Source organism: Xenopus tropicalis, chromosome 4 (genome assembly GCF_000004195.4).
Source record: "Xenopus tropicalis strain Nigerian chromosome 4, UCB_Xtro_10.0, whole genome shotgun sequence".
Lineage (NCBI taxonomy): Eukaryota > Metazoa > Chordata > Amphibia > Anura > Pipidae > Xenopus > Xenopus tropicalis.
In genome coordinates, this window is record NC_030680.2 from 83,302,783 (window position 1) to 83,374,871 (window position 72,089).

General features: G+C 40.1%; 2 protein-coding genes across 4 annotated transcripts; both read left to right on the top strand.

Annotated features, from left to right (window-relative positions):
• Window positions 1–249: 249 nt before the first annotated feature.
• Window positions 250–31,553, top strand: wls (wntless Wnt ligand secretion mediator). The gene is made up of 12 exons (NM_001016910.2): window positions 250–395; window positions 10,868–11,140; window positions 14,865–14,989; window positions 15,186–15,347; window positions 16,274–16,410; window positions 17,088–17,256; window positions 17,352–17,449; window positions 18,431–18,494; window positions 20,636–20,779; window positions 25,890–25,973; window positions 26,219–26,372; window positions 30,524–31,553. Exons 1-12 carry the CDS (start codon window positions 290–292, stop codon window positions 30,631–30,633), a joined length of 1,626 nt encoding a protein of 541 aa, NP_001016910.1. The 5' UTR covers window positions 250–289; the 3' UTR covers window positions 30,634–31,553.
• Window positions 31,554–41,941: 10,388 nt separating this feature from the next.
• Window positions 41,942–47,837, top strand: diras3 (DIRAS family GTP binding RAS like 3). Of its 3 annotated transcripts, none has more exons than XM_031899814.1 (2): window positions 41,942–42,070; window positions 46,547–47,837. In XM_031899814.1, exon 2 carries the CDS (start codon window positions 46,643–46,645, stop codon window positions 47,237–47,239), a length of 597 nt encoding a protein of 198 aa, XP_031755674.1. In that variant the 5' UTR covers window positions 41,942–42,070; window positions 46,547–46,642; the 3' UTR covers window positions 47,240–47,837. The 3 variants fall into 3 exon arrangements, with proteins under 3 accessions (XP_031755674.1, XP_012816022.1, NP_001107372.1); XM_012960568.3 differs by lacking the exon at window positions 41,942–42,070 and adding an exon at window positions 42,116–42,196; NM_001113900.1 differs by lacking the exon at window positions 41,942–42,070 and adding an exon at window positions 46,328–46,342 and having other exon boundaries at window positions 46,547–47,308.
• Window positions 47,838–72,089: the final 24,252 nt, after the last annotated feature.

The window sequence follows — 72,089 nt, forward strand, 5'->3', positions numbered from 1 at the left end:
ACACTTCCATGATTGTAACGCTACCCCTGTGAAAACTGCATTCAGCAGCAGCAGCAGCCTACATGCTACACAGGCCAAGATTTCGCCACAGAGTGGGACTGCCGCTGCTGCAGCCAGGGGAGGCGCAGGGAGAGCCGGGGGTATCACGTGACAGCAAGGCTGCGGCAGCTTCTCCTATAAACCTGTAGGGAGCCGATCGGTGAGTGCGAGTTGACTACGGATACAAGACTCTCCGGGCGCAGCTCGGCAACCTTTCTGCCTCCTGCATTTGGAATTGTACACATACATCATGGCTGGGGCCATTATTGAGAACATGAGCACCAAGAAGCTGTGCATGGTAGGAGTCGCGCTGCTACTCTTACAAGTGCTGGCATTCCTCGTCGGGGGGCTGATTGGTAAGTACTGGCAAGGAAAACTTTTCTTCCTCTCGCACTTGCTTTCTTTGGCTTCTCCTGCTGCGCTACTGCTTCTACTTCATTCCTTCCCGACTGGCTGCTCTGAGTACTTCTTGCAACCTCCCTGGTGTGATCTAATAGCTCAGCTATTGTAGTCCAGGGATTGGAGCCCAGGAGAGTTTGTTGCTTGGAAGGTGGGAGAGGAAGTTCGGATTCCCTTTGTGTCCCTGGCCTGCTTCATAGTGTCCTGAACATTCTAGCTTGGGTGCACTGTGTAGTGTCCCGCTGCTGGGCGCCGGGGGATAACAAAGAAAGTCAGTAAAATAATGCGGAACTTTTTTAAGAAGATCCTAGGATAGTGTCGGCCCGTGATTGAGTCGGGCAACCCCTCCTCCCTGCTCTGGCCCTATGGAATGTTGACGTGGGGGGTGGGGGGTGGGGGGCAAGGATTCGGTTCTGCAGGGGTCCAGCCAGAGGCCCTCAAGTAGTTGGAAATTGCAACTGGCAGCACCATTTTCAGTATTGTAGATGTTAAAATTGTAGTTCTGCAACAACCCGAGGGCCACTGTTTGCAAATCCCTTTTTCATAGAGGCTATTGCTATTGTTAAGTGTGAAATGTATACCCATTTTATAACCAGAGTTTGCTTTCTGTTACATTATCTTAAATATACAATTACCTGTGAGTGAATAGCTTTACTGTGTGCTCATAACATTCTTTTACTCCATATTTACATTTACACACAATATGAATGCAATCATTGGAGAAGTAGAAAGCAGATAGTACTAATTTGATTGCAGTGTTGAGCTGATGTCTGTGCAGAATTCCTCTGCTGAGGTTGGTAGTATGGCAGCTCCCATTCATGTATAAATGCAAACATTCAGATTATTGCACAGTTATCACTTAAACACTATGTTGAGTTACTAATTAGTGTATTTTTTAATTAATATACTGAAATCTGACCTTCCAACTGCTTTTAACACTAACAGCTTTCCAATAAAAGTGGATTTTTTTTTAAGGGATGCTGCGGAGGTGCACACATGTGTTTTATTTATATTCTTCACTAATTATAACTACACAGATTGTGTAGACACAGCAACCTCCTGCACCTTATATCTTTATTTATATAGCCCTACCTATCTAAGCAGTGCTGTACAGAAGAACAATAAATTAATAGAACAAACAGGGGGCATTACAATAATAAATGCTAAGTACAGTTACAATAAAAGTTGAAAGCTCGGTGTCAAAGAGAAAGTAGATCCCTGCCTCATGGAGCTTGCAGTCTGTACATTAGGCATATAGAGGTCTGTCTAACGTCCCAAGGAATTGAGTCAAACCCAGACCAACCTTAGTCAGTATGGTGACTCAATCCCTAAAATGCTACTCCCAGCTGCCTTTTGATTGGTTGAAAAAAAAAACAAATGCTCTGTAAATGTACACTCATATTGTTCTAATCTTTTTTGCCTTTTATGCATTAGGAATGATGTTTTATTTTTTCTTTATTTCTGCTGTGCTTGCTTAATATGTTTCAGTTGTTGACATATACTGAATTTTCTCATTAAAATGATTTGTCAGTCAGTGTGCCATTTGTATTTATGGGCTTGGATTGCAGTTTGGAACCCTTTAGATTGTGATCTCTTTTGGACAGGGCCCTCTTTATTTATTGGTTCTATTTTTGTATGTAATTCTGCTTGTTTAGTGTATACACCTATTTATTGTATGCTGTAGAATATATTGGTGCTTTGGCTCCTTGTCAGAACTTGAACAACACATATTATTTGCTGCACTCTGTGGTTCTGGTCCTAGTGTTTCTGTGCCGTTAGACATGGGCCAGTCCAACTGTTTGCTGGATTTCTTGCTCCAGTTCATTAGGGGGAACATTCATCAAAGTACAATTGAGTCTGAATACAAAAAATGTAGTATTTTTTCTAAGTTTTAGAATTTGCGATTTTTTTTTTTTTATTAATTTGGACAACTTTCTCGTACTTTGCGATAATTTGTGCGATAAAATCGTATTTGTCGCAACGAGTACGAAAGTTTCAGATTCATTCAAGCTTCGGCACTGTGACTTTCCTTTGGCCGGGTTGGAGCTGCAGAGTGCCATTGAGTCCTATGGGAGGCTTCCAAAATCATGCACTGAAGGTTCAAAGTCAGGTTTTTACGATCGTTCGGATACGAAAATTTTGTAACTTTGGGAACGTACCACAATATTTTCACATCAGAAAATACAGTATTTCATTTCTTTTGTATCATGCTTTTTAAGGTCCGAAAAACGTACTTTGATGAATGTGCCCCTAAAGCTGGCCATACACGTGGCGATCTGACGATGTTTCGTGCGACCATCGGTTGCACGAAACATCGTCAGATCCGCCACACACCATTCAGGGCTGAATCGGCAGGTAAGGAGGTAGAAACAATAGGATTTCTACCTCCTTCTGCCGATTCAGCGCTGAAGGGAGATTTTGGTCAGGCGCCTTCTATGGCGCCCGATCAAAATTTTCAAACTGGTCCGATTGGCGAGTCGGCCGATATCAGCAGCTTCCTGTGATATCGGTCGACTCGCCGACATACCATACACGCACCGAATATCGTACGAAACGAGGTTTCGTACGATATTATCGGTGCGTGTATGGCCACCTTAAGTGTCTGCTGCTCTTATATAATTAGTTTGGGAGATAAACTTTTTATTTAGATGTATCACTATTTGACTTGGATTTTACTGTCTGTGATAAAAGCCACCCCAGTATGCAGTGTTTCCAAGTTATGTGATAGGCTTTAACAACATAAGCTTTCCCCCCTGGTAATGGTGAACAGCAGTTTTCCACATTTCCCAGGCAGCTGAAAGTTGCCAGTGCAGTTCTGTGATTTCTGGGGAGTGCGACAGGTTGACTATCGCTATTCTAGCTATTTTTTTTTGTGCATTTCAAAGGGATGACTTTGCCAGCACTTAACACAGGAAACACTTCTGCTTTGGGAGGCCAGATTTTTTATTATGCTAAATAAGGAAATGGTTTACACAAAGCCTGGAGCAATCTGATCCTTAGCTAAAGTAAGCAAATAAATATGGCTTTCCCAAGAATGTGTTTAGCAATAGTCTGACAGCTTGTTTCTTTTGTAGTAAAAGTTTATCTTCTTCTTTTTATTTACAACACAAAAACTGAAAACATTTTTTTCCCCTCTTTCTTTTCATTTCCTGTAAAGAAAGACGTGCCAATGTGAAGTGGTGGAGAATAAAAACTGATAACTGTACACATGTATACATAAAATCATTTAAATCTGTCTTTCACTTTCTATATACATAGTAGGTGAAGCTGCACTCAAGGGCCTTATTAAAAAAAAAAAAAAAAAAAAAAAAAAATACAAATGTATTAGGTTGACTTGTATTTATTTAAACAAAATGTATTTAAAGTACACCACAGGTCAGTTTTTGGAACAGTACCTTTTAAGCTTATAGCAGAGAGTTTTTATTGCTATGGTTCCTTCAGGAAGAGAACAGCAGCAGTCACACACCAAACATTTTTAGGCAGTCCTTTATCATTCACATAAATAGCCAAGTCACTTGCTAGGGCTGGCACTTGCTGTGTCTGGAAGGAAGGTATATCTGACTGATGCCCTCTAGAGCAAATGTGAGCCACAGGCAGTTTCTTTTTTTAACTTAGTGTCTTTTATTGAGTATAGGGGTTAGACTTTTGTGGGACTTAGTTGACCAGTACAGAATGCATTTGGGTACATTGTGATTTTTGTTTTCTGGTTTCTTTCATTTAGGTTAGGCTGAATGAAAGTTCCTCGTGTAGCTGTGGCCTATAGAATAGACTTAAAATTAGAAAATGAAACATTCTGAGGGTATGTGAGTGTTGTTTTTTTTTGCTCTGACATTTGCTACATACCACAAGCAGATAGCCATGAGAACAGCTAGGAGAAGAACTAGTCACAGTGGATTTGTTCATTACAGCTGTTTTGTTATAGGTAAACTGCATTACTGTATTGTTTAGGGTTATGCTTCTTCATTAACCATCATGAGTCATCTATTGTCTACGTCAAGTGACGCTTTCTGCATCACTGGCTGCAAAATGTAACTCACCTTATAATCTTATTTTAGCATAGTGCATTTGTTATCCCATGTAGTGGTGACATACTAACACAATTCGCTGTTCCTAGTAGATGTTGTAGAGTATTGACCATTCTTCAGAAGTGTATTGTTTTTATATTGTAATTCTGCAAAGAAACAAGGTAGCACATGGAATTTGTCAGGCATAATGAGTAGTGATGAGCAAATCTGTCCCATTTCGCTTCCCCATAAAATTTGCAAAGTGACAAGAAAATTCCCGAAACAGCGAAAAATCCCGAATCTCATTTGTCACACAATTTTTTTGTTACCCATGTCTTTTTTTTTTTTTTTTTTTTTTTTTGACACAACCGCAACTTTTTTTGATGCGCACCAAATTTTTCCACGGTTAACTTTCACAGAAGTTTAGCGAAACGATTCACCAATGGCAAAATGCAGAAATTTGCTGCGAATCCATGCCTTGTGAAAAAATTCGCCTATCACTGATAATGAGTTCCTAACCACAACTTTTGATGTTTCTTATCTTTTAAGGAAATTGAAGGGACCCTAACTTCCCTGTGACCATAATCCAGCCCACCCTGTAACAGATCTACACATCGTATCTTGGAATAAAGGAACACCCTAGCATAGTTTTTCCATAAGTAATGGGAGGGTTGGTCTTTAAATAGAAAATTGCAATAACTTCAGAAGACAGATTTAGGTGTAATCCTATTGTATTAGAGTTATTATTTAAGAATAAAGATATATCTGGTCTATCTGACCATTACAGTCCCCTGCTGCTTATTTATAATCTATCCTCACTTTTGACAGAATAATTTTTGCACTGCTTTATAAGTCAGTAATAATTAACAAATACAAACACAGTAGATGGTGATCTATAGACCTGTCTATTTCTTATGTTTTCAGTGCATGATGCATAACCTGTGATATAGCCAATAATAGTGTGTGCATAATAGTGTGTGCACAGATATATTTTTTTTCCTTTTACCTTTGATACACCCACCTATTAAAGTCTACTGGCTGCTTGGCCACTAGTTTTAGTACTTTCATCTGGTCAGCATTTTAGACCTGAATAGAATCTGTGGTTATTGCGTACCCATCCTTGGAATGCTTCTAAAGTAGAGAGATGTCCGGAATCCCTTTGCTCGGCTTTGTCACACTTTCTGCAAGTTTAGACATGTATCCCACACTTATCTTTGGGAGTGTACCACCCAGGCAAAATATGCATTTAATAAACCTTAAAGTTCTCCAGTGTGTTTACAATGCATGACCGTCCTGTATTGTGTTTAATGTAGGACCACTGCAATAGCATTGTGTAAAACATTTACAGAAGGGGGACATTGCTAACAAGGTGACTTGTTTTTTTTTTTTCTTCCTCCTTATAAAAACTTACTGCTAGGTTAGTTGACCCTAGAGCATATATGTTGTCTGAATATGCCAGGGAAGTTAAGGTGCCCATACATGTGACCAAGCGAGCGGATCTTCACTCGATATCCCACCTACAGGTGGGCAATATCGGGAACATGTAAGGCTTATAATGGCTGCAATGGGACAGTCGGTTCGGGGACCGAATCTTTTAACCTGCCCGATCGATATCTGGCCAATTTCAAGCCAGATATCGATTGGGTATGGCCGTCGTTTCTGCCCCTACACGGGCCGATATCAGCATCTACAATCGGCTTGTGTATGGGGACCTTTAGATTGTAACTGTAACTGACTGGGGCAAGGAGCAGTATTTATCATGTCTGTAAAGAACCGCTTAACATTATGGCATTATTTATAAAAAGAATAATGATACAGGTATGGGACCTGTTATCCAGAATGCTTGGGACCTGGGGTTTTCTGGATAAGGGATATTTCCATAATTTGGATCTCTATACTTTAAAGTCTATGAAAATAAATCATTTACATATTAAACCCAATAGTATTGTTTAGCCTCTAGTAAGTATTCATTCTATGTTAGGATCAAGTTCAAGGTATTGTTCTATTACTACATTACATTACTACATATTACATTTATAAAATGTAAAATGTGTGCCCCCCCCCCACCTGTCTGACTGATTTGATGGCTTACCTTTGTGTAAGATTTAAATGGTATTAAATGTGATTAACTGGCCCCCTGCATTGCTCTCACCTCAGATTCAGGCTGTAATCCCCCTGTATTGTTTAAAAATTTAATTCTCTGCAGGCTCAGACTGTGATCACCCACATTGTTCACCTGTTCACACCTCAGACAAACTGTAGGAACAGTAGAAACCCATAAATAAACCCTGCATACTACAATAAGAACATATACTGAGGTAGTACTGCAATTAAAAAGTTTTTTAATATATAGTTATTGTACAGACTGTAGGAGCAGTGCCAGCATTGTGTCACTGTATGCTGCCTGTGTGTGTATACTCTGCCTTCCCTATGCTGCCTGTGTGTGCATACTCTGCCTGCCCTATGCTGCCTGTGTGTGCCATACACACAGGCAGGGTAGGGCAGGCAGAGTATGGCACAGATATCTGACTCGGTGTGCTGGAAATCAAGATGATGCCAGCACTTTCCTATGCAGCAGTGAGGCTTCCTCTTGGCCTCGGAAGACCTGATTTGCCAGTTCTGAGGTATTTTGCTGAGGAATGTTCACTTCCTGCTGTTCTTGGTGCTTCTTCTGGGAACTTTAAATATGTTTCTTAAAACAAGTACCATTTTTATTACCATCAGCCTAGAGATGCTTTTATGTATTTACACGTTACAGTCTTACTAACTAAGCAGGTTTCTTCATGTAACAATGAGCGCCGGATTTGTGATCTGGCCGCCCCAAGGCCGCCCCCCCCCCCCCGTGCGCATGCGTGAATCGCCACCAACCCCCCCCCCCCGCGCGGCAGCGAGCACAAGTGCGCATACATTTCATCTCCCATACGGAGCAGTGGGAAGAGGTCCCCATTGCTCTGTATAGGAGCAAAATTGAAAAATTTTGTTGCGGCGGGGCGGCATGCCGCCCCTAAACATCTGCCGCCCTAGGCCCGGGCCTTTGTGGCCTCTCCACAAATCCGGGCCTGGTAACAATGCCGGAGATACAACGGTTTATATTGTAAAATGTTTGGATGCACCGAATCCAGGGTTCAGTTCTGGATTCAGCCAAGATTCAGCCTTTTTCAGTAGGATTCTGATTTGGATGAATCCATGTGCTCGGATGATCCAAATCCGAATCCTTAAAATCACGTGACTTTTTCCTCACATAAACACAGAAGTTGAAAACTTTTCAGTGCATGCGGTTCTCTTTCCCTCTTCAGTGGTCTTATTTGCATATGCAAATTAGGATTTGGTTCGGTATTCACCAAATTATTCACAAATGATTCAGAGTTTGGCCGAAATGGTATTTCTGTGCTTACTTTAATGTTACCTTCATAAATATGCTGCATAACATTCACTTCCAAGTCTGCAGTTTGTAAGATTTTGTATTATTCCTGGAAAGCATGAGTGGACTTAAAGAGAAAATTACTGAGAATATTAACAATCTATTATTAATTTTCTATTTTATGCTTTTCAGTTTTTTTTCTTGAGGAATGCTAAGCCAGCAGCATGGGGGATAACTAATGATAATAACTATGTGATGTTATGTTCTCTTTAAGTTCACGAAAAAGTACTTTTCCTGATCTCTTATCACAGCATTAAACTAATTTTTTATGTGGATCCACAATAAGGCTTTGCAATGGCTAGTGCTGTGTATATAAACCGTTCGAGATATGGTATACCCCCTACCTGGTAAATTGGCTTGTTTATTTCTGCCCTGCTGCTGGCTAGAGTAATGAAGCGTATCCCTATTGTATGTGTGCACTGGCTAGTGCTGGATGCTCGCATGAGGAGGTCATCTGAGCACAAAGGCAGAATGCTCTCTCTGTCTGGGTTGCAGCATGAAGATAGTGAGAGGCAAGCTTTAATCAGTGTAGACAGAGTAACTGAGATTTCAAAAACCCTTTATTTTGCTACAAGACCCGGGGTCGCTGACCAATTAAAAGTGTCTATGTTTGTATGGTTATGTGAAGGTAAAATTTATCTCCTGTTATTTATATAGCGCTGCCAAATTTACACAGTGCTTTCATCAGTCCCCATCACACATACTATGGTCAGTTTAGTCAGTAGACGGTTAACCTGCTTGTATGTTTTTGGAGTGTGGAAGGAAACCCGCACAGACATGGGGAGAACAAACTCCTTGCAGATAGCGCCCTGGCTGGAGTTGAACACAGGACCCCAATGCTGCAAGGCAGAGCTGCTATCCACTGAGCCATGCATGCATGTTTCTATTCTCCACTGATGTTCAGAGCCGAATCATCAGATATGGAGTTAAAAACAAAAGGGGTTCTACCTCCACCTGACGATTCAGCCGTAAACACAGATTTTGCCTGGGCGCCATCAAAATCTTTTAACCCGCCTGATCGTAAACAAGCCGTTTATGTAGTGCTATATCAAAAGCTTTTGGCAAAATCCAATATAGAACATATAGAATATCAACTTCAGCCTCACTGTCCAAGTTCCTACTAACTTCATCATAACAAGCAATTACATTTGTTTGACATGATTTGTCCTTTCTAAAGCCATGCTTATTACTACCTATAAAGCCATTTTGGCTTTTTTCCTATTCATAGGTACCATACCAAATGAAAGAAAATCTGGAAAATCATCATGGCTAAAGATGGCTATGCACATTCAGATTTTAATCTTCCAACGAATGTTCGGATATCGGTTATGCAAAGACCTAAAACTAACACTCAGACTGAAATTGTAGGATAAAGTCTTTCAAATACAAACCAAAGGATGGTCTGAACATGAAATAGTTGGCAGACACCAATTGTACAAAAGTGACTGACATTGTAGGCCCCTAAGGATATCGCACATTACACAATACATGCGCAGATTTTTTCCATTAGCCGACTAAAATGTTCTAACCTGGCCAATTGACTTAATGACAGATTGCCATGGTACGGAAATTATTGGGATGATAATTCGGAGCCCACACAGCATCTGTAATTCCCCAAACTGTTGCCGCAAACTAAAAAGCACAGAATGTCATTGTATGCTGTAGCATTAAGGCTTGCTATTACTAGAACTAAGGACCGTTTCTCGTTTCTGGAATTGTGCCTCTACTTGTGCCCTATACTGGGCAACTCCTAAGGTGCCTCTGTTACTTTGAGACTGTGTATTTTAGAATGCTAAGGACCTTGGCTGCTGACATTGGATAATTTTGTTTAATTTCTATAATTGCTTATATATGCTAAACCATGTGTCTCATAATCCTGCTTAATTTAGCATCTATTGAACTTGATTTTTATAAATTAGACCTGATTTTGTTTGTGGGATCATAGACTATTCTTGTGCTGATTAGTACAAATACTCTTACATCAAACTGGCTGCAATATCAGTTTTGCTGTCTTTTTATTTTCTGCTGCATTCCTCAAGTAAAATGTTTTAAAGGACAATATAATATATAATATAGGTTAATATAAATTAAAAGTAAGTCTAAAGGCAAGTACCTACTGCATATCTAAATTCCCAGATCCATGCTTGCTTCTCTGAGATATGGTGCTGGCAGCCTACAGCAGTGTGAAGACTACAGTGACATCACTGAAATCTCTCTTCCCTTCATGTAGGTGCCAGCGGCAGCCTTCCTATTCTCTGAGCGTGTGTGTAACTTGATCCTGTCTCCTGTTCTGAGCTACACATGCCCACCAGCCAATCAGAAGCGGATCTGGCAGAGGGGAGGGGGGGAGGGAATGAAACACATGTGCAGTATGAAGCAAGTAGGGAAAGGAAGGGAGAATACCTTTTCAGAGATGGCTGCCTGTTCTAGAAAATGTGAAGTAATTGTGACTGAGTAAATATTTGATTAGGTGAGCCAAAAGTGTGGCGTTTTTACTAAACAATAGGAGGACTATTGGGCAGTATGCTTTTTAAATTTTGACTTGCTTTCCCCTTTAATCTTTTAGGTCGGATTTGTTGATTAATAAGGGTCATTTACAAATGTATTGCAGTGTGCAAAGTGCAAATCCCCATATTTTGTACCCACAGTGCAGTCTTTTTTTACCTTAATTCCAGCATCATTCCAACTGCACACTGATTTGCACCTGTTGTGTTATAGAAGCAACCATGGGTGCATATTTTTGCCAACTGGATGCCAATCATTAGATTTTTAATTTTCTTTTGTCTGCAGAGGTGGAAGTTAGTTATTTTGTGGTCCAGATTTTTGTGTGTGTTTTTAGGTTCACAATCTTCATGCTGTATATTTAAGAATTTAGCCTGTGCATGGTTGTATTACAGTGAACTGCCATCCTGAAGACCTTCTACATGCTGCTTTCATGTACTGGTACTTTATAAATAAACACTCCTCAAATGTATTTGCTGATTTATTTTTCTTTCTGTTGCAGCTCCAAAACCAACCTCATATGTAAATCCTGTTGCAATGAAATGTGTTGATATACGGAAAAACCATCACAGTTCCAAATGGTTCTTGCCCTGGGGAAAAGGACAGTGCAAAAGTATTCAAACTTTTGATGAGGCTACAAATGGTCATATTGAAGCCAATGATATTGTTTTTGCTGCCCATATACCCAACAGTCAGTTTGAAATGAGCCCCTGGTTCCAATTTATGCTAGTGGTTCTACAGTTGGATATTGCCTTCAAGCTAAACAATTACATAGGTAAGTCTCCCCTTTTAAATATTACTCTGTACATGTATGACATCTATTCCTTAGAATGTTAACTTTTCTTGTATGTATGGTTTTTACTTAGCTCCCACAGGAGACAAAGTTAAAAACCGTAGCTGGCCAGCCAACTCATTGTACATTAGTAGTAAATACACATTTAAAGATTTAAAATAATATAAATAGCCCATAAAAAAATTCCAGAATATTTTTTAGCAACATTTTTATGTGTTATCTTTTAAGTTATATTTATTGCTAATATACAGTAAGTTGGCTGGCCAACCAGAATTTTCAACTTAAGTAATTTAGTAAACATTGATGGATTTGAAGGTATATAGTTTGTTTAAAGTATTACCAATATTATATTAATGGCACAGGGAAAAGCATTGCTGCCTTGTGGCCTTTTGTGTTTTTTTATTTCAGGGCTGGGTTTCTAAGTTCAGTTCTTATCTTAGCACTGTCTACTGTAGGGTCTTTCTACTTGGGTTTTGTGTAGTGGTGAGCAAATCTGTCTCATTCACTTCACCAAAAATTTGTGAAACACATTGAAGTCAGTGGGCGCTTTTGTTTTTCTGTGCCACTGTGCGTTGTGTGATTAGGGCTCCGGCACACGGGGAGATTAGTCGCCCGCGACAAATCTCCCTGTTCGCGGGCGACTAATCTCCCCGAGTTGCCTTCACCTGCCATCCCACCGGCCACAATGTAAGTCGCCGGTGGGATGGTACATGTGGCGGCGCGATTTTGCGCAAATCGCCGAAAAAGCCTTGCAAGTCTTTTTCGGCGATTTCCCAAAATCGCGCCGCCACATGTGCCATCCCACCGGCGACTTACATTGTGGCCGGTGGGATGGCAGGTGAAGGCAACTCGGGGAGATTAGTCGCCCGCGAACAGGGAGATTTGTCGCGGGCGACTAATCTCCCCGTGTGCCAGAGCCCTTAGGGAACTTGGTAATGATCACTGGGGCAATACTAAAATGAATGGGAAATCATTGAAAAGCACAGTGTAGCTATCTGTATTTTAGAAATAAAGGATAATTAGAAGAATAATAAAAACCTCTGAAAACATCAGTTCACAATATCTGTGCTATTGTAGATTTACTTTTCTTGTTTTTTATGGCTTGTATTTGGCTAAGATTAAAGTAGCAGCATCTTTAAATAGAAAATTGTGTCATCAGCACATAAGCTCTGTTCATTAGTAGAACTTGATAAGCGCTTACTGTGTTGAATGATATTGAATTACCTCCAATAAAAATACAGCTGCTCAACTCAGTATTTGAGACTGTGTGGCAGCTCCTAAAGATCTGATAGAGAAAAATATATGGACAACGACACATGCACAGAAGATAAAGCTGCATTGAAACAAAGCTTCACAGCTGCTTATAAACACTTACAATAATACATAATGGAAAATCCACAGTATACGTCCCTCACCCTCTCGTTTTTGCCGGCTTTCTACCACTAGACATTGTTCATTCCTATGCCTTAAATCTTAAATACAAAGAGTCTCAAGTTTAAAGAAGGAGGAAAGGCTTAATCAGTTGGGGTGCCAATTTATTAGGCCCCTTGTGGATGATAATAATCACTAACCTTAGACCTGGGCTACAGGGGTACAGTTGTAGGGAATGCAGTGCTTCCATCTTGCTTCCAGTCTCTGTAATCTTTACTTCTGCTCTATGTTATGCGCATGCAAAAACATTGGCTTTAGGTTCTCCAGTTTTGCTCTGTTGTACATGCACACTACCCAGGGCAGTGGCAAAGATCATCAGTGGGAATTTCTTCTCTTTTTGTTAACCACCGCAGCACACTTCCCAGCAATGGTGAAGCACTGCAGCTTTATTCCACACCCACAGTTATCTTCCTAAAACATGAGCTTGGTGGGATGGCTTTCTTTTTAAAGTAAATGATCCCTGCTATGTGTGCCAAAGAGAGAGAACAAGAGCAAAAAATGTTCAAAAGGTGGAAACTCAGCTGGTGCTAGAAGGGGTTAAAAGTTTTTTTTTCTCATATAGTTAAGGGCCAGTACATTTAAAAAATGAAATGTATTAATGATATGACTTTTTAATTTCTGTATTGTTTATGTAAAAAGTTCTTTTTTGGAGAAGCAACCTTGTTTCTTTATTAAACATGTTTATCAGCTCTGCTGGGTTCAGCCAACTTTTATCTGGTGTCTGTATAAAGCCCCACACAGTCTGCTGGATTCAGTGAAGCCTTCAACCCACACACTCTGTTAGATTTATTGAAGCATTTAGCCGGCCATACACACACCGATAATATTGTACAATCTTACAATATACCAAATTACACACAGGGAGGACAAGTGTTATAATAAATACAATAAATAAGTATAAATACACAGGGAGTAAGTGCCCTGTAGAGCGTACCTTCCAATTTGTGCCTGTATGTTACCCAACCACTTAGATTGTAAGAGTGCACTAGGTATGGGCATTTGCCCTTAAGTGCAGGACTAGTCAAAATAATGTTTTAGTGCTCCAGAAGGTAGCATCTGAGTTTTATCTTAAAGAGAGTGGGTGAGTGTTCCCTACGGAGGGATTCAGGGATAGAGTTCCAGAGTTAAGGAGCAGTGAGATAGAAAGGTTTAAAGGAGAAGGAAAGGCAAAGTCACTTGGGGGTGCCAAAATGTTAGGCACCCCCAAGTGACTTTAATCGCTTACCTTGTACCCCAGGCTGGTGCCCCTGTTTGGAGAAAACCGCACCAGCCCGGAGTACCTGTAGCGAGCGCTTCCTCCTTCCTATTCGCGCTGCTGCTGATTGTCCGGAACAGGCGCATGCACAGTAGAGTGAAAAGCCGACTTCTCTGTTAAAGTTCAGCTTATCACTCTACTGCGCATGTGCGCGCAGCGCTACAGGAAGAAGGAAGCGATCGCTGCTACCCCGGGCTGGTGCTTTTCTCTCTGAACAGGGGCACCAGCCCGGGGTAAAAGGTAGGCTATTGAAGTCACTTGGGGGTGCCTAACATTTTGGCACCCCCAAGTGACTTTGACTTTCCTTCTCCTTTAAGACGAGAAAGCACAGTGGGTGTGGATGGTATGAAAAGACAGAGGCTTTGAGAAGAGCGGAGGAGACGGCCAGGAATGTGCAGAGAGACCAGTGAAGAAATGTAGTGAGGAGCAGAGGAGTGAAGGGCTTTGAATATTAGCAGAATGATTTTGTAAGCTATCCTTTGCTTAACAGGCAGCCATGCTAGAGAGCTTAAGTGAGGCTGAGCAGTAGGAGATTGCAGTAATCTAAACGGGAAAGGGTAAGGGCATGTATTAGTGTTTTAGCTGTTACTTGTGAAAGAAAGGGGCGTATCTTGGCAATATTGCGGAGGGGAAAGCGGCAGGTTTTGGCAGTGTTATTAATATGGTTAGAGAAGGAGAGGGACTGGTCAAGGCGACCCTAAGGCAGCGTGCTCTCACATTTTAAGAGCTGTAGATAATATGTATTTACTCCTCTTCAGGTTGATGGCACACGGGGCACTTGTGGCTGACTGAAGAGGAGATTCCCAGCGAGTGCCAAATTGCTGGATGACTCTTAATTTTCCACTGATAAAACATAGCATTCATGCAAAGTTTTCTTTCAAGGCACATTGACACGATTACATTATTGATGTTTTTTTACCAGCTGATATTTACATTTATCTCAGTGAAAAGGTATTTTCAGGAAAGGAGCGCCCTATGTGTCATCACCCTTACAGTATGTGTGACATCTTATTATTTTAGAGGATAATTCTATGGTAAATCTGAATGTTTCTGTGGCATACCGTGATGACCTAAAGGAAGAGTGGAAAGAATTGGCCAGTTCGATGGAGCAAAGAAAATTAAACTGCATACTTCCTGTCGAAAAGGTGAGTATTGCAGCAGATATGCCCTTATGCATGGAATGTATCCTTTCTTTTTAGTGTCTGAATGTGTCTTTGCTTATTGTGTTTCAGTGGTAGACTTGGTCAATGTTCTTAATTGTGAGTTGATTATCTTTTGTGTGTCTTAATTAAGTTTTGAGAAAATGTGTAGTCCCATATTGCCCTGTCCTTTTTATTGCAGACGGTGGCAAATGAAGGCCGCCAGTATGACTGTGATGTAATTCCCCTCATGGAACTTGGAAGCGTGTCACACAAATACTACCTATTTAATATTCGACTCCCTGTAAGTGAAAAGAAGAAATCGAATATAGCAATTGGAGAAATTAGAGATTTGCATGTTGTGGTAAGTGATTTTTTATTTGCAAGGGAAACTAGAAGATGCTGTAGCATATAGTAATGTTATCATTGAGTTATTTTGTTTAAGAGTGCTTCTTTTTGGTGGCTCTGCCCAAAACAGGATGAAGGTCTGTCTGTAGGACAGTTTTAGATAAGGCCGTCATGGAGACTCAAATGTTGGGATTGCTGTCTTGTAGTCTTGGTGTCCTGACTTTAATTCTGGCCTGGGCACTGTCTGCAAAGAGTTTGTCTTTTGTCTAAGTCTAAACTTTTATATTGTAAGCTGCACGGAGGAAGGGATGAATGTGAATGCTAAACAATGTAAAGTGATGGCCTTTAAGGTGATACTCATGGTGGATGCTCATGGTTTGGAATTATGACTGTTGGAAAGCCAGTGTGATTACAAACCAAATGCTGAAACTTTAAAAGACTGGTTTAATACATTTAGTAAAACAAGAAATATTATTTGGCACATCGCTTCCTAGTATGAAGTATTTACCAAGTCTTTACCAAGTCCACAATGAACAGCGCCAGTCAAGACAATTTCTTTAATAATAAAAGGCCTTTATTGCATTTCGGCCAAATTCAGGATAGTACGGGCAACGTTTCAGTGCCAACAGGCCTTTTTTCAAGCCTGGGGTGAGCATGAAGAAAGGCCTGTTGGGCCTGAAACATTGCCCGTACTGTTCTGAATTTGCCCAAAATGCAATAAAGGCTTTTTATTATTAAAGAAATTCTCTTGACTGGTGCTGTTCATTTTGGACTTGGTAAATATTGTAATACGTGATTACTGCTGAAATTTGCACTGGATGATTGAAGATATCTGTGTGAAAGAGGGGTGCTGTTTCGTTATTTAAACACTAGTATAACAAAATCTTACCTTTGTAAATATTTTACACATGGCATAAAATGTTCCCTTTACATTTTTTTCAGTGTATCTTCCAGAATGGAGGCTTCACAATGGTGTGGTTTGCTATGAAAACATTCCTCACGCCAAGTATAATAATTATTATGATTTGGTATTGGAGAAGAATAACTATGATGACTCGATCACCTGTTCTCCTGGAGAAGTAAGTGATGTTAAGTTGCTAACATTTCCTTCTCGACAAACGTAGCAATCATCTTTCTCCTGCCTCTCACACAGGCAAGTCATGGGATTGTTCACCTTTCAGTTAACTGTTAGCATGATGTAGAGGGTAATATTCTGAGACAACTTGTAATTGGTCTTCGTGTTTTGTTTGTAGTTTTTTTAATATATTTCAATTTTTGTTCAGTAGCCAGTTTGAAGTTTCAGCAGCTATCTGGTTGCTAGGGTCCAAGTTGACTTAGCAACCAGGGAGTGGTTTGAATGAGAGACTAGAATATTAATAGTAAAGAGCCTGAATAGAAAAATACGTTTTAAAATTAAATAATAACAATAAAATTGTAGCCTCACAAAGCAATATTTTTTTTGGCTGCTGAGGTTAGTGGCCCCCATTTAAAAGACCACTTGAATAGTTGTTTAGAAGCGGCCATTCTATGACATACTAAAAGTTAACCACCCCTTTAAGTACTAATACAAGGTGAAACATGCTTGTTTATGGTGTGTACGTGTAAGATTCTAAAAGGGTATAAAATACAAGTGCCACATCAGCACCCCTTGTATTCAGTTGAAAAAAGTGGTAAAGCAATGTGTTTTTGTAGCCTACTTACTCTAAAAGCAGTCCTAACAACATAGTGACCATTAACTTACTTGTTTTGTCCCTAGAGTTATTTTTGCTTTAGGCTTTTCAATGACTTTCATTAACATTCCTGTCGAGTGGTTCTCCATTGGATATGACTGGACCTGGATGCTGCTATTTGGGGACATCCGTCAAGGGATTTTCTATGCAATGCTGCTGTCCTTCTGGATTATCTTCTGTGGCGAGCACATGATGGTTGGTTTCACATACCAGATAAAATAACAATAGTAACAAGTGTTAATTAATGTAGTCGCAAGTATATAACTTGTTTTTTTTTCTGCTTCTGTTAGGATCAGACTGAAAGAAACCGAATCTCTGTGTACTGGAAACAAGTTGGACCAATTGCTTTTGGATCATGCTGTCTCTTCATATTTGATATGTGTGAAAGGTAACAACAGATTTCTGCCACATTCCTTCCTTTTAGTCACATAAAACATAAATGTCTGTATCTTTAACTTCCCCACCCTCATTTCCCTCCAATACCTGCTAATAGTTTACCTTGCTTTTTGATATGCCATAAATAATAAATTTTTTTAATTTGCATTGTCTTCTGTTTTTTTCTAAAATGTAGGTTTTAGAAACATTTTTTACATGCTTATATGAGCTCAGTACACTTTCTAAACTGATAATATTTGATAGTATCATTTCATAGCAGTATCAGAGAAATACAAACAACTAAACAAAGATTTTTAGCACAGAAGGAAAACAACTGTTTTATACCACCTGAAGAAGTTGAGTGTTAGTGAAGATATTAACTTAAATATGAATTGGTGTAAACTGACAGTTCACCTCTGACAAGGTTACCAGATCACTTGACAATTGCAGTGACCATTTTGAAATTTATATAAATTTTTTATTTTAAGTGTTTTTTGAGTTATTAGCAGTTTTAGATTACTAATAGCAGGCTTGGCTCAACAGCTCTCAAAGGCACAAGTGTCAGCACTCCTACCTTTCTATGTACTGTCATTCCTGTATTCAGTTAACCCTGAGTTGCTGACTCTCAGTTGAGCCAAAAGCTTGTTATTAGCAGTCAAAAACTGTAATATACCAGAAAGAAACAGGTATATAGGTGGATTATTGTGGTTAACAAGTAGGGGACCCAAGCCAAATTCTGCCATTAGTTAGCCACTTTCATAGGTGGCATAAGACACAGCCTGGAAAGCATAAGACACTTGTCCGGTGGTGAGCTAAGAAAAATATAAATATATACTATATTATATAGTCCCATGAACAAGTACTATGTTGTAGGTCTGTGCTAAAGACTCTTTAGACAACTGAACAATTATTTTATAGTACAAATAAAAATTTGGTTTGGTTTTATGTTTGTGTAATTGTTTTTATACTTCTTTGTTTCCTTTCCCTTACCCAGAGGTGTACAGTTGAAGAACCCATTCTACAGCATTTGGACAACAGATGTAGGAGCAGAAATCGCTGTATCCTTTATAAAATGTTTTCTAATTTGTCATGTCTGGGCTGTGGCTTTTAATCTGGTTACAAGGGGACATCATAGTGAAGTGTGGGGCATTGGGGGGGGGGGGGTGATGATTTTGCCAATACTTCCCCCAAAAGATGTGTACCATAATTCAGCAGACACAATAATTGCTTTTAACAAGCTTTCATCTGTGGAAAAGTGTAGAAAGAGAGCCTCTGCATGTGGATCTGGATACAATATGGGTCATTTACATAGGCAAAGAACCCAATGCGAGAAACTGTTTATTAGCAGAAGCAGATCCAGATGGGCCTTGATGCTTTAGGTCAGAGGGACAAGCAGTCACCCAGTGGAGTTACAACCTTAGCTGTACACTTGTAAAACAGTTTGTGGCATGCTGCTTTGTGGGGCAGGCAAGTAGGCTAAAGTGCCTGCTATGATGAGTCTAGATTCTGCAGATATACAGCATATGATGTTACTCTGGTTTGTCGGATTTCATCCCACTGTTATGAGTGTTTATATAGAGTAACATTTATAATCGTTATCATTTTCTTGTCTCCAGGGCAATAACGTACTCAAGTCACATATTATACTGGTGCATATACAGTATAGTACCACTACTTTTCTTTAACTGACCAGGATGCTGGGCATTTTTTCTGCCTCCCCCCAGACTCAGTTTTTCACACCAGCAAATCAAAATGGACAACTCTTGTCTTGAATCATGCAAGTGTGTATAATGTATTTAATATTTCATTCCTTTTACATGGCATCTCCAGTAACACTTCTTTAATGTTAGGTGCTTTGCAACAGCTACATATTGCTGCCAAGGGGAAGCAGAGACTCTCTCCACTTTCTTTTATAATAGCATATTTAACCTTTGCTCTGCCTATTCCAGTTACATGAATTCCTTTTTGATGGATGCCATCAACTATTTAAGAGGCAGTAATGAAAGTATCAGGGCATCTAAGCAATTTTTTTATTTTTTTTTTTTTATACTGGCTTGAATTAAGTTGGGTGGCCTCTAGAGATGTAGTTTAAAGGAATGTTCCTCATTTTTAACAAAATTTCTCTATGCTGACAATGCCATCAACCAGGGCTGGAACTAGGGGTAGGCAGAAGAGGCAGCTGCCTAGGGCGCAACGATTGGGGGGCGCCAGGCAGGAGCCTCTCCTGCCTACCCCTAGTCTGCAATAAGCTTTGCGTCGCTGTGCATCGCACCTCACTGCGGAAACCCGCCCCCCCCCGCTCGTACTGCGCATGCGCGTCAAACAGGGGGCGGGGGTAGCCTAGGGCGCCCGGTCGGCTCGGCCCGCCCCTGCCATCAACAATACTTGGCATTGCCTCTGCTAAAACACACGTAGAGGCAATTATCAGTAAATGATCAGCATTGTCTATTTTTGTAGCAGTGAAGAGTAGCTGTTAGTAGTAGCTCATTGTGTCTTCACCTTTAAGGGCTCTTGCACGCGGGGAGACTTAGTCGTCCGCAACAAATCTCCTGTGTCGCGGGCGACTAGTCTCCCCAAAATGCCATCCCACTTGAGGATAGCCTTGGGATAGCATTTTGGGGAGATTAGTCGCCCGACGACACAGGAGATTTGTCGCGGACGACTAAGTCTCCCCGTGTGCCAGAGCCCTAAGGTGGCGTTACACGTAGCAATTAAGATTGTTCCCACCCTCTACTGACATTTAGCGCTGAATCCTCCGATATGGAGGTAGAAACAATAGATATTCTACCGCTACCTGCCAGTTCAGCCCTGAATGTAGTTTTTGCTCAGGCGCCTTCAATGGTGCCTGATCAAAATCTTTTAACCTGGCCGAGCGACGAGTCGACCATTATCCGCAGCCTTTCGCGATATTGGTCACCTCTATGAGCTGCCATACATGCACCAAATATCGTACAAAACGAGGTTTCGTACAATATTATCAGTGCGTGTATGGCCGGCATACTTTTAAAAGCAAAAGCACAATTTTTGTTAGATGGTTGCAGCATTGTGGAATTTTAAAAGAAAATTGTAGACCACCTATTTAAGTTACACGTGTTGGTGATCTGAATACCTGTTACGGTGCTCGGTAAACCTCTGCTGTTTTCTATTCTGATTTAGTCTGCTCAAGTTGTGTATTCATTCTTTAACTCATATAATCCAGATGGCATTTATTATTGTAGCAGGAATTTGTGCGTGCCTTTATTTCTTGTTTTTGTGCTTCATGGTATATCAAGTCTTCAGAAACATTAGTGGAAAACAGTCAAATTTACCAGAAATGTCCAAAGCCCGAAGACTGCACTATGAGGTCAGTAAAAATATGCTTATGTCCCTTTGGTATTTATTCATACATGTCTATGGAAACTGTAATGCTTGTAATGGCTCATTTTGTTTTGTTATGTTTGCCACTTAAAGTTATGTGAAGAATGACTACACAAAGACAGACTGCATGACACCTCCTTCTTAAATGGCCAATTTAGTCCATCCCAGGGTACTAAATGGGCTTAGTTCTGTGATTGGCTAACCCATACTTAAATTTTCCAGAATTTTTGAGGTCTGGCATGGTGCTGAGAGATTGTGCAATTGGGGTGCCATTTTCAAAAGGGGTCCAGTCCTTTTGAATGGAGTAATAAGGGATAGTATACTTGAATATTTTGCAAATCACAATACTATAAGTTTGTGCCAGCATGGTTTTATGCATAACCGATCTTGCCAAACAAATTTAATGGCCTTTTATGATAAGGTAAGCAGGAACCTCGGCTCTGACATGGCAGTGGATGTCATCTACTTAGACTTTGCTAAAGCAGTTGATAGAGTACCACACTCCTTTATTGAGAAGGACTTTGGGGGGGAGGTTTGTGGACTACAATCTGTGTAACTCTAGGCAGAGTAACTCACTTGCTACTAAAGCATAAGGGACATTTTCTACAGAAAGGGTAATTGGAAAGGTTAGTTTGTGTTTATAAAAAAACTGGGAAAACACTCTGTAAAGTTCTATATAGCCTGTAATTAATTCTGCCTGCTGACACTTTCACTTCATAGACAATCTTGTCTGTCTGATGTTTCCTTATGTGTTCAACCAATGTGAAGATCTCATGATTTAAAAAAGTAGCAGTCCAGTGGAGTAACTAGTGGGGAACAGATACCACAGCCACTGGGGGCCCAAAGACACTGGTACCATATAGACCAGTGATTGCTGATGCTCTTGGTCCCTGTTCCTCAACAGCAAGCTGGAGTCCATCAAGTTCAACCCTTCCAAGTAAACCCAGCACACATAACCTCTACTTACCAATCTATATCAGCACATACATCAACTATATATTACAAACATTTATACTAACTGTAGATATTAGTATCACAATAGTCTTGAATATTATTCTTGTTCAAGAACTTATCCAGGCCCCTCTTAAAGGCATTAACAGAGTCTGCCATTACCACATCACAAGGAAGGGCATTGCACAACCTCACTGCCCTTACCATGAAAAACCACCTACACTGCTTCAAATGGTGCGTTGATTGTTTTTATGGGAAAAAATAACACCCCTTATCTGCCTATAATCCCCTCTAATGTATTTGTAATCATGTCCCCTCGCAAGTGCCTCTTTTTCAGAGAAAACAACCCCAACCTCAACAGTCTAACCTCATAGCTTAAATCTTACATCCCCTAACCAGTTTAGTTACATAGGGTTGAAAAAAGACCAGTGTCCATCAAGTTCAACCCATCCAAGTAAACCCAGCACACACAACCTATACTTACCAATCTATACACTCACATACATAAACTATATATACAGCCACTAATACTAACTGTAAATATTAGTATCACAATAGCCTTGGATATTCTGATTGTTCAAGAACTCATCCAGGCCCCTCTTAAAGGCATTAACAGAATCTGCCATTACCACATCTCTAGGAAGGGCATTCCCCAACCTCACTGCCCTCACCGTGAAAAACCACCTACGCTGCTTCAAATGGAAGCTCCGTTCCTCTAATCTAAAGGGGTGGCCTCTGGTACGTTGATTGTTTTTATGGGAAAAAAGAACATCCCCTATCTGCCTATAATCCCCTCTAATGTAATCCCCTCGCAAGCGCCTCTTTTCCAGAGAAAACAACCCCAACCTCGACAGTCTAACCTCATAGTTTAAATCTTCCATCCCCTTAACCAGTTTAGTTGCACGTCTCTGCACTCTCTCCAGCTCATTAATATCCTTCTTAAGAACTGGAGCCCAAAACTGCACAGCATACTCAAGGTGAGGCCTTACCAGGGACCTATAAAGGGGCAAAATTATGTTCTCATCCCTTGAGTCAATGCCCTTTTTTATACAAGACAGCACTTTATTTGCTTTAGTAGCCACAGAATGACACTGCCTGGAATTAGACAACTTGTTATCTACAAAAACCCCTAGATCCTTCTCCATTAAGGATAACACCAACAAACTACCATTCAGTAGATAGTTCGCGTTTATATTATTTCTACTAAAATGCATAACTTTGCACTTATCAACATTGAACCTCATTTTCCAGTTTGCTGCCCAGTTTTCCAATTTAGTCAAATCGCTCTGCAAAGCGGCAGCATCCTGCATGGAACTTATAGTTTTGCACAATTTTGTGTCATCAGCAAAAATAGAAACGGTACTCTCTATGCCCACCTCCAGGTCATTAATAAACAAGTTAAAAAGCAAAGGACCAAGGACTGACCCCTGCGGTACTCCACTAACCACACTGGTCCAATTAGAAAATGTTCCATTTACCACCACTCTTTGTAATCTATCCTTCAGCCAGTTCTCTATCCAATTACAAATATTATGTTCTAGGCCAATATTCCTTAATTTGATTATTAACCTTCTGTGAGGTACTGTATCAAACGCTTTAGCAAAGTCCAAGTAGATGACATCAACTTCCATTCCAGCATCGAGGTTCCTGCTCACCTCCTCATAAAAGGCGACTAAATTAGTCTGGCAAGATCTGTTACGCATAAAACCATGCTGGCACAAACTTATAGTATTGTGAACTGCAATGTATTCAAGTACCCTATCCCTTATTACCCCTTCCAAAAGTTTTCCTACTACTGATGTCAGACTAACAGGCCTATAGTTTTCAGGCTGAGAATGTGATCCCTTTTTAAATAACGGCACTACATTAGCAATCCGCCAGTCTCTTGGCACCATGCCAGACCTCAAGGAATCCTGAAAAATTAAGTGAAGAGGTTTGGCAATCACAGCGCTCAGCTCATTTAATACCCTGGGATGAATCCCATCCGGTCCTGGACCTTTGTTTACCTTTACATGTTCAAGTCTCTTTTGAATTTCCTCCCGAGTGACCCATGCGTCAGTAGCTAAATTACTAGAACTGGGTATATTAGAAGGGAAGCCTTCATTATCTGGCTCCTCAGATGTATAGACAGATGAAAATCAAAATTTCTGCTTTTTCCCCGTTCTCATCAACCATCTTACCCCCCCGGGATAATAAAGTTCCCACCCCTTCTTGCTTCATTTTTCTACTATTCACATAATTCAAAAATAATTTTGGATTCTTTTTACTCCTAGCTGCAATATCCCTTTCAATTTCTATTTTAGCTTGCCTGATAGCTTTTTTGCATGTTTTATTTGCTTCCTTGTACCTGATGGAAGTTTCTGCTGTCCCAGCTAACTTGAATGCATTAAAAGCACGTTTTTTCTTACCAACCTCGACACTAACACTTTTATTCAGCCATAAAGGTTTTGCTTTGCGATGCCTCTCCTTGCTTACAAGGGGAATATACTGTTGTGTATACCTGCAAAGCAATGTTTTAAAGATGTTCCATTTTCCTTCTGTGTCTAACCCCATGAAAAGCCTTTCCCAGTTGACACATTGCAGAGATGCCCTTATACTGGCCTGAAATAAAAAGTTGTCATTTAGCATATTTACAAACCTACTAGCTTTTTCTGACTTAGCCACCCCATTACTCCAGTCAATGTCCGGATAATTAAAGTCCCCCATAATAACAACTTGACCCAGTTTTGAAACCTCCATTTGCAACAGAAGCTGGGTCTCATCCCCCTCATCTATACGGGGTGGTTTATAGCATACACCAATGATCATTTTCTTTGTGACCTTCAGCCCTACTGAAATTTCTACCCAAAGAGATTCAACGTTTTCATTGGTAATGTCTTTATTACATGGCTTTAAATCTGACTTTACATAAAGACAAACCCCTCCACCCTTTTTAATCTCTCTCTCCCTCCTAAAAAGTGTATAACCATTTAAATTCACAGCCCAGTCACATTTATCATCCCACCAGGTCTCAGTGATACCAATTAAGTCATAATTTTCAATACATACAATAGCTTGCAGCTCCCCTAATTTACCCGACAAGCTACGCGCATTAGCCAGCATGCAGCGGAGATTACTACTTCTCCCTCTGATGTTTACATTAGCTAACAGAGAGTTAGAGCTAAGGCAAATAAAAGTTTCATGTCTCTGCATGCTCTCCAGCTCATTAATATCCTTCTTAAGGACTGGAGCCCAAAACTGCACTGCATACTCAAGGTGAGGCCTTACCAGAATGTATAGATAAAGTTATGTTTTCATTGCTTGAGTCAATGCCCTTTTTTATACAAGACAGCACTTTATTTGCTTTAGTGGCTGCCAAATGACATTGCCAGGAATTGGACAACTTATTATCTACAAAATCCCCCAGATCCTTCTCCATTAAAGGAAAAGTAACACTAAAAATTTTTAACTAAAAAAATCTATTCTACCCTCCCCCAATAATTTCCCTATCCTGAAAACCATTTGTTATTTTGAATGCTTTAGTAGAAAATACCTGTAAAAAACTTGGCTTCCTGTCATTTGAACAAAGGCGATATGGCGATGCTGGAAAAGTATCAGGAGATGCATCAACTATCGGCGATCGATTGATTGAGCCTAGCCTGACTTTAGGAAGGAGTCAGGCTAGGCTCGATCAATCGATCCCCGCATAGTTGATGCATCTCCTGATACTTTCCCGGCATGCTGTATCGCCTTTGTTCAAATGACAGGAAGCCGAGTTTAACAGGTATTTTCTTCTAAAGCATTCAAAATAACAAATGGTTTTCAGGATAGGGAAATTATTGGGGGAGGGTAGAATAGATTTTTTTAGTTACAAATTTTTTAGTGAATTTTAATGAATCCCTGTAATAAATGAACCACACTCACGAAGGCATCATTCTGCCTTCGGGGTCTGAGATTTTGTATATTTTCAGTATTGCGTAAATTTAACATTGTGGGGAAAATCCCACTCTGTAAGACACAGGTGTCATTGGCTTTTGTTTTGAAAATGGTATAGCCACTTCTGCCATTTGAGTACGTTCCCAGAGTTTTTTGTAATGCCATGCTCTACCGAATGATTTGCTAACTTTATTTTTGTAGTTAATTTTTTTTTTCTTATTTTAATTCAGGGTTTGATATTCCGCTTTAAATTCCTGATGATTATCACCTTGGCATGTGCTGCATTAACTGTAGTCTTTTTCATTACTACTCAGGTAAGTGCATGTTTTTATAAGGGACCTCCTCTCCCCACTTCCCCTTAAATAAATAAAATAAATTCCATGTATGTGTCAAACTAAAAGATGCTCAAAAATGCACACTGTGTTTAACTCTTTAGTTAAAATTGAAATACTTTATGCATGAGTGAAACTTATAATGCATAATAAAGTTGTTGTATTTTGTTTTTCAGGACAAGTCTGTTCTGTTTATATTATTCATAACATTGCTTGCATTATTACAGATTACTGAAGGCAACTGGAAATTGGGCGACTTGAGCATTGAGCTTAATAGTGCCTTCTTTACTGGGATTTACGGCATGTGGAATCTTTATGTCTTTGCTCTCATGTTCCTTTATGCTCCTTCACACAAGCACTATGAAGATGGCCATTCTAATGGTAAGGTGTTTTATAGCCTGTTCTGCAATGTATTTAGTACTTTGCTGCAGTGGTACCTCACTAGGTAGTTAGGGCTGCTTCTGTGACCAGGCTGTACAGACTGCAGCTGTGTACAGTCTGTTCCTATAGATAAACTAGAAACTTTAACTAGTAGAATGGAGCAGGGTAAAGAATTCAATGGGTGTGCTTTAGGGCTGATACCCAATACCAGAGCTTCTGTCATGGGCTGAGGGTGACTTTTTGTTTGGGGAGGCTAAAGATCGGCCATACTAAAATAGACTGAACAAAATCTAATGTGAGATTCGCTGCTGGCTTAAAAATGAACCCCCCCAACTACCTCTTGTGGTCCCCCAGTTTTATCGAGAGAAAGGCAGTGGGTACTGACATCCCAGGCACATTATATACAGTCAAATGCTGTCTGTATTTATGAGACGAGCACATTATATGCCGTGAGATGCAGTGGGTACTGATGGCAGATATTAAGGCTTTGGCACTATAACACTGGCACTGATACATAACATTGTTTTGTTTCCCAGCTATGCTGTCTGATGAGGGCTCCACTCAAATTAACTAGAAATGAACAGTGACAATAGTAAAAAAAAAAAAAAAAAAGTAAGTGTAAAAACAACAAATATAGAAAAGCACAATTACTGTATATACTAGAGTATAAGCCTAGTTTTTCGGCACCCAAAATGTGCTGAAAAAGTCACCCTCGGCTTATACTCGAGTCGGGTGCCATGGGTCCCTCCAGACTAGCACCCTCTCTGTCCTTTGTGTGCAAATAAGCCACACGCAACCAGACCCGCTCCCAGTCGAATTATTTATTTTCCTTTGCGTGTCTTCTGGGACCAGGTCTGCTGCCAGTTTGCATGAGCGTGATCCATCACTCACGTGACGCTGGTGTCCTTCACGCTGGACACAGAGTTGTTGGCAGGAGGGAGTGGCTGCCTGCCTTCCTTCCTTCTAGTACTCTCTTCTACATCACCGCTTGCTGCAGACAGGGCCTTCTGATCTTAAGTCTGCTGGTGGATCTTCTAGACCAGTGCTGTCCAACTGGCGGCCCGCGGCCCCCTCTGTGTGCCCCCCCCCACCTGTCTTGCTGATTTGATGGCTTACCTTTGTGTAAGATTTAAATGGTTATCAGTATTGAGATTAACTGGCCCCCTGCAACTGTTCACACCTTTTAATCTCTGCATTGTTTACCCCAATGCACCTCAGACTGTAAGCACCCCCATTGTTCACCTCTTCACACCTCAGACTTTAGGAACAGTGCCAGCATTGTGTCACTGTATATGACACACACACAGGCAGCATAGGGCAGACAGCATGGCACACACAGGCAGAGTATGGCACACCCAGGCAGCATAGGGCAGGCAGAGTTTGGCACACAGCAGGGTAGGGCAGGTATATTATGGCACAGGGGCAGAGTATGGCGCACACGGGCAGCATAGGGCAGGCAAAGTATGGCACACAAAGGCAGCATAGGGCAGGCAGAGTACTGCCTGTGTATGCCATACTCTGCCTGCCCTATATTGCCTGTGTGTCATACTCTGCCTGCCCTATGCTGCCTGTGGGAGGTGAACCTGGCAGGGGTTTGTTCTGGGAGTTTGTTGGAAATAGCCATTAAATGGTCCCTAAGGTGTGTAATTATGTGTTGGGGGTTGCTGTGCTATCCACAGGGGAGGAGGCATATGAATTTAAGGGTGTGTCTTAATATGACATAATATAATTCTTTCACATATGAATGATGGTTGATATCCCCGTAGTGAGCACCAAGCATTTGGGTTTTTGCTGCGATACCACCATTAATGTGGGCATGGTCTTGTGATAACATAGGTGTGGTTTCAAGTGGGTGCAGTTTAAAAAAAGGGAGTGGTCAAAACTGGCTTCCATTGGTGGGCCCTCTACTATGTATGCTAGAGAAATTCCGTCCCTCGGCACCACAGAAGTTGGACAGCACTGTTCTAGACCAGTCTGCGAGAAGTGGATCTTCTTGCTGCTGCTTTGGTGAGCTAACCTAACGTGCTGCAGCAAACTTTGGGGGTGGGTTCAGTATTCCATAATGCCCATGGCCCACGGCCACCTTCTTTAGCAGGCAGCTTATTCAATTTAATTCTATTTTTAAACCCCAAAAGTCTGTTTGCCCGTTTAGTTTGCTGTCCCGCATTTTTGTAATCTTTATGCCTGAACTGTCCCCTTCTCTCTATGCTCTACCCACAGGCATCCTTCTATAGACTCTGGCTGCAACTTTTTCACCTCCAGTTGCTTTAGCTACCATCCTCACCTGTCCCATTTTGCACTAGACATTGCACTTTATATTCTATATAAACTATATATAGTTTTGAATGATTTAAACTCTTTGTGTTTTAGCTTGGTTACTGATTGAGCTTCGGGGGTAGTACTCTTAAGGTATCAGTGTTGTCTCCACTTACAGAGCTAGTTTACTGTTTTTCTTTGAAATAAATATTTTAAAACATATACCCCACTGATGCCTCAATTAATGTAATTTTATTGGTATTTATTTTAATTATTGAAACTTAGCAGTAGCTGCTGCATTTCCCACCCTAGGCTTATACTCGAGTCAATAAAATAAAGTTCAGAGTTGGTGAAGTTCTTAGGTCAAGGTTACAGCCTGCAGATTTTTCTTATCTGTCTTCATTTCTGCACTGCCTTTAGTTTGTAATATCTCCCCATCCCTGGTCAATTTTCCTGTCTGTCAAGAGAGCTGTGCTCTCATTGGAGAATCCTCAAAAAGAAAGATCCAATCAAAGTACAGCTGATATCATACATTATGATATCATTATAGCAGAAACAGAGCTTGTAGGAAGGAGGAATGCAACAAGACTTCCCAATGTTCCAGACCAGTGCAGAAACGGAGTGAGGTTTTTTTTTTTAAGGTGCCAAGCAGATTTGGGGAGGCTTAGCCTCCCCTACCCTTATTGAAAATCCACCTATGGCTTCTATAAAACAGATCCTGAAAAGGGCTTCTATGAAGCCTCTTGTTTTGTGAGTAGAGCCAAAACCTTTGGTTCACTATTATTGAATTCATCCTTAGTGATAGTCTGGGGCGTTTTGCAGTAATATTCTAATCCATTTTACCTTAGCAGACAGGCATTAGTTTAAATGACAGATTTGAAGATGAATAGGAGAGGGCATGAATAGAAATATACAGTTGAGCTCCAAACATCTCCGGACACGATATGCTGCTAAAACCAGGTCTTTATTGTTCCATCTAAAAACTAGACGCCTGACGCGTTTCGTGCGCGCACGCACTTACTCATAGGCATACACATACAGCAGTAGGAGGGTTTAAATAGTGTCATAAGCAATTAAACATGCAAATTGGGACATCAATACATACACCCCCATCAGTAAAAAGCACACATAATGGAATCTGGAACCTGTATAAATCAAAAGTAATGGCAATATTTACAAGGCCAATCATTTTACAGAGGAATTTTTTCAAAACATACATATGTAGAATACATCCAATTAATCCAGATGTTTTGAAAAAATTCCTCTGTAAAATGATTGGCCTTGTAAATATTGCCAAAATTTTTAGATGGAACAATAAAGACCTGGTTTTAGCAGCATATCGTGTCCGGAGATGTTTGGAGCTCAACTGTATATGATATAAATTCTCCCTTCAGCTACGGGTTCGGGGCCCTGAGCACCCGGACCATTTGTGGACTCTGGTGAGCTTTTTCTGATTCTGTATCAATCACAAATATTCATTGGGGCCCCCTAGAGATTCCTTACAACTGCGCTAGGTCTGGGGTGTTTACACCTGGACCTATTCATTTATTTGGTATGGGTTTTGATTTGTTTGGGGCTTCAACTGGTTATTCGTTTATATTTACTTTGTTATAACTACTATTTAGATTAGAGGCTTTATTATTTGTTTCCTTACTAAGTAGCTGACTTAATCTTTCATGAATAGAAAGACAATTCCGAACTGGAAAGCTACTAAACTAAAAGCTAAATAGCTGGAAAACCATTAAAAGAAGACCAGTTGCAAATTGTCTCTGAATATCTATGTTTATATCACACTAAAAGTTACATAAAAGGTGAACAACCCCTTAAAGTAAGATTTTTTTTTGGAGCTCTGAATGTTTCTGCCCCTTTTGGTGAGCATCTTGTATGTATTGCAGATGGTGCTGGAATGAGCAGTGGGGAGGAAATTCAGCTAACAACCACAATCACCCATATCGATGGACCCACAGAGGTGTACCGGCTGGCTGGCAAGGAAGCCCAGGAGTAATACCCAGTCTTAGGGTGGGACTAATATGTAGACATTCTAGTTTATATATCCCACTATTACATGTTACAAAATAGCCTTCTATACAAATACCATATTTATAGCTGAATTTCTCTTTTGTTAGAGGAGTGGCATGGCATCTATTTGTACTGTAGCTTTGTTTTTTATACATATATAAATATATAAATTTGGTGGAAGAGTGCTTTTTCACGCTTAGAATATATAAATATATAAAGTTGGTGGAAGAGTGCTTTTTCACGCTTAGAATCTACAACTTTTTCACCACAGCTCAGACGAAACTGTGGGTCACATTTTATCAAAACAAACTCGCCAATATTAAGGAGCGGATTTATCACAATGTAAGATTAGAGCTCACCACAAAAAATTTTACCCACTTTCTAGAAGCGTATTTATCAATAAGGCGAGACTTAAATGTTTACTATTTGATAAATGTGCTTCTAAAAATCCCATAGGAATGAATAGAAAGTGGGTGAGTTTTTGTTTGGTGAACTGTAATATCACACTTAAATAAATCTTCCCTAAGAGTTAATTTTATTAGGGGTACAAGACAAATCTTAACCACCACAAATAAGCAAATGCTTTGTAACTATATTTTTTCTTTTTATTTTCCTTTTTGAGGTAAACCAGTAAAAAAAAATGCAAGTTCTGATCATCAATTTTCATTGAAAAACAAATGAATCACTTTTTTTTTTTTTTATATATATATGTTTGAAGTTATATTGGCCCCATATTGGTCAGTTGTTTTGTTAATTAATGAAGTTCATTGTGTGTCTGTCCCCCCCTGTTGTAAGTATTTCTATATGTAGAACTTATTTCATTGGGAACATTATATACTAACATGCAAACATGCTGCCTTTTTCAGATGCAATATGTAATAAGCAATAAAATTGTCTTGTTTTTTGTATATGATGTACAGTTTTATTGGTTTAAACAAAAAAACGTAATGGTCTCAAGAGTCTGTTGCTTTATGTTTATAATCATAAAGTTTTGTGATGTTCAACATAAGTTTCAACTGACTGCTGCATAACAAGAAGTTGCCACCTTCATCACTAAGGGCATCTCGTAGGTGAGAGAGATGCTATTTTCTAACACTAAGCAGACTTGCACAAGCCCTACAGCATCCACATTTCATAAGTGACTTTTCTATTTTTAATTTCAAACACACATGAGCATTCTATGGGAACAACTTCAGTCCAGGCTTAGAAAATCAAAACGTTGTTGAGCACAGCACAAAATGCATATGGCAACAAGTCTGCCTGTGTTTCACTAAAAGCTTCTAATTTTAGAAGCCTGGATTGGAGTTATACCTAATAGAATGCCTGTCAAGATCTATATCCACTCCCAATGCTTGTAGGCTCAGGCCAATGCACCTGGACCCTCCAGTATATTGGTGAGGTTAATTTAGATCTATCTGCCGTACACTTGGAGAAATTGATGGTTTTGTACACATATAAGCATGTCAAGCCAAAATTCTAGCATTTTTTTCCTGTAACTAAGTATGTAGAACATGCAGTGAGAACAGTACATACAATACACAATAGCTTTGTGTGCAGACAACTTTAAAACTGATTTAGATCTGATTCCTGTTATACCCAAACTAAACATATCCTACAGTGCAGTGTGCTGCCAGCCCCTGCACAGCCTGGCAAAGGAGGCAGCAGGAACCCACAGATGGGTGGGACTAGCAGGGTTTTAAAAGAAATCTTCCATAAATCAGCCCAAAACATTACTTTTTAAGCACATTCCTTCTATATTTAGAACAGTATAATGCTGGTTTTTATTAAACAAGTGCATTTTTGTATACTCTAAAGCAAATGTAAGTAATTAAGATCATTTTAATTTACATTCATTAATTCATACGCATTTACTGTGTCTGTCCTTTACATTGCTGGTCCTGACTACTTTTTTCTGTTGATACAATGTAGCAGTAATTCACTCTACACCTGATGTAGTTCCTAGCTGCACTAAGGTTTTCTGTACTTCTTATTAGTTTGAGATATTTTGACTCTTCCCCCTTTAACTAGCTATTTCAGCCCATTTAAATTAAATAATGGTTTTGCATAGACTGGTCACTTCAGGTCTTGACATACTAGTGAGCTGGAATAAAGTCAGGACTTCAATTAATGAATCAAATAAATTAATCAAATTTCTGCTTATGTACTTAGATCAATTGGCATTCAAACAATCTGTTCATCTTTGATTCAAAAACAATATCTTGGCATTCTTACTATTGGTTGTTGTAAATTAGAATTATTTTTTATTCCAGTGATACCTGTTCATGTCCCAAGACTCCAAGCCATAACCTACCAGCATGCTTCATGATAGGATAGGACTGGTCTTTTGAGGGGTCCCCAGTGGCACAAACAGTCTTTTGACATAAAACTGCTGTTTGGCTACCTCACCCCCAGTGCTTAGGAATATAGAGAGTGGGTGGGAATAAGGATTTTTGGTAACTAAGGGGGAGGGGGGCTCAAACTCATATTTGACTCTCCTTTTAATGGCTCAGACTGTTTACTCAGAAAAATTCTACATAAAAAGTGTGCAAGTAAATCAACGTATCTAGTAAAGAATGGAAAATATACATTTTAATGTTATTTCTTTTTAGACATTCACAACATCAATACATGCTTGCTTCCAACATTTAAATTAAGCGGTTTTCTCTCCTATCTAAATGTAGGCCTCCTTTAGGCAAGAATGGAATTTATAATCAACTATAAAATATATCTTCCATAATTCCATATAGTTTATATATACTTTTAAACACTAACTTTTTTTTCTTTTGTCAGTTTTCTTGTTTTTTGGCGCCATCTCCTGGTAAAGTAGTGTCATGTCATATCGTAAATCACATACTGCATTATCTTTTTGGGGAAGCTTTATCATCAGTTTGAGAATTGAGGATTTTTTTTTATTCCATATGTCATTTAGTTAAGGTGTGGCCAGCAGTAAGGGCCCCTCCCTAAGTAAGAAAGAAAAGACTTAACCCTGTCTGGACAGCAGTGGTCCTAAATGATCATTCCTGCCAATTTCAGATGTTTTTGTTTTGTTTGAGATCTGTTGATGAATAAGATAATAACAATAACCTGCATTAGAGGTGCTGATTTATTTGATATTAAGCTTTTTATTTGTTTTTTTATTTTTTTACACCTTATTCTATATTATTAATTATGTGGGTACCGTCAAGGGCTGTCCTCGTAATGGGCCAGACCCCATGGGCGATTTGCATTACTGTGTCTGTTCCATCGGGCTCTACATCTGACCAAGGAGACTTGGATCGGATGTTAGCCACCGGGACCCAAGCAGACAGGACTACGAGTTGAATTTGGCACTGGACGCAAGTCCCTCACACCCTTAACACGGCTACAACTGACGCCCAGCATGGTAAGCTAAGCATCCATTGGAGGACTGCTGACATGGTTGAGCTAAATGTGCCCGCTCACCTCTACAGGGCTATGATACCTATACCCAGGTACTGGTTGGTTTGGATAATAAGGGTTAACAGGTCTAGTTTGGTTTTAAGTAAGGGCAATTACTCTCCGGGGGTATGGAGCACAATGCCCATAGTATGTCTCTGTCATACATGCACGCTAAATTGATATACTCTTATACTTTGTTTCTCTCTCCTACACTTTCTCTGCTTTTCACTTGACTTGTACTTTCTATTGTCAGGCAACAATCTTTTGGCACCACTTTAGGCTTAAAAGCATTTGTTTGTACACGGTGTTGGTATCCCTGACGAAAGTTCCAGTAAGGGACTGAAACGTTGGATTAAATAAACCAAAGAAACTTCTCTTCAGATTATTTGTTTTTTGTTTATAAAAATTCCTGCGAGCGCTATCTATACTATAAATTCTGCAAGAGCACCCGTGTATTATCTTTTTCTTATGGAGTGCTACTTACTTGCCATACTAATTATTAATATGTATTTTTAAAGCACCAACATATTACACAGCGCTGTACAATAAATTAGTGTATACATTGAACATACAACCAATAACTGATACAAGAGATGATAAGGGCCCTCCCTAAAAGAGCTTCCATACAGACATAACCTATGTTTGCATCTGTAAATGGAAAAATGGCATTTACAATTAAAAGAAGACAACTGAACATTAAATTATACTGGGGTGCCAAACCTGGGGAGATGAAACAAAATGGCAGTGCCACCTACCCCATTCCAGTACCCTAATGGGGTGGTACACTGGTCTAAGATAAAAGGTTTGTGCTTGTATATGCTTACTAGATTTGGAAATTTCATTGATTGAAAAATACTAATAATAATATAATGAGAATTTTATGGCAGAAAAGAACAAATGCATTTATCTTCTTAACTTTAATTTATTAAGCCATCAATTCCTTTACCAAAGAAGGCTCCATCTCAATTGCAGGATAAGATTTTTATTCTGTTTCGTTTCAGTGTTTCTTCCTTCAGCTTTATGTCCCATTGTTCTGTCCATCTTCTGCTGCAAAGAATACAGTTATTTCTGCTGATAGAGTTAAAGTTTTTGTCATGCCTCTCCTTTCTCTGTAAGCTGAATTATACCACCAAGGAACCTTTTATTCAGAAATCTAAAAGACTGGCTTTCCAGATTTCCTACTTTTTATTATTCACCTTTTGTACATGTCTTCCCTCCTTTAATAAGCATTATATCCCCCTTTTTAAAAGGGTATTCAATAAATGTTTACATTTACCCATCTAGCTTGACAAATGATTGCAGTTTTTGGCTTAAACGAATGCACTGATCCTGTACTTATTTGCAGTGTGTTATTTTCTAACATCTGGATGGTGATGTCAAGGATTGCAGAAATAGAAGTCCCAAATGGCTACGTGCTACAGCAGTAAAGCTTTTTGTGAGCTATTCTAGGGGGCTTCTTAACTGCTTCTTCTAAAATTCTATCTAATTGCAGTCTGTAATTAGTGACCTAAAATGTTCTCTTCTGATCAGATCAAAAGCTTTTACATTACAAATCCCAAGCTATGCCTCTAGCATACAACCAACTAGGGACTCAGATCAAAAAATCAAATGCTTTGGACCATGAAAGATTTTTCTTCCAAAATATTTTGTAGCATACGAGACTTTATAAACCAGTTTCTTCCATAATAGTATCGCTTAACCATATGTAGCAGTGAATGAATTTTAAGAAATCCTGCTTTCTTTGGTAGAAAAGTATGTTGGGCATTTACAGATTTAAAAAAAAAAAAAAACCTATAAGGTCTACAAGGTTTAAATTTAAATAATACCTCTTTTGTGCTGCAGAAAACCAAACAACCCCCTGTCCTAAACTGTCCATTATTCCTTCCTGATCCACACATTGGCAACCAGATGACTCAGTAATGACAATTCAGTTTATTTAATACCCATATGTTATATAAAAAGGCATTTTTAAGATACCCCCTTTGGCAGCAAATTAACTTTTTCTAAAATAACTCCAAGGCTGTTAAGCCTTTTTATATTGGTTAATCTGTTCCCAGCACTACACAATAGCACTGCTTTCAGATAAGCTATTTTTTCTTCTGCTAAATGTACTGTCAACATGACCCAAGTCACATAATAGCAAACAGGGTTCCTCCTGCTTGGGTGCTATTCTACCACTAGGTGTGGCATTTAAGCATGCGCAGTGCAAACGATTTGTTTTGATGTCTACAATGCTGAAATCTTCTCTAGCCTTCAGGAAACCTGAAGGGTAAGGAGGTCTGGAGTGTCAAAATTCATTGCCTCTCATTGTATTTCATGTATTTGGGGCTAAGATTCCCACTGCTTCTAATGGTATTTAATGAATTTTGGGGGCATTATTATTAACATTTATTTATAAAGTGCCAACATATTCTGCAGCGCTGGGGCATCTGGAAAAGTATGAAAGCTATGAAAGTATGGCTAGCCCCATGGCAAATTTCAAAATGAAATAAAAAAAGTTTGCTTTTTTATAAAATGGATTTTAGTGCAGGATCTAGTAGATGTCTAGTAAGTCTAAAGCAACTGGTCTTTCTGAGTTTTCACCACATCTGAGTGGCTTCATCAGTTCAAATGAATGGTAGGGAATTCTCCAGCATTTTTTAAACCCTTGAGGGTAGTACAGCCACATATATTTAATCACAATGGTTCCATTTAATTTAGTTAGGTGTTGGCTGAAACTCACAGGTGTGAAAAAGTATGATCCAGTCACAATCGTACAATCGTACGAGGCAAGTGTTAATCTTTCAATGTTCATGCCTGGATGTGTGAATTGTTGTGAAACCACCGGGGCAAGCATGTCAAAGCAGCATTGTAAGTTGGTAATAAGTGATGTAGCAGGCCTCCTTCTCTGTTCAGGGATTGCTTTTCCAATCTGGCATAAATGGCCTCTTTCACACACACTTTCCAACCATCTAGGTTCTCAGTCCAAAATATGCACATTGCTGTCCTCAAAGGAGTGTCCCTTACTTGAGCTGTAGATAGACTTCTGAGTCTTGTCCTGAGGAGTTAACCCTCCTATGTTGGGCCATTCTCTTACAGAGTTAAACCTTGTCATTTTAGTGCCACATAGTGTTTTTGCTATTACATGTTTACTGAAACTGCACAATATGGTTTGATCATGGGTTACTTCAGCAGGGTTCTTTGTTATACCCACCAATATATATATATATATTATACCCCACAAATATGCTTGTCAGCTTTATGATGGTGCCAAACACTCAATTCAGTGAATAAAAAAATCAAACTGTGCACTGCCATCTACTGTCCTACTGCAACAGTTCACCAAAGTACTGAATCCTTTCCTTTATTGCAGTAACCTCATATGTACATAGTTGTAAATACACTGAAACACATAGAAACAAAGTAACATCTGTTATAGACATTATAACAGTAAACACAGGTGGTGGTATGTCCCACCCACATATTTACAAACTCCATAAATCATGTAAAGCCCCATTTACCTGCAGAAATAAACACAGTAATTGAATGGAAGGAAACAATTAAGGCTTTAAGCACAATTCATGCCCAATTGTTCTAGTATATTAAATCTATCCATTTCGCTTTAGAGACCCCCCACGCAGGGGAAAAATAACCTTCTGCAGCAGAATTATGTGTGTCTTCTAGAAACAAATAGCCCACTAGTGTGTGATTATTTTCCCCTCCTCTGAATATAGTTGGTAATAGATAGATTATAGTAGGTACTAGACACATTCGTATTTGCCTATCCTTATTCTAACTTTTCTTCATTCAAGCCCATAAAAATAATTCTTAAATTAAATACAAGCTTAGTAGGAATTCCAAGTAATTGTGTTTCCTTTATAGAGTTCCAGTTCTATAAATTTAGGGTGTATGAGTGCTTGGTACTCTGTAGCTTTAGAGTCTGAGATGTAGTTTCTACTTAGCAGTTAAAAGGTTGATGCCATCAGGTTTCACTCAGTGCAGCCCTGCCATTTGCATTAATTAGAGACAATTCTATCTGTCTAATCATATATTTGTATTAATGCTTTGGTCTGTGCTGTAACTTGGTGCAGAATAAACTTAATAATAAAACATGGCAGGTTAAGAGATTACAAAATGTAGTGTATGAGCAGTTAAGGAGGGCATCTATTTTGGAGAGAGAAATCGGGAGTCCCACCTGCCCAGGGGTGGGCCAAGCCGACCGGGCGCCCTAGGCAACCCGGTCGGCCCCCTCGCCCCTGCACCTTCCTCATTCGCACCCCTTTGGCGCGCATGCGCAGTTGAACGGGGGGGGGGGTTCGCGTTGCGATTCATCATTGCCCCCACCACGTAAGGACAAGCGGCAGGGGCAATGACTAAAGAACGTGGACTAGGGGTAGGCAGGAGAGGCTGCCTGGTGCCCCCCAATCGTTGCGCCCTAGGCAGTTGCCTCTTCTGCCTACCCCTAGTTCCGGCCCTGCACCTGCCCTCCCTTTTTGTTAGTTGTCACAACTGTGGCCTGGGTAATGGGATACAGGTTAAGTTGACCCAAGAAGGTGAGTATTTTGGGGATATGGTGAGGCAAGAGTTAATGGAGGATGGCCCGTTGTCACAGCCGGGCAGCGGGTCCATGGCAATGGAGATAGATTTTGTTGGCAGTGCCGAGTATAGCAAGTCCCACTTGTTCAATGGCACATGGTTTTTGATGTTTCCTTTCTTAGAGCTATGAGAATGAGCTGCACACACCAGGACTTGGCAAAAATATAATAAGTTTATTTAAGAAAAGAGATCCAACGTTTCGAGCACTAACTGTGCTCTTCCTCAGGGAAGGTTTTTTCCCTGAGGAAAAGCACAGTTAGTGCTCGAAACGTTGGATCTCTTTTCTTAAATAAACTTATTATATTTTTGCCAAGTCCTGGTGTGTGCAGCTCATTCTCTTGCTTTATATTTTTTTGCTAGCACCCTGGGCATTTGAATTTCAATAGGGTGTGCTCCGTTTGTTCTTGTTAATATATATATATATATATATATTGATACCATGCTGGAAAGCACGAGAGGCTGGTGGCCGGTATGGTTGTCATGCACTTAGTTTGGTCCATTGCCAGGGACTTTAGAGCTCAAAGTATTACTGTTTAATATTTGTTAATATAGTTGTTAACACTGTTATTATGTACTTGTTATTTATATTTATGATTATGTTTTTTATTGCTTATGGTATGTAATAAAGCTGTGGCCAATATTATTTCCAACGAAGGACAAGCTGTAAGTGGTTATTATTTCTAGGCCAGTAGTTTAGTGCAAAAGGAGGGCAGGTATTGGCCCTGCCCAAGTCATGTCCCATTTCTTTTCTCTAATGGTGAAGACACAGAGTTACTTAGTAGCAGCTCTCCTCCAACCCAAATGTACTGTAAACTGTTTTGCTTAAGGAACACCTATCAGATGCTGGTTATTTTCTCCAAGTTTTTGTATATAAAATCACACACAAAAAAAGTAATGTCACTGTGGTCTGTTCATGGACTATATTTTTATATCCGTTAAGACTCTAGGCCTCTCTTATTCATGTCAGGCTATTTGTGAAAGAAAGTGACTACATCAGCCACCTGCTATATGAGGACACTAAAGATAACACACAAGTGTTTGGGCTATTTATAGAATCAGCATTGTGCATGGTGACCTCATGTAAATGAGTCTAAATTGTTCTTCCCTCCTAATGTCACTGCTAATTCCATCAACCCCCTGACCAGCAGATTCTCAGATACTCCTTTACAGTGTAAATGTAATAGGGCAGGTTTATAACAGAGCATGGGGAAGGTTTATAGCATCCAAACATCATTACTGACTTAAGGAGGTGTTTTTGTAAATGGCAACAAGAGGCAGTTAAGGCAGGGCACAAAATTTCTATGCCCGGGCCTTAGTGGCCTTGCCACAAATCCGCATCTGGAGATGTTTTCATTATATAAAACAGGAGTATCCAAATCATGCTTTTCTCAGTATTAGTTACTATATCAAGTGCATTTGACTGAATTCTGAATCCAAACACTAATTTACATATCCACATTATGGTAAGAAAGGGATAGAAAGAACTATGCATTTAGCAGGTATAAAAAAAAAATCACGACTTCCTTGTTCTTATGACTAAGGGGCAGATTTATCAAAGTGTGCAATTAGAGCTCACCACAAAAAAAATGTACCCACTTTGTATTCATTTTTATATAGAGAGAGATTTTTATAGGCGCATTTATCATTTAGGTGAAAGTTAGAGTTCACAATTTGATAAATACACTTCTAAAAATCCCAGAAGAATGAATACAAAGTGGATTCATTTTCCTGTGATGAGCTTTACGATCGAATTCTGCAAGCGGCAATGGGGCAGTCGGTTTGGGGACCGCATCAACGAGCCAATGCGGTCCCCGATCCAACAGGATTTTCTAACCTGGCCGACCGATATCTGGCCAATTTCAGGCCAGATATCGGTCGGCCAGTCCGATCGTTTCTGCCCTTACACGGGCCGATAAGCTGCCGAGTCGGTCCAAGGGACCGATATCGGCAGCTTCTATCGGCCCGTGTTAGGGGACCTTAACACCTTTCTGATATTGCTCCACTATCTTTCTGCGCAACATTGTGGGAATTGGTGATCCTCTACCCATCTTGGCTTCTGAGAGACACTGCCACTCTGAGAAGCTCTTTTTATACCCAATCATGTTGCCAATTGACCTAATTAGTGTTATTTGGTCTTCCAGCTCTTCGTTATGCTCAAATTTACTTTTTCCAGCCTCTTATTGCTACTTGTCCCAACTTTTTTGGGATTTGTTGACCCCATGAAATTCTGAATCAACATATTTTTCCCTTAAAATGGTACATTTTCTCAGTTTAAACTTTTGTTCCGTGATTTATGTTCTATTCTGAATAAAATATTAGAAGTTGGCACCTCCACATCATTGGGTTCAGTTTTTATTCACAATTTGTTTAGTGTCCCAACTTTTTTGGAATCCGGTTTGTACAAGGATGTAAAATCTTATTCCATTGTAATGTTTTTCTGTGCTTCCTTTAGTTTGTACCCAATGTTTCCAGGAGGTACCTGACTGCATGGGTACTATAACCATTCAGTGCAAGGTCACTGCAAAATAACCATTACTGGTACTGGAAAGAAGAAATCTTTGGGCACTCCCATCTGGAACACAGCTAAGTAAGTGTGCATTGAGTTTTCATTACCCTGGAAATTCAAGATGTCGTTGCTTGGTGAACAATGAATTTTATTTTATATGCTAACTGATGAAACTGAAACCCTATAGGGTGTCCATCATATATTTACATTACTGACTACAAACAGTAGTGACACCTCCTTCTAGGAAACATGGCACAGAGCGGGATTGACTGCCAGTGCAGCGGTTCTAAGCCTCTAAGATCAGTTTTATGCCTACGTGCCAGCATCTCCCTGGGAGAATGGTTATTCTTAACTCTAACTCAATCCTATGCCTTCAGCTCCACCTGTCGTTTGCTCCTGCGCCCCTAAAGCTGCTCCCAGCTATACCCTCCTCTGCAACTGCCCTAAACCCTAAACAATATTTGCAGCATTAAATAAATAATAATTCTCAGGGACTCTTCATTCCATTGTGACATCGCAACTTGGCTGAAAGCACCGCAACACGTGATTCTGTTTGCAGAATAATAAATTGTGTGCACCGTTTCCCCCAGAGGTCCCCCATGTCTCCTGTCACTGCAGGCAGCCATTAACCCTTGTGCCTGAGACGTCACTGGCTGATACACCACTATCTCCTATCGGTTGTATTCTCCCACCTCCTTCAGCAACGAACGGGTTAGTGCCTCCTTACACTGCAGCAGCATGAATGGCCTGTCCCACATAGTAAAAACATGAATGAAAGATAGGGGGATGGGGATTGTAATTATAAGAACAGATTTCCCTTCTTGGTGGCGTTTGCAGTCAAGATGACAGTTACTGTAGCTGCGTGAAACTGCTATAAGTGACTATCCGCAGTCAGATGGATGAGTCGGGGCGGACTTTTTAACATGTGGGTTATTTGTTTGTGTCAATCTCCCCCTACTTTTGCCTGTACAGTGGTATGGACTTGTCTTTTGGCTTTGTAGCTGTAAATGTACCACCCTGCAGTTTTATTTCCATTGCGTCCGGCCGCTAGGTAAGTGTGCTGCTGCCGTTATTTGTAGGGAGGTGAATGCACATAGCGGGGACATGGGACCAGGTGCTGTATAGGCAGGGGCGAACGCACATCTTATAGGGCAATTGCTCATTCAGCTGCACTCTTTTATAATACATGAAGGCAAATATGTCACGCAAGTCATGCACAGCTCATGCAGTAGAGAACACATGCTATGCATTAGGGATGTGCAGTTCTGTGCTGCAAAATGTTTCAACATTGCATCTCTAAGTACATCTCTTGTTCAACAACAGATGGAGGAACATCTGGCACATAGAGTTCCTCCTAGAAAGCTCATAAGAATGGCAGCCGGGAAGCACAGTAGCTAATATATATATATATTTGTAGCCTACATATGAGTTCCTACTTGTCACTATGGGAGGTCAGTGGACAAAAAAGGGAGAGCCAGGCAGGGACAGCTCTGCCTCAAAATATTGCAGGATGTAGTGTATTTTTCTCCCATATGCAGAAACTTAGCAAATAAGGCAAGCCACACCATACATGAGTGGATATGGTGCTGTTGTACCAAGCACATTTTTAATGTTTTTTACATTGCAAAACAATGCACCACTAGGCAAACCTAGTTTGAAATGACGTCTTTACCCTTCCTGTGGTGCTGGAGAATCTTGTAGGGCTTCCATGAGAGTGAGTACATTTAAAACATTATGCCATTCTTATACCACATATCTCCTGATGCTTCAGAACATATTGACATTTAGGGAAGCAAACCTTTTGTTGTGGACTCCACAGAGTGAAAGTCTAATGGAGTTACTAAGCAGCCCATATGGTTAAGGGAGTTTGGCCACTTTATATTAGACTTCTATTAAACTGCGTGGGGTGGCTTTTTAGGAGAGGAGATTGTAATTGTTGTGTTATCCATGATAATAATGTCTGTTACCTTTCAGGCACAGAATTATAATTCCCACCTTCTACAAACAGCCTTATGCTGTTGATGGATACTGAGAGGCCTGGTAGTTCTACAGCAGTTGAAAGGCCACAGAAATCCCTGTAACTAGTAATTCTATACTCAAAAGGCAGCTAAATATTATCTCCCCAAGCCACCACTGTTCTACTTGCACAGGCATATAGATAGAAGTTACGCTCTTAATGTATTCCATTGGCTTCTCTTAACAACACGAAGGTGCTGTACTGACTGTGATTGACAAGCAAGCTCATGTGTCACATGTTGGCATAATTATTTACACATAACAAGCAAAGGGCAGATATCTGTATGCATCTTTCATTTATAAAAAGGAAAATATATGACACACACCATGGGAGGGAGATTATCCAATATTATCCAATATTATGCTATCTCAGTAAATTACTGGAGCTCAGTGTGCAGAGAAAATATCAATAGCTGCCACATCTATTGTGCCCCGCATCCACTAGTCCATTGTGTATCTTCTCCTGGGAATATGACCCTTCTCTGATAGTGGATATGCGTATGTATCAGCAAAATTATCTGGCTTTTACTGTAACCTAAATGGAATGAAACAGGATCTCTCAGGGGCAGGAAAACCATTTACAGATTGCTGTTCTGAGAATCCAGTTCTCTTAAACAAAAGAAAGAAACCACCCAGCCCCCTTTCATTTGTCTTTATATAAAGAAGCTCAAAATTATCAGTTGTAAAGTATTTGTTCTTTTACAGGCAAAATAAGGAATAAAGCCCCGTGACACACAGAATACTAACAGTGTGGGAAGTAGTATTGATCAACCAGTCACGCATGCAGGGGGAGCCAACCAGAGCAACAGATATATTTACTATTTCTGACAGGAGGGAACCAGTTCAGACTGACTATAGACCATCAGCCCAACCTGAGAGGTTACATAAAATACAAGCTGGCGCGAACAGTTATAATTATTCTTTTCTATTTATGTAGTGCTGACATTTTACATGGGGTGTGACATGGAAATCTAAAATTATCATATACAACAATATGGTTTATATGGCTGGATAGGAAATTAGCTCCCGTTATACAGTAGTAACTTCCAAACGTAATTGTCTCTATTATGTTAAAAAAATATATATATATATATATATTTGACAAATATCAGTATCAGATTACCCTCTTCATTTTTGTTGTTGATACTTTGTTACTTGATACAGCAATCCTTCTCTTAATTCCTGATTATTCTATTTTTTTAATCCCTATTTACTGACCTACCTACTTACCCAATAGCCATCTTGGGTAATGTGGGTGGCATTCCATTTACAATGTGGGACATCTTCAATACTGTTTTCATGCAAACAATACATAATTATTATTCTAGTTTAATCTCTGGGGGCCTGCCTGTGAGCATTTCACAAAGGAAATGGACTAATCTAATAATCTTTAGCAGCTGCAACTGTGAGGGACATGCTGACCTGAGTTTTTAGATTAAAAGTAGTGATGAACTGGTTGACCAAAACACCCTGGGCCTTTGAGTTTACTTATGGAATGTTTGTGCACAAGAAAATGAGTCCCAGATGGGTGGCAGGTTGAACTCCAAGCATGGCCCCTTCACTTTTGTGATATAGCTCAGATTACTGTGAACAGTGCCTTGTGTATATTTACTATTACTGGCAGCAATGCTTGAAGACTACAAGGTCTGCACCTTCAAAGGCCAATTAGATTTTTTTTTTCACACTTGTTATTTCCAATACCCTTATGACTAAGCTGTCTAATTCAAAACAAGACAGCCATACGCCCAATATTTACATTTATATTGCCCAAGTGTATTTAAAACATGGACAACTTAATTTGTTTACTGAGGGATTTCATTCCACAATTCCTGGTAGTGGCTAGAAGTGAGTAAATGGATAATATTCTGGTTTGTGAATTAACCAGGAACTGTTCCTTTTAAACCATTGCTCATACATAATAGAAGAGATGGGACTTGTTTACCTCTTCATGGCTGATGCATGCAGTGCACGTGTTCTTACAGTGGCCCTCATACTAATGTTGTGGATGATCTGACATTAGTGATTGAAAATAGGGGGAACTATATGTTCTGAACAGAAACTTAACCAACATGTAATTATTTTCCTATAAATGACCTATAAACATACATATCAGTAAATATTTGCTTCTATCTATTCTTTGGCTAATGTAGCGTAGCATGCAAGCACGTACTTGGTTTGTGTGTGAGCACACTTTGCTACTTAATATGTAAGTATTTCATCTGTGGGATTATTAAATGGCATATACTATTTTATTTATATGAAACTCTTAAATATGGGTTATGATGTATTTTAAAAACCTGCATCCCTGTCCAGGGGAATAATTTTTATTTTATTTTGGTCCCTGATAGCAAAGATCCATTTTGTATAAAATGTGTAATTACAATAGAGATATTACAATTTGGAATGCTGAATTGGCTAACTTTAGCAGCTGTATAGGTAATTTCTTTCATTTTTCAGTTCCTTTTTTGCTACATTTTAATATCTAGGAACAACCAGAGAGTGCTTGGCTACTACAGCAGCTATAAATATGTTTCCTTGGGTCAAACGTCAATTTAGACACTGCTTGTGTCAATAGTTAAAAAAAAGGGTAATAGCCTTGAATGGCTTAATCAATCCTATAAAACATTATGGTGATAACTCATATTGATATCTTAATCAATCCTGGTAAGAATTATAGAAATAATGTTTTTATATCCCAGTCAATACTCTAAACTATTATCCCATAAATTATGGGGATTCTATATGGAATGCTCTTGGAGGAGCTAACTGAACTAAGTAAAAAATAATATTATTTGTTCTTTTAGTACCTGAGCTGTGTCCCTTATTTTGTGCATTGATTAGAGGCCACAACCCACAAATAATATATGATGGCTAATGTGAAATCTGTTGTATTATGTAAGTATTCAAGGTGGTTTAAGACTTTTTGGGGAACAATTCTGTGCTACAAATAGTATGGATCAAAGTAAAGCTGTGTAGCATATCCACTAGATGGCACAATCTAATATTACTGGGACCATTCAAACCAAGTAAGAGAAAAGACAAAGCAAGCAAAGGGAGGGAGCTAGCTGCTGTCTTTATCTAAAGCAGTCTGCCTGTGTGATGCAGTAATCAAACTCCCTCCAGCAAGCAGAAAGAAATACTCACAGGCTGGGAGAATATAAAGCAGAGATGATCCTGCAAGGTGCGTTCTTTATCCTGCTGTGTGGAGCATGTTCAGGCACAGCCTCTTACGAGTTTGTTTAGCCAGTTTTATCTGACTTTATTTAGTGCATGTGGTGCAATTGTTTCTTTTAATGTTATTGCTGATGAAGTCACATGCTAAATTTTAGAAAAGTGTTTTTCTTTCTTTTGTGATGTAAAATATTCACATTTTTTCCCTTTATAGGTTCCCATTTTCCAACGCTATGCTGCCTTTCTTAGTGACTGCATTTGTGCCACATTGTTTCTGAACTTTTGGAGGAGCCTGATTTTTTAAAGCAACATGCCAGAGCCAAGCAACGATTATAGGGTGGTTGTGTTCGGAGCTGCTGGAGTTGGAAAAAGTTCCCTGGTCCTGCGCTTTGTAAGAGGGACATTTAGGGAAACCTATATTCCTACCATTGAAGATACTTACAGGCAAGTCATCAGCTGTGATAAAAACATCTGTACATTACAGATCACAGACACTACAGGAAGCCACCAATTTCCTGCTATGCAAAGGCTATCTATATCTAAGGGCCATGCTTTCATCTTGGTCTATTCAGTTACAAGTAAACAGTCAATGGAGGAACTTCAGCCAATATATGAACAGATCTGCCAAATTAAGGGAGACACCCAGAACATTCCCATTATGTTGGTTGGTAACAAGAGTGATGAAACTCTGAGGGAGGTACAGGCCAGCGAGGGAGAATGCTTGGCCAACAAGTGGAAGTGCTCTTTCATGGAAACGTCTGCAAAGCTCAACTACAATGTGCAGGAACTGTTTCAGGAACTTTTAAACTTAGAAAAGAGAAGAACTGTCAGCCTTCAAGTGGATGGAAAGAAGTCCAAGCAGAAGAAGAAGAAAGATAAGCTGAAAGGCAAATGCTTAATAATGTAATCTGTGCCTTAATAGACCTTATTTTCAAAACAAGGCATCAGTACTCACATTAAAGGTACTGGCAAAAAATTAAAAATGACAATATCATTTTTGATACAAAATGGTCAGTAAATAAATAGACAGTTTATGCCATTGTTATTATTTGGAGCTGACTGCATGCTTGTGCCCATTCAAGTGCTGCGCTTGTGGATGCCTCCAAGAAAAAATAGTTGGAGCCAGTCTTGTTGTGCTGGTGGCTAATAATGCTTGCATTAGGCAGTAGGATACAAGAGTGTGTTATGCTTGTATTCTTCTGTCATAATTGGTGGTGGAATTACACACATTAATGTAAACAGCTCACTCTGTAACGTTTGCATGCTGGGATATGCAGTTATGACTGCTGTAAATGAAATATCTCTGGGTATATATTATCAGTCTAGTCAAAATGTCCGTTTAGTCTTGCTTCTTTTAATGGTCAGGCTTTTGTCATAATTATTGTTCCACATTTGTGGGGAAATGCTGCTTTTTATTATTTATTTTTTCTAGTAAACAATGCTTGTTTCAACCCATTCTGGACTGACTAGGCTTACATTAAAAAAAACCTCAGATTTCATCAACATGTTCCAAGGCAATTGCTTCAGTTATTGCAACAGCATCTCATTCTCTGGGGAATATTTGCAAATGGTACAAAGGGAGGAGTTGCCTAGCACCCAGGCTAGAGTGCTGCAAATTATAAACTAATTCTCTGGATTTCAAACACAGTCCTCATTGTCAGCGTAGCCACTGTGTAGCACAGGAAAATCAGTAAGGTTACAAGGTGTTCTGCCAGGTCCACCTCTGCTGTGTGAGAAGCTAATAAATGTGTACTTGCTAAGGATAGGTATGAAAGGCTACATACAAAACTTTTTCTGATGCTTTTTAATGACTTTTGCAGCATACCACACCCTCAGAGGAATTGTCTTCATTAAATTTACTATTGCTTTGCTCCCTACCTGACTATAAATAATAAAGAGAACAGGTATGTTTGACAATGGCAGGGTGCAGTTTAAGCCCATAATATCAGTAAACATAACACATGAATCATGGAAGTGGCTCATTCTGATATACGAGTTATAGGAAAAAGGTGAAAGAATATAACTTTAGCGAGTGCTGTCTGTTAAACATTGAATGCCTGCAATGCTTTTAACCCTGACAGTAGAAAAGGGCTTCTAACATGTCTGCCACATAAAATTGGGAATCAGTATAAATATGTATTAAAAACTGACCAACTAGCATGAGTATAACAGTCAAAACATCTAACTCAGAAGTATACAGGGCCCTATGAGGGTCAGTACTAATGCACTAAATGCACTAAACAATGTGTGTAAAACCAATTACAGTAGAGTCTGATTTTATGTTTCCCAGGGTATGAAATCAAACCGGCGAGATTCGAGGAAAACTTAAAATGTGGGTATGTAAAATCGTGGTTGACTTGAGTACCCTATAAATATTGCTGTGGGGCCCAGTACATCCCACCATATAAGTATAGCTGATGTGTCCTTAACAGGCAATATGCATTGGTAATGAAGTAACCCCAAAGACATGATAAATGGCTTGTTGTAGTTGGGCAATATTTTGCACTGGACCTGCACAAGGACTTCTACAGGGATCAGAAGTAGCCATGTGGGTTTTTAATGCTGGCCATATAATCTGAGGAGCTTATTATTTCCATTTGGTTCTTCTGTTTCTTTACAAAAAATAATTTATTTACTGCATATTTTATTTTTTGTTATTGCACCATGGGTTTATATCACAATGTTTTTGTTTAAATCACCTCAAAATGTAGAGGTGATCACAAACTGACAGTAATGGTTGACCAAATATCACACCATCAGTAAGATCGTGCGTGTTATGGCCACAATATAAGAGTTTCACCAATCAGCCTTTGACCTTATACATGGACTAACTGGGGTCATCAAACAAATCTAATGCAGTGGTGCTCATTCTGTTCCTGAATAATAATCTGTGTCTCAAAGGAGTTTACACATAAAGAAAGTCAAACCTTAACCTCTGTATACACTAGATAATGTTTGGCATTAACCTATTTGCTATTAGCTGGTTTTACCTTCATGGTGTTTTGCCTTGTTAGAACAGTGTTTTTTTAGCCAGCTAGCCATACATCAGTGATCCCCAACCAGTGGCTTGTGAGCAACATGTTGCTCGCCACCCCTATGATGTTGCTCCCAGTGGCCTCAAATAGGTGCCCATTTTTAAATTTCTGGCTTGGAGGCAAGTTTTGGAAGCACAGAGACACAATTTTATTCCAAGCAGAGCCTCCTGCAGGCCAGCAGGCCACATTGGGCTACCAAATAGCCAATCACAGCCCTTATTTGCCATCCCCAAAGAACCACTTTTGGCTCATGAGTAAAAATGGTTGGGGATCCCTGCCATACATTAAGGCTCACACAAGGGATTAAGTCGCACCTGTTTAACCATGAGTTGCCTGTGGTAGTGTAGATTTCTAGCTTGAGACTAATCTCCTTGTGTGCCATGGCCCTTAAAAATCACTCAACTTTAGGCTAGATACTAGTCAGGCAGGCCCATTGGAGGACCCCATACACTGGCATATAAGCTGGCAAACTCGGTCTAAAGAGGGCAGATCTTAGCACATCACCTATGTGGCCAAATGGTATAAACACAGACAAGATGATCTTTGATCCCTTGATCAGTGATATCCAACTTATTACATTGCATGTCTCCAGTTGGAAAGCCCTGCCTTAGATCATGTAATGAGCTGTGGGTGAAGCTGGCCAATTTTGGTTGCTAACTCAGCCATTAACCGAGTCAGCAATGTATTGGTCTGTGTAAGATGCCAAAATGACCTGGTCAGTGCAATGGCCATGTATGGATTGGGTTCACTGAAAAAAACCCAATGGGCCAAAACTAAGTCTGGTTGTGAATGCAGTCCTCTGCTAGTGGTTTTAACTCTTATCTGGTTTTTATGGTTTGTTACTTTTGCAACCAGAAAGACTGTAAAAAAGGACTGGAATACTAAGTCTGTATAGTAAAGTAACTAATAGTATAATATTAGTTACTTAGTTATAAAAGTATAATAATATAGTTCTAGAATTAATATTCTTTCTTGTCACTGGGGTAAATTTAAATTTCAGTTTGTGGAAAGGCAGAAAAAAATTGCAGTTAAAAAAAAACCTTAAAACCATTTTATAAAAACTAGACTAACTGCCTACTGTCTCAGAATCATACATAGGCCTTGTACACATGAGCCTCTGCTTATGCATTCCCCTGCAATGGATCATTCATAGGTTCCACAGTAGGGTAATGCAGGAGTTAACATGCTAGTCCTTTCTATAAATTTGTACTCACTGTGGCACAGACAAGTGCAACTGGATGTGTTCGACCTGCTTCCGTCACCTACCCTACAGTGTGTACAAACTAATAGAAAGATGCAATGTGTTTAATTATCATGTGAACTGTCCCTTTAAGAAGGACATGCCCCACTTTCTAATACATGTTTGGAGGTAGATTGTATTAGAATTATGATGTTGTCCCAAAAAGATGAAGATATCTAGCTCCATAAATTTGACTTAAATCAGTAGTTGGACAACAGCCCTGTGCTACATAGTGATACATAATCTATTAAAGAGGTAAGAATATTGATATCTGTTGAGGAGACTACAATTCCCAGCATTCCATCAACAGGAAAAACTGCCAGTGAGATTCTGGGATTTGCCCTTGAGGCAATATCTTGAAAGCTGCTGAAGTATACTGATAATGGTAATGACATGAGAGGTGACATTAAGATCTGAGGAAAATTCTAAAATAAACAAAGGCATAAAATCATGAGAATAGTGGAAAGGTAAGTTGTTGGAAGACAAGATTTTATGAGAGGAAGGGAAATAACCATTCTTTGTGCAGTTTATTTTTCCAATCCAAATGAATCTGTGTATTCCTCCAACCTTCCACTTCCCTGGCCTCTCTCTGAATATCTCCCACGCTAGCCTTTTCAGTGTGCTGCTGAATCATTGCCACTCACATCTCACATTTTCCTCGGTAAAAACCCTCATCCTTTTCTCCCACATCCTAATGAACGGAACACTAATTCCTCATCTTTCCATTACCAGCCCTAGCGTGACTCACTCACTCCCTGTGCTGGTGGCAGGCAGAGGTTACAATTTGCGTGTCCTTTTAACTGTATCCAATTGTGCTTCATCTCCTATCAGTAATCCACTTTTTGGTATTTTTTTGTTCTTGCAGTGTGCTAAAAGCACAATAATTAATAGGTGTTTCCTGTTTTGACATAAAGGTATACACAATATTATAAATGGAAGTGGTGATGTAAAAAAAGCCAAATACAGTCTTGAATGTATGTTACAAAAAGATAACAGTAGTTACTGCTTAGCTATGATGAACATGTAGATTAGTATGCCCTATTAAAAAAGTCTTAATTTGACCAGGTGCAGTAATCAATAGCAACCAATTAAACGTTTGCTTTAAAGAAAAACTATACCCCCAAACAATGTAGGACTCTATAAAAATATATTGCATGAACAAGCTCATATGTAAAACCCTGCTTCAGCTACACCATATTAAGTGCTCTATAAAGGAGTCTTCCCAAACTGGAAAATCTATATTTATATATTGGTAAATATTGCCCTGTAACATGTTTTACCTTGAGCGACCATTTTGTGATGGTCTGTATGCTCCCTCAGAGATCACCTGACCAATAACAGGAAGAGGTTTTGAAGCAAAGATAGAACTTTGCCAGTAATTGGCTGATGTGACCTAACATGTTTGTGTGTCCCTGGTTTCTCTGTGTTTACTGTGAATTGTACAATCCCAAGCCTTTAGTACTTAAATAGTAATTTTCTACTTTTAATTACCCAATGGCACATACTACTAAAAATGTAGACATGTATGTAAATGGCTTATTGAGATGAAGCAGGGTTTTAAATATAAGCTGTCTGATGCAATGCATTTTGCATTATTCAGTGGTCTTGTTTTAATTTACAATTTTCAATTACATAGTAGGAAAAAGACACACATCCATCACATTTAACCTTTGCCCACTTGAAACCTGCTTACAGCAAGTTTTACAGATGTAATATGTTGTCTCTGCTATCTACATTTTCCCTCCAAGTGACCAATTTAGTCCTGGGGACCCCTGGCCCTGTCTTTAACCAAACCCTGTCAATTACTATGCAGAGGAAGAGCATTAGATGTGTTTTTGATGAAGGTGTATTCATCTTTGGACTATAACATTTGGTTTAGGCCATAAACCTTGCACTTCCTGTTGACAATACTCAATTCCAGGCATACTGACTGCTGCTCTTTTTCCACTGCTGCATCTCAATATCCATCCGTACAATTCTAATTAAGTTGCCTTATACAGTTTGTAACTGATTTTTTCCAGTAGGAAATTCTGTTCTCTGTCTCCATTTGTATAAGGGTTATCTGATGTTCCACCAGCTGGCCCACAATCTGATCAGAGCAATATGACTATCTATATGTGTGTGGCCAGGTGGAACAGTATCTTACTGATGTGTTAATGAATTTGTGTGTGGCTGGTGTAAAGCTGACCATACACATTAAGAACCATCATGATTGGCGAGGTTGCCATCAAGTGGATCTTTCCCCTCTATGCTCACAATGAACTGGGTGATATTAGGTTGATCCAGTCTTTTGGCCCAATGATGGAAATGCAGGGATTTAAAATCCTGACAGATACTGGCCATGCAGGCCCATCCAAGGCCCCTTATTTTTCTATTCAGGTCTGCTCCTATTCATATTCCTATCTCTCATTCAAACCACTCCCTGGTTACTAAGATAATTGGGACCCAAGCAACCAGATAACTGCTGAATTTCAAACTGGAGAGCTGCAAAACATAAAATGAAATAATTAAAAAACTACAAATAATGAAAAATGAAGACCAATTGCAAATTGTCTCAGAATATTGCTCTCTACATCATACTAAAAGTTCACTCATAGGTGAACAACCTTTTAAGTCTTTTGTTTGATAACAAGACTCCATTATAAATAAAGTTATTTTATTTATTTGATAACCGTTGTTTAGTGGACTTGCAGCTCTCTGTCTTTTGAAAAATTAACTAGTTATAAGAACAAATATTTGCTTTTCTAATAATGAGCCAGAGATGTTGAAGAGGAGTTTGAGCAAACATAGTGGCTGCAGAATAAACAGAACCATAATACTCTGCCCAGAGCCAACCCCTGGTTAGAACCCTGATAATAAAGTGATGAATGCACACACAGTTTGCATAGCACTCTTTCTCTACACAGCCTTAATACACCACAGAAATGCAAAGGTCTCTGCCATCTACCAGCTAAGATCTAGCTGTGTTTTAAGTTGGTAACAAGAAGCGAGAAGCGACTGATGCAGTCCCCAATCTGACGAAAAATAAAGCCATTTTTATATATGTATACTGTATATATATACTGTATATATATAACAGTTTAACTTAGGAAATATCTATTTTTATTTATTGTGAATTCTGAAATTAAAACTAAAGATATATTCTACTTTCTGGTCCTGCAAGCAAAATCAAAAGAAATCAGCTGGCAAATGAAGAAAGATTCCTTCCCCTCTAAGGACCAAAGCATTTTACTAAACTAGTGCTGTCCAACTTCGATGGTACCGAGGGCTGGAATTTTTCTGGCCTGCATGGTGGAGGGGGGATAATGGAAGCCAGTTTTGACTACTCCCCCTTTTAAACCACAACTATGTTATCAAAAGAGCTTTTATGACCATCCCCACATTAAAGGAGAAGGAAAGGCTAAGTGACTTGGGGGTGCCAAAATGTTAGCCACCCCCAGTGACTTAAATCGCTTACCTTGTACCCCGGGCTGGTGCCCCTGTTAGGAGAAAACTGCACCAGCCCAGGGTACCTGTAGCGATCACTTCCTCCTTCCTATTCGCTCGCTAGCCAATTGTCCCGGACAAACGCATGTTCAGTAGAGTGAAAAGCCGACTTCTCTGTTAAAGTTCGGCTTTTCACTCTACTGTGCATGCGCGCGCGATCGATCAGGAAGGAGGAAGCGATCGCTGCTACCCCGGGCTGGTGCTGTTCTCTCTGTACAGGGGCACCAGCCCGGGGTAAAAGGAAGGCGATTAATGTCACTTGGGGGTGCCTAACATTTTGGCACCTCCATGTGACTTTGCCTTTCCTTCTCCTTTAATGGTAGTAGCGAAAACCCAAATGATTGGTGTTCACTGCAGGGATATCACCCTTTATTCATACGTGAAAGGATTATATTATTTCATATTAAGACATACCCTTTAATCCATATGCATCCTCCTTCCCTGTGGGTAGCACAGCGAGCCACCAGTATATAATTGCACGCCATATAATGACTATTTCCAACTGCTAGAAAACTCCCAGAACACACTCCTGCCAGGTTCACCTCCCACAGGGAGCACAAGGCAGAGTATAGCACACACAGGCAGCATAGGGCAGGCAGAGTACTGCCTGTGTGTGCCATACACTGCCTGCCGTGTGCTTCCTGTGCGCGCCATACTCTGCCTGCCTTATGCTGCCTGTGTGTGCCATACTATACCTGCCCTATGCTGCCTGCATGTGCTATACTCTGCCTGCCCTTTGCTGTCTGTGTGTGCCATACTCTGCCTGCCCTTTGCTGCCTGTGTGTGCCATACTCTGCCTGCCCGATGCTGCCTGTGTGTGCCATACTCTGCCTGCCCTTTGCTGCCTGTGTGTGCCATACTCTGCCTGCCCGATGCTGCCTGTGTGTTCCATACACACAAGCAGCATTGGGCAGGCAGTACAAACAGTGACACAATCACTGTATACAGGTGAACAATGTGGGCGCTTACAGTCTGAGCTTGAGCTGTGAACAAAGGGTGTGAACAATGCAAGGCACTAAAAGGTATGAACAATACAGGTATAAACAATACAGGGGTTTACAGTCTGAATCTGAGGTGTGAACCATGCAGGGGGCCAGTTAATCTCAGTACTGATACCATTTAAATCTTACACAAAGTCACAGCAACCAGACAGGTGGAGGGCAACACAGAGGGGGGTCACAGGCCGCCAGTTGGGCAGCACTGTACAAAATAAACATTAGATGTATTTTCCCCCATTAGGGTCCACCTTGTGTGGCAGATAACAAGCTATTTAGAATACAGTCTTTTAAGATAATGTTAAATGGTGGTTTGATTATAGAAAACAGCTATGCCTATCACAACTATGTGTGCTTTAGGCCAGGGCCGGAACTAGGGGTAGGCAGAGTAGGCGCCTGCCTAGGGCGCAATCACTTGGGGGCGCAGTCGGCGCACATTAAAGGGGAAATGAAATTTTTTTTTTTTGTAGTTGTAGCTGGCGCCACCCAAACCCCCCTCTGGCATGATTAGCTTCCCAGGAACCGAGCGCACCGCCACCCTACCCTTCCCTATGCTTACCTCTGCGCCGCCTGCGCATGCGTATTGGGAAGTGGCGCGCACGCACCCCTACGCATGCGTGTCATTCACAAGGCGCCAGAAGGACAGAAGGCGCTGGGGTGCGGCGGCGTTCGCTTGTGCCGTCGAGACCTGGGCTGGCTGAGTTAGCAGGACTGCTGGCCTTGGCTGACTAGGGCCTGGGACTGGATTTCGCCGAGATACTGCTGCTGCTGGCACAGGTACAGGTGGGGGCAATATGATGGCTGTTGGCACTGGTACATGGGAGCAATTGGGGGGCTTATTTTATGTGGCATGATGATGGCAGCCAGTGTCGGACTGGCCAGGATACCAGGAAAACTCCCGGGGGCCCAGGTGTCAGTGAGCCCTCCTGCTCCTGACCATTTGGCCTGTTTCTTGGTCATTACCTATTTCTGAATGGTAAGAGAGAGGAGAAATAGATGGAAGAATAGATGCTAGCATGTAAATAAAAGAGACTGGGAGCATAAAGAGGTTGGGTGAGGAAAGGAGGCAAAATAGTTTGGAGAGTGACCCTCGGGTCTAAGGTTCTCTGTGGGGCAATACATGTAACTTGTTGTGACTGGGGGGTGGGGGTGGTTTCTGCTGTGCTGGAACTGATTAGGGTTATGTGTGCTGTGATTATTAGGTTTTAATTTTGGGCTGATGTGCTGCCTGTGATAATATGTGATATTATAAAATATAATACTTTAAAATGCAAAAAAAAGAGATTACAAAAAACTGATACTGTTATCAGGTGGGAAAATGTAATGGGGGGGGGGGGGGGGGGCGCTAATTGAAGTCCTTGCCTAGGGTGCCAAAATACCTTGGCCCGGCCCTGCTTTAGGCAAGGCATTTCCCAGAGATTATTGTGGAAAGTAGTGACAGGCATTCTGACTTGCAACCCCCATTTTACATTATCCTTAGTACTTAATGATGATTAACAGGGACAAATAGCCTATTCTTGGCTTTCTACATGACTAAAGGATGAAGTCTTTTTGAAACAGAACAGGGAATGTTACTCACAAAAATATTTTATTTGCAGAAACTGGACAGGCACACATATCAATGTATTTAAAGTATTTTCACTAATATCCCTTTAAATGGCCAGGTGTCCTTAACATGACTCCTGAAGATATTTTACTAATGAATGAGCTCCACACAAGTTATTTAGAGAAAAAATCCAACCTTTTCAGCAGGTAACCTTAGAAACCTGCTGAAAACCTTTCTCCACCACCACCCCCCAACCCAAGTCAGACATTACACTCCATCTCTCTGTCATCTGTAATCCCCAGCATCCCAGAAACCTCTTTAGTTTACAGCTGTAGAGTTGCAAAGATTCTGAATTATCAGCCTTTTGGCATAACCACTATAAAAGTATTGATGAGGTTTATGACACCAGATCCTAAGGATGTAGATAAAAGAGTGGAATGGAAAAAAAGTTATGAGAAGCAGATTAGGGATGTGGTCCCTGCATACTGTGCAAAATCTTTTTTAATTCCTTCTACAAAAAATGGATAAGCAACCTTATGATAAAAACACACACACTATTAACATTAAACACACAGGAGGGATAGTTGTCCAAAATGTTCACAATATACCTGAGTACTAACCAAAATGCCCAGAACAGTATGTACAATCCAAGGATATGTCCCTTTCATTATAACCATGAACATGTAACAGGAAGCACAGGCTTATAAACACAAGTCAAAGCAAACACCCAGGAACCCTTATTCTGAAAAAAGTGAATGACTGCAGTAACTGCATATTAATCAGGTTGGACATGAACACCCCAATGAAATCTCACCAACATTAGTGGTAAATAAATTGTCCATCAGTCCCAAACCAAGCAGCTAGCCCAATTCACATTTTCCCATTGCACAGGCTCCCTCAAGGGATCCACAAGTGAAAATAGGCAAATAGTTGATTATCAACTTTTTTGTAGAAGGAATTCATAAAGAATTTTGCACATTTATAAATATATGGTATAGCTTTATGTTGGGGTTCTCCTATTTTCTCTTTTTCGGCATGTAGCATGTTGCCCCTGGGAAGCTCCTGCTTACATAAGGATTAACTACATCAGAGTTTATTATATATGGTGTTCATCACAGGAGTTTGGTAATATTTTATTTTTAGCAAAATCTAAAGTGTAACTACAACTGGTATAAAGTCCTCCAAACTATAGTAGGTGATTAATATATTTGTTTTATAAATAGTCTTTGTATTTTGTTTTATGTATTGAGATATGTTATGTTTTTCAGCTGCACACAGGTCATCCATGCTGTCCCAGGTTCATAATACAGACAATTGTTAAAGTGTCAGTCAATAATTGCTACTTGGAACAAACTACATTGCCATTCTTGTGTACAGTTGTGGGGCAACAGCATGGGCAACCTTTAATTGTTATTTTGCTATTTTAGCTTGCTGGGATTCCCCTTGGGACTTTTCTTTTAACTAGAGCTTCTGAGTAAAGGTTTTTAAGGTGGACAAACACATTAAGACCCACTCATGTGGGCAGATTGCCAAACAAGCAAATCTTTGCTCAATTTGGGCCCCTAAATTCAGGGCAAAATCAGGCTGATCCAATCATTTGGCCTCCAGGCCATAATAGGCACAATGTTGTCCCTGTTTGATGATCTCATCAAACCTACCCAATAGAAATGTTTTTGTTTTTTTTAAAACTACTAGATAGATTTTAGCTTTTTCTGGTCTTTAGGGATAAATCAGACAGGTCCTAACATTGACCACATGTGAGTAAAAGTTGTCCTTCCTTTGACAAATATCAGGATCGGGGTCCATTTCAAACTTCTTGTTCAGTACTAAAGTAAGTGGGTTTTGTGTTCTTGAAGCTACTCCTAACCTGGGATACTGTAATGCTGCAGCTTATTTTGAAGGTTTGTACAACCTTTCTGAGGCATGGTTTGAGGCAGTTTTTGTGTAGACCCCTCTGGAAAGGATGCCACTTTCTGCTAGAGGAACAACAGTTTAACAAAGTGAATCAAGAAATGAATTTACTTGCTACAAATTTGGATATCTAACACAAAATCTTCCCTTCAATTCATAAAATATAAAAAAACAAACATATTTTCATGTTGAAGTCAAAAGTCCCTCATTTGGAAAATACAAACTAGAGATGATGACTTATGGCATTATTATGGTATTTCTCTGAACTGCGCTACTGTATTGATTGAATCAACATTTTCCAGACTCTTAACTACATCTTCTACCTATAGCATGTTTCATCAGCATAACAGGGCATTTTCCTAACAGAGTGTAATTCAGTACAATTAGAATTAATTTATACGTTATAAACAAACCAAGAAGAGCATAATAAGATAAATATTAATATAACAATCTGGCAGTGTAGCCATTTCCCACATGCATCTGCACAACTATTGCAACATCTTATCGTGAAAGCCAGCTCTGTAAATTAACCCTGTTTAATGTTTGTAGCAAGAAAATATATTTTTGTTAATCCATTAAATATTCTAATTATGTTGAAATGTGTTTTAAAATTGACACTTGTATCAAGTGTGAAAAAGATTTGAGGAGATGTAACATTAATCGTTAGATTATAGAAGATCTTAAGTAAAGAAGTTCCTGATCCACATATTATATAGCTGCTGATTAAAGCTTATAAGAAGGGTAGCGACATGAAGGAGGCTGAATGAAATGTTCATAGATGAATGTGCTATGACATGGAATGCTAAATTGGTAAGAGATGCATAGGAGAATGAAAGTAAATAATAGTTTTCTTTTTATTATAGAACTAGTAGTGTTCCTATAAAGAAGATGGTCCAGGCTACCAGTGTACTCTGTATGATTCTAGAATATAGTAGATAGAGAATCAAATGCATGGGTTGAGGCATTAGATTATTTTTTGGACAGGGGAAAGATTGCTGATCCATGAAGAAAAGAAAACACTTAAAGGAGAAGGAAAGGTAAAAATCAAGTAAGCTTTATCAGAAAGGACTATGTAAATACAGCCATAAGCACTTATAGAACTGCTTATCTGAGTTCTTAGTAAAAAGAAACACCACATTTCTTTCTTTCTATTCTGTACACATGATCTTCTGTGTCAGACTTCCTTCTCTCTGCAAAATCCTTTAGGGCATGGCATGTGCCTGCTCAGTTTGATCAGTTAAAATGGCAGCTGCTATCTAAAACAAACAGATAGAGCTTCAGGGCTGTTTGCTCAGGTATGGTAAAGTATTCTACAGAATGTATATAGCATTCTAGCTAGCACTACTGTGACTAATCTATTGGCATTAAAGTGCCTTAGCAGATTTTTTTCTCCTTTAAAAGCCATCACAAAAACATTAATGGCATTTTATTCTATTATATACCTAGGGCAAAACTTCTGCCTATTTTTAGGCATTTTATATTGCTGATTTTTTTAAATATAGTTTGAGGAAAAAGTTCCCAAAGACTGTGACCCCCTAGAAGGGCCCAAAACAGTAGATAAAGTTCACTTCATAAAAACTTTATACATGTACCATATTTATTTACATATTTTTGTTATTAGCTGATTGAGGCATGTTTGATAAAATGAAGCTCTCTACTGACCCCATTATGTTGAAAACTGTTAGAATACTCATATCACTTTAAGGTTGAACAGCATCTAAACTTATAATCCCTCCTACATAGTAAACAAAAGGAATTCTGGGAGTGAATTCCAAACTCTGAAAAAAATCCCATTTACATGGGTTTAGTATGAGGCAGTCTCCTCAACCTAATTTATTTGTTCCTACATAGTAGTGTCCTTGGTTTGATCTAAAAGAACATTATTAAAAACTATACATTATTTTGATAATAACTTGACAGTTGAAAGAAACATCCACTAACCATTGACCAAATTCCTGGTCCCTTCACAATGCGGTGGCACAGTAATAATGCCATTGTGGCAACCCAACTGGATTCCAAGAATTTTCAAAACAATGTTTTTCTTCCATTGAAAGGGCTATATTAAAGTTTCAACTTGCAAACTTAAAAGGATTGTCATGATTTTTATGGTGTAGTTTTTATTTCACTGTTTACATTGTAAATAATTCATTCTATCATTTGAAATTTTATTCTTGAACCAACAAATGTATTATTTTTAGTTGCATTATTGGTGTGTGGGCAGCCATCTCAGTGCATTGTGCCTGATTCTGTGCTTTCAGAAGGAGCCAGTACTTCACAATGCAATTTCAGTTTAGCTATTGTTTAGCTATAGTTAATGTAACTGAAGTCATGTTAAAGGAACAGTAACACCAAAAAATGAAAGTGTATAAAAGTAATTAGAATATAATGTACTGTTGCCCTGCATTGCTACAACTGGTGTGTTTTCCTCAGAAAGACTACTATAGTTTATATAAGTAAGCTGCTGTGTAGCCATGGGGGCAGCCATTCAAAGGAGAAAATGCACAGGTTACTTAGCAGATAACAGATAAACCCCCATTATATGGGGCTTATCTACTAGTTATCTGCTATGTAACCTGTGCCTTTTCTCCTTTTTTCCAGCTTGAATGGCTTCCCCCATGGCTACACATCAGCTTATTTATATAGTAGCTGTTCTGTAGCAAAAACACCTGTGTTTTGCAGAGCAACAGCACATTATATTTTAATAACTTTAAAACACTTTAATTTTTTTATGTTACTGTTCCTTTAAGGTCCCCATACACTATAAGATCCGCTCGCTTGGCAATGTCGCCAAGCGAGCGGATCTTCACCTGATATCCCCACCTAGGGGTGGGTGATATCGGGGGCATGTAGGCGAATTCGATCGTTTGGCCCTGGGGCCTAACGATCGAATTCTAAACGCAGCAATGGGGCAGCTCGTTGATGCGGTCCCCGATCCAACTGGATTTTCTAACCTGGCCTATCAATATCTGGCCAATTTCAGGCCAGATATCGGTCGGCCAGGGCCCTCGGTTCTGCCCCTACACGGGCAGATAAGCTGCCGAATTGGTCCAAGGGACCGATATCAGCAGCTACTATCTGCCCGTGTATGGGGACCTTTAGGGAGCTGCTATCCTGCTACCTTCCCGTTGTCCTGCTGATCAGCTGCTGGGGGGGGGGAAGGTGGGGAATGACAGTTCTCAGCAGTAAATATAGACTGAAGTTCAGAGCAAAAGCCCTATGCCAAATTTCAAAATTAAAAATAAACAAAATCTATTTTTTCTTTTGAAAAACAGATTTCAATGCAGAATTCTGCCAGAGGAGCTCTATTAACTTATGCGTTTTGGAAAAAAAACATGTTTTCCCATGACAGCATTCCTATAACAAAACATTTATTTTAACAAATTTTGGCAAATTAGGATTTAAAAAAATATTTTTTTTTTGTAGTAGTTAGCCAAATAAGACTGCTGATCTTATACGGTATATGGTGAAATAAACTTGAAACATTACTGAATGAAGAACTAAATGTAATATACACCCTAATCTCAAAGATAAAAACCTGTTTCTATTTCAGTAGTGGATTAACAATAGCTGAATCATTAACAGACGCAAGCACACCTTTCCCTTCTGAGAAACATTCATTTACTGTCATGAGAGTGTGGTAATTGCTATGCTAGTCCCACTGTGCCAACTAGTTTCCTCAGATTACAGTACTTTCACAATGGAACAGGAAAAAATTCCCCTCTCATATCATATGTCTGATTTCTTCAGGTTGGGGGTGCTGGACTGCAAATCAAAAGAAGAGACAAAGGTTCCATATCTCTGTAATGTTGTATCTTAAGGCTATTAGCTGATCTACAGATGTCTCATCTCAAACAAGTGTTTGAACACTTGTCAGTGAAAACTCCCCTCTTAGCCAATCACTCATTCCCAGAGAACTCTATGAGACATATTGCAGCTGAAGCACCCATAGCATTGACAGGTGAGACCTTGATCAGAAATTTTATGCATTGAGGTTAGTCACCATTACATATGTTTCAGCCATAGCATTTGCCATAGATTACTATAGAAAGAAGTGGAAAGGGTCATTTTGACTGCTGCTGTTTCCCAAGTTAGGGCAGCAGTGGTCAAAATACAGCAGGTTCTTAGTGACAATCGACTGATAAGTTCACCCATGGGTCCAGGTGATAAAAATCAATAGGGATCAATTCCAAGAGTTTTATAGTCTAGCCATGGAGCACATGTGACAAAATTCCCATAATTTTGCCATGTTCCATAACATTATTGATATTGAAGCCACTGGTTCAAAAGTGCCCCTGACTGATTATGAGCAACAACATCAGCAGAAAAAATGGATTGTGACACACATACACTATGGCCAAAAGTATGCGGACAAAAATTTAATTCCAAAGAATTATATATATTATATATTGTTGCTAAAAGAGCCTTTACCCCCTACACTCCTGGGAAAGCTTTCCACATAATGCTGGAACATTGCAGGTGAGATTCCAGTTCATCCACCAAGTGTTCAGTTGAGCTAAAGTCAGGTCTTTGTGCAGGCCAATCAAGTTCTTCCACTCCTATCTTTGTATGTCATTTTAATAAGGTCATTAGAATCGCAATACGATCTTTATTGAAAATGACAAACCCAGTTTTCTGCAATAGGAAGGCTAGACGGTATTTTGTTTTGAGTGTATTTCTGCCATCCTTTTTTCTTAGAATATTCAGGTAACAACAACAATTAGCAAAAGTCTCCAGGGAAGCAACTTACCTCATTTTTTAAATATACATAGGTGTTGATTACGTCTCTCCTGTCTGAAAAGTTTTTTTAACCTGGCAATATATTTTATGGCAACATATATACAAAGAGTAACATATATTTTCCAAACCGTTAAGTCATATTGTTGCACCTGGGCCTCAGAGAGCAAGCTGCTATCATGCAGTATAACTGGTTGCCAGGTGATGCCTTATGCCCGAGTACAATGCAATTAATGACATCCCTGGAGCCATACATAAAAAAATAGACTATAAACATTGATCTCTAATGGAGTAATACAAAACTTTAAAGGCAAACTAACCCCTAAAAACAAATTTGGCTAGAAATGCAATATTTTATAAACTAAACTGACTTCACTAGCCAAAAGCTTCAGCATCTCTATGTCACGGTCGGCACCCAATGCCAGAACAAACGCTAAGCACCCTGGTCTAGGCTCGTGCTTCGCCAGTAGTGTGACCGCCTTTGGCTTCGGGAGGAGCCCTCAGCTACTCAGATGCCACCTGGACTTAAACGAGAGGTGCAGGGCAGGAGTTCTGGCCAGCAATGGGGCACGACTGTATAAAAGTCTTAAGGCCAACGGTCACGGTACAGACAGGAGTTAGAAGATACGAAGTCAGACAGACCGGGTCGAGGCAGGCAGATAGCGAGGAACGTCAGGCAGGCAAGGGTAACACCGGGTAATCAGTCAGAAGGATTAAGCAGAATCAGTAGTCAAAAACAGGCACGGGTCAGGATACAGATATTCAGAATAGTCAAAGCCAGGCAGGATCAAAACAGGAATCAGGAAAAGTAGAAGCTTAAAGCACAGATATAGGCACCAGGAATAAACCTATCACGGGCAAAGAATCATTCCTGAAAACCCCTTTAAATACCCCTTTAATTTTTCAGGTTTCCCAGGAAACTTTAAATGGAACCGCCTTCTGAGGCGGTCAGCCTTAATGTCCTCAACTGAGACCCAGGAGTTCTCCTCAGGGCCAAAGCCCCTCCACCTGGTTAAATACTGCAGCTTACCCCGCACAATGCGGGAGTCGAGGAACTCCTGGATCTCATATTCCGGCTGCCCCTCTACCAGTACCGGGGGAGGAACAGACAAATGTCGAACACCAGCAGCAGGCTTTAACAGGGAAACATGAAAAGAGTTGGAAATTTTGAAATTAGCAGGTAACCTTAAACGAACTGATGAAGGATTCATTATGGAAATGATGGGATACGGACCAATGAACCTGGGACCAAGTTTGGGAGAGGGAACTTTCAGCTTGATATTCTTGGTAGACAACCACACTAAGTCCCCCACCTTGTACTGAGGTGCCTCCCTACGGGATCTATCAGCAGCCTTTTTCTGAGCAGAGGAAGCCGCTGATAGAGAGTCGTTAACCCGGGACCAAATATCAGAAAACAGTTTCACAGAAGAATTAGCAGAGGGTACCGAAGAAGCAGAACCTGAAAAGGAAAAGGCTTTGGGATGCAATCCATAAACTATGAAAAAAGGAGATTCCCCAGAGGAAGAATGAGTAGCATTATTGTATGCGAACTCTGCCCAAGGCAAGAGTTCGGACCACGAGGACTGGTTATCTGAGACATAACACCTCAGATATTGCTCAAGGGATTGGTTCACCCTCTCAGTTTGACCATTAGTCTGGGGATGGTAAGCAGAAGAAAAGGACAATTCAGTACCAACTAAGGAACAGAAAGCACGCCAGAATTTAGAAACAAATTGAACCCCCCTATCAGAAACAATATTTACTGGAAAGCCATGTAACTTAAAAATGTGAGAAATGAACAGATCAGCCAAGGTTTTAGCGGAAGGGAGGTGTGGGAGGGAAATGAAATGGCCCATCTTACTAAACCTGTCTACTACTACCCAAATCACAGTTTTCCCTTGAGATGGGGGCAAATCAACAATAAAATCCATGGAAACGTGGGTCCATGGTTCTACAGGAATGGGTAATGGATTTAGCAGACCCTGTGATAAACTATGAGAGGATTTAGACCTTTGACAAATCGGACAAGAATTAACAAAGTTTTTAGCATCTAATTTGAATGAAGGCCACCAAACATGACGAGACAGCAGAGCAATGGTCTTAGCAATACCTGGATGACCTGCCATTTTGGAATCGTGTACCTCCCTCAATACTTGCTCCCTAAACTCTTCAGGTACAAACCATCTATTAGAAGGAGTATCAACAGGAGCTGAAGATTGTAAAGGGGTCAGTAAGGAAGAGAGGTCAGACTCTAAAGTTGCCACAATTAGGTCTTTAGGAATAATGGGAGAACACTCTCTGGAGTCCGAAGGGATAGATTCAAAACTCCTAGAAAGAGCATCCGCTTTAATATTTTTGGATCCTGGTCTGAATGTAAGGGAAAATTAAATCTAGAAAAGAATAGAGCCCATCTGGCTTGCCTAGGATTAAGGCGTTTAGCGGACTCTATGGGGCTGATTTACTAACCCACGAATCCGACCCGAATTGGAAAAGTTCCGACTTGAAAACGAACATTTTGCGACTTTTTCGTATGTTTTGCGATTTTTTCGGATTCTTTACGAATTTTTCGTTACCAATACGATTTTTGCGTAAAAACGCGAGTTTTTCGTATCCATTACGAAAGTTGCGTAAAAAGTTGCGCATTTTTCGTAGCGTTAAAACTTACGCGAAAAGTTGCGCATTTTTCGTAGCGTTAAAACTTAACGCTACGAAAAATGCGCAACTTTTCGCGTAAGTTTTAACGCTACGAAAAATGCGCAACTTTCGTAATGGATACGAAAAACTCGCGTTTTTACGCAAAAATCGTATTGGTAACGAAAAATTCGTAAAGAATCCGAAAAAATCGCAAAACATACGAAAAAATCGCAAAATACCGATCATTACGAAAAAAACGCAATCGGACTCATTTCGACCCGTTCGTGGGTAAGTAAATCAGCCCCTAAGTATAGCAAATTTTTATGGTCTGTAAAGACCATCACGGGATACTTTGCACCTTCAAGAAGGTGCCGCCATTCCCCAAAGGCCCATTTAACGGCCAACAACTCCCTGTTCCCAATGTCGTAATTCACCTCTGCGGGTGAAAATTTCTTCGAAAAGTAGGCACAGGGGTGCATTTTGTTGGTCGTTGGGTGCCTTTGAGAAAGGACTGCCCCTGCTCCCACCTCCGAGGCATCTACTTCAACAATGAAAGGTAAGGAAGTATCAGGATGGCGAAGGATAGGGGCAGATACGAATTCCTTCTTAAGAAATTCGAATGCTTGAACTGCCTTGGAGGACCATAAACTCGGATCTGCACCCTTCTTGGTTAAATCAGTGAGAGGGGCCACAATTAAAGAGAAGTTCTTAATAAATTGACGATAATAATTTGCAAACCCCAGAAACCTTTGAAGTGCACGCAAGGACAAAGGCTGAGCCCATTCAAGAATGGCCTTAACCTTCACAGAATCCATTGCCAACCCCTCATCGGATATGACAAAACCTAGGAATTGAACAGAAGGAACCTCAAAAATACATTTTTCAAGTTTTGCATAGAGATTATTCCTTCTTAGCCTCAACAATACTTCCCGGACATGATTACGATGATCAGACAGGTTAGAAGAAAAAATTAGAATGTCATCTAGGTAGACCACTATAAATAATCCTAATAGGTCCCGGAAAATATCATTTACAAACTCCTGAAAAACTGCAGGTGCGTTACAAAGGCCAAATGGCATAACTAGGTACTCATAGTGGCCGTCCCTGGTGTTAAAGGCAGTTTTCCATTCATCCCCCTCTCTGATACGGATGAGATTATAAGCTCCTCTAAGATCAAGTTTGGTAAAAAATTTTGCATTCCTAACCTGGTCAAATAATTCAGAGATCAGAGGAAGAGGGTAACGATTATTTATGGTGATCTTGTTCAGACCCCTATAATCAATACAAGGGCGTAGACCACCGTCTTTCTTACCTACAAAAAAAAACCCAGCCCCAGCAGGAGAACTAGAGGGTCTAATAAAACCTCTTTGTAAATTTTCATTAATATATTCTTTCATTGCCTGGGCCTCCGGCAAGGAAAGAGGATAAGTTCGACCACGAGGAGGGGTAGAGCCAGGGATAAGGTCAATTGGGCAGTCATACTGCCTATGTGGGGGTAATGTTTCTGCAGCTTTTTTGGAAAACACATCGGAATATTCAGAATAAGCTGCAGGTAAACCCTCTAGTGAGGTAGTTGCTACTACCGAAGGAGTACAGACCCCCCCACAATTAGAACCCCACTGAACAATCTCCCCAGATACCCAATCAATAAGGGGATTATGGGCCCGGAGCCATGGTAACCCCAAAATGAGAGGCGAAGAAGCACCTTCAATGAGGAAAAAAGCTATCTCCTCACAATGATGATTGTTAACACACATAGATAACAACATAGACTTCTTGGAGACTATACCTGACCCTAGGGGTCTCTTATCCACTGCTAAAACTCTCAGGGGGGTACTTAGAGGTATTAGAGGAATATGATGTTTAGCTGCAAAAGCAGCATCCAGGAAATTACCCTCCGCCCCTGAATCCACGAAAGCAGTTAATTTAATAGAGCCCTTAGGCCAGGTCAGTTCGACCGGAATCAAAATCCTAGAGGCAGATAGGGGAGGGGAAACACCTGCACCCAAATGGAGCTCCCCTTCTCCATTTAGGCTTGGGAGTTTCCCGGCCTCTTAGGACATTGATTTAAGAAATGACCTTTCTCCCCACAGTATAAACACAACCCTTGGGAACGCCTGCGAACCTTTTCCTCAGGAGATAAGCGGGAAACGCCCAATTTCATGGGTTCCTCCTGAGGTAAAGGCATGGAGGGACCAGGACATTCAAAGTTAGACACAGCTTTAGAAGAGCTGGAAAAATTAGAACGAAAAGAGGTATTCCTCTCACCCCTTCTCTCCCTCTGTCTCCTATCTACCTGGATGGCTAAAGACATGAGGTCGTCCAGGTTGGAAGATAGGGGATAGTTGACCAGACTATCCTTGATAGAATCAGACAAGCCTATACGAAACTGACTGTGCAAGGCCATGTCATTCCAGCCAGTTTCCACTGCCCACCGACGGAATTCGGTGCAATACACCTCCCGTTTCCCCTGACGAATCGCGGCGTCGGCAGTGGATGCACGATCCGGGTCATCGTAGAGAATCGCCATGGAGTCAAAGAAATTGTCTAAGGAGGAACGGGCAGGGTCAGCGGTGGGCAATCTGAGGGTCACCTTGAAGGAGGGTCATTACAAACCTTACTCTTTCCTCATCAGTAGAGAAAGAATTAGGGAAGAAACTAAGGTATAGCTTACAAGCCTCTTTAAATATAAAAAATTTAGATCGGTCCCCACAGAATTTATCGGGGAAGGCAATCTTAGGTTCTTGGGACCTAGAGGTGTTACCCCACATGGAAGTAGAACCTACCGGAGGAGAAGATACAGGACTGGACTGCTGAGGAGACTCCAGTTTACGGGTCAGATTGTGGAAACCCTGCAGAAGATAGTTTTGTTTCTGCTCTTGTTCCTCTAGGCGTTGAAGTAAGGTGGTCAGCAACACTTCAGTGGTAGATGGAGCAGCAGCAGCTTCGTGACCATTGTCTTCCATGTTGGCCCGTGATAATGTCACGGTCGGCACCCAATGCCAGAACAAACGCTAAGCACCCTGGTCTAGGCTCGTGCTTCGCCAGTAGTGTGACCGCCTTTGGCTTCGGGAGGAGCCCTCAGCTACTCAGATGCCACCTGGACTTAAACGAGAGGTGCAGGGCAGGAGTTCTGGCCAGCAATGGGGCACGACTGTATAAAAAGTCTTAAGGCCAACGGTCACGGTACAGACAGGAGTTAGAAGATACGAAGTCAGACAGACCGGGTCGAGGCAGGCAGATAGCGAGGAACGTCAGGCAGGCAAGGGTCACACCGGGTAATCAGTCAGAAGGATTAAGCAGAATCAGTAGTCAAAAACAGGCACGGGTCAGGATACAGATATTCAGAATAGTCAAAGCCAGGCAGGATCAAAACAGGAATCAGGAAAAGTAGAAGCTTAAAGCACAGATATAGGCATCAGGAATAAACCTATCACGGGCAAAGAATCATTCCTGAAAACCCCTTTAAATACCCCTTTAATTTTTCAAATTTGGCGCCATTGCGCGCTGACGTCACGCGCCAGCGCCTTTAAATAACCGACGTGCGCGGCGCGCGTGCATTAGGAAGGAGCCGGCTAGAGGAGCGGCTCGGCAGGCGTCCCTGCCGATGGTGCGGCGGGCGTCCACGCCGCACCAAAGGTAATTTTATTACACTCTACAGTAGTAATGATACAGGTATTTACAGTTGTCACAGGAGCTCCTCATCTTGGATTCTGTTAGAACTGTCCGGGACAGTGCACATGCTCAGTGTATCAGAGCAGCTGTTGAGAAGCTGAGCTTAGGGGTTGCTGCACATTATCAAGCTGACTGATGCTACAGGTCTGATTATTAAAATCTGATGTTAATTGCACTGGTTCAGACCTGCCACATTATGTGAATCTGAATGAATTACTAATCAGCTTTATACTGTTAAATTTATATTCTATATATAAAGTATATTGCGAGTCTGTCCCTAAACTCAGTAACTGAAAGCAGCACAGAGCATGTGCAGGGAATCAGCAGAAAGAAGATGGGAGGACTACTGGAGGCATCTTTGGGGGCACAGAACGTAGTTGGGCTGGTGCAGAAACCCAAAACATAATTTACAACATTTCTGCCCTACTTCATTAATTTAGCTTTAGTTCTCCTTTAAAGGAAATGTAAAGCCAAAAACCATAATCCTTGTGTGTGTTATTTAGACCAAATGAAATACATTTGCAATATTAACCTATTAAAAATGATCTACTGTATTGTTTTTTAATAGAAGCCTTTGTATTTTGCATCTTATGCTTTTCCCCTGAAATGAGCTCTGATCACAGCTCCTGGAAACCTACAGGGCCAGTGGCCGTCCTGAGGAAAAAAAAGAAAGGGAACTGCTCAGTACCAGACCTGAAAAAAGCACAGGAGTTTGCTTACTAGAGAGCCATTGGTAAGTTGCTGATAAGAGCAAGTCAGGCACAGATAAGGAAGGGGAACATAAGCAGAGAGTGAAACATGGTCACTCCAGGGTATATAAATAAGCTGCTGTGTAGCCACGGGGGCAGCCATTCAAGCTGGAAAAAGGGAGCAAAGGCACAGGTTACATTGCAGATAACAGATAAGTTCTGAAAAATACAGTGATGTTTTATTTGTTATCTGCTATGTAACCTGTGCAAACAAATGGTTTTTGCCAGTGCAGGACAACAGTACATGATATTTTAACTACTTTAAAACACTTTAATTTTTTGTTGTTACTGTTCCTTTAAGGTCTAAAGCTAAGACTTAAATGTGTGATGCCAAAAATGTATACGGAGATATAACGTTTACCTAAATACTAGCAAAATGAATGCATGGTGAAATGTATTTAAAAAAAATTCAATCAACTAGTGATGAATTCATTTTTTTCTGGGAATAATAACAAAAAAATAACCCACAAAAAAAAACCCACTTGTAGATCTCAAAATTATCTAGAAGAAAAAATTCGACTTTATCTCATAATTGCTTAGTAAATGTGCCCCTTACTATATGTTACCTGCTAGCTGTACATAGTACTGAGTGTTCACTGATTGCCCAAACCCCTGAATTCACAGCATGAACCCACCCACAGCTATGGCATTCATCTCATTAACTTAATGCTTAATGTCAAGATATTACAGTTCTGAAGTATTAGCAATATTGCTAACAACTGATTTAGCTCCTCTGGGGTGTGCTGGTGGAAGTGCAAGCTTGTAGCTTCTGGATTGTAGTCACAGTCAACCAATTGTTTATATGATTGACACACTAAGGCTCATTTATGATTGGCTAGGCCCAGTGCAAGAATGCTAAGGGCAGCAAAATAGTGGCCCTTAGAGCCCCATGCACATAGCAAAGCACTTTAACCTAGCATCCCCAGCAGTATAATTTGTGCTCTGCAACTCGCACTGACGGGATCAAAGGATTCATGCTAACATATGCCATAAAAGGTGGTAAGTGCATGGCAGCCTAGCTTAAGTTTAAAAGTTTTTTTTTAAATGCTAAAACCATGGTGCTTTGCACCCCTTGCTTCCACTGTAAACCTTCTATCATATTTGTAAATGAGTATGATTATCTCTGTCTAACATATAGAAATTGTTTGTATGGTATCCTCACAGTAAATAGTCGGTAGGAAATTCAGCCTAGCAAATTGCAAACAAAAGGAATTCTGGGAATGAATTCCAGACTCTTAAAAAAATCCCATTTACATGGGTTTATAGTATAACCCAGTGGGTGAGCTGTAGCCTATAGGATAAACCCATGTAAATGGGATTTTTTTAAGAGTCTGGAATTCATTCCCAGAATTCCTTTTGTTTGCTTTTGTCTGTATGATGCAGTCTCCTCAACCCTATTTATTTGTTTGTAGAACCACATGGTGACTCCCAAGAAGTCTGGAATTCATTCCCAGAATTCCTTTTGTTTGCTTTTGTCTGTATGAGGCAGTCTCCTCAACCCTATTTATTTGTTTGTAGCCTAGCAAATTATGAGTGTCACTGGGGAATCTGGGAAATTCTACATAGCAACTTGAGAATGTCCCATGAGAATCAGTGCAATTCTCCTTAGCAACTGGAGAGTCACATAACAAGGCAATCCCACCAAGTAATTGTCAATGTTAAACACCTCCCAAATAGAAACCTAACCACTGAAAACGTAAACGTTATCTTTAAATCCTTTTGTACTTGGAAGATTACTAGTCATTCACAATG

What these genes read in the sequence shown, in the direction of transcription:
- wls (NM_001016910.2), top strand. Translation starts at nt 290, where the DNA reads ATGGCTGGGGCCATTATTGAGAACATGAGCACCAAGAAGCTGTGCATG. An exon ending in TCTGTGGCGAGCACATGATG is followed by an intron (nt 17,257 to 17,351) that starts GTTGGTTTCACA and finishes TGCTTCTGTTAG; the next exon opens with GATCAGACTGAAAGAAACCG. An exon ending in TGAAGATGGCCATTCTAATG is followed by an intron (nt 26,373 to 30,523) that starts GTAAGGTGTTTT and finishes TATGTATTGCAG; the next exon opens with ATGGTGCTGGAATGAGCAGT.
- diras3 (XM_031899814.1), top strand. Translation starts at nt 46,643, where the DNA reads ATGCCAGAGCCAAGCAACGATTATAGGGTGGTTGTGTTCGGAGCTGCT.